This window comes from Callithrix jacchus, chromosome X, assembly GCF_049354715.1.
Source record: "Callithrix jacchus isolate 240 chromosome X, calJac240_pri, whole genome shotgun sequence".
NCBI lineage: Eukaryota > Metazoa > Chordata > Mammalia > Primates > Cebidae > Callithrix > Callithrix jacchus.
In genome coordinates this window covers 3,410,025-3,482,113 of record NC_133524.1, presented here as the reverse complement: position 1 = coordinate 3,482,113, position 72,089 = coordinate 3,410,025, and the positions used below count along the sequence as shown (strand labels likewise).

Here is a 72,089-nt window from a genome sequence, read left to right as displayed (position 1 = left end):
CATGCCTGTATTCCCAGCACTTCAGGAGGCCGAGGTGGGAGGATCACTTGAGGTCATGAGTTCTACACCAGCCTCACCAACATACACTAAAAATACAAAAAATTAACCAGACGTGGTGGCACATGCCTATAGTCCCAGCTACTAAGGAGGCTGAGGCAGGGAAATCACTTGAGCCTGGGAGGCAGAGGTTGTGGTGACCCGAGATGGCACAACTACACTCCAGCCTGGGTGACAGAGTGAGACTCTGTCTCATAAAAAAAGAGTGTTACATATAATTTTATCTATTCACCCAAGGATCAAGGAATAAACAAAATATATTTGATATTTTCAATTTGTACAGTCTAACATGATTCATTCATGAACCAGAATGAAGCTCTAATACAGGCTACTATATGTGTGAACCTTAAAAACACCATGCCCGGGAAATGAAGCTGGTCACAAAAGACCATATATTGTATCATTCCATTTACATTAAATTTCATGAATAGCTAAATCTATGAACAGAAAACAGAAAAGAAGTGGTTTCCAGGGACTAGGAGAAAAGGAGAATGGAGAGTAACTGCTTATGAACTAGATAGTGATGGTAATTGCACAACAGTGTGAATGCATTCTATTGGGCGTGTCTAACCCCTAGGTCATGGACTGGCTCCTGTCCTCAGCTTGTTAAGAACCAGGCCACACAGCAGGAGGAGAGCAGCAGGGGAGCAAGCAAAGCTTCATGTGTATTGACGGCTGCTCCCCATGGTTCACATTGCCACCTGAGCTCCACCTCCTGTCAGATCAGCGGTGGCATTAGATTCTCATAGGAGAGCAAACTCTAATGTGAACTGCGCATGCGAGGGATCTAGGTTGCATGCTCCTTATGAGAATCTAATGCCTAATGATATGTGACTGCCTCCCATCCCCCCAGATGGGACTGTCCACTTGCAGGAAAACAAGCTCAGGGCTCCCACCTATTCCACTTTATAGTGGTATAATTATTTCCTTATATATGACGATGTAGTAATAATAGAAATAAAGTGTGCAATAAATATAATGTACTCAGATCATCCTGAAACCAGCCTCACAACCCCGCCATCACCATCCTCAGTGCCTGCTGACAAAAAGGTTGGGGACCACTGCACTAAATGCCACTGAATCATACATTGCAAAATGGTGAAAATAGTCCATTACATGTTATATGAGTTTTACCTGAAAATAGAAGGTGAAACTCATGGAATTACTAACCTTCAGACACATTTTATTTAAACGAGTAGTATTTCTTTTTTAAAAAATTACTTTGGCTGGACGCGATGTCTCATGCCTGTAATTGTAGCACTTTCGGAAGCTGAAGCCGGCAGATTACAAGTTAAGGAGGTCGAGACCAGCCTGTCCAATATGGTGAAGACCCATCTCTACTAAAAATACAAAAATACAAAAATTAGCTGGGTGTGGTTGCGCACGCCTGTAGTCCCAGCTACTGGGGAGACTGAGGCAGGAGATTCGCTTGAACCCAGGGCCAGAGTTTGCAGTGAGCCAAGATTGTGCCACTGCACTCCAGCCTGGGCAACAGAGCAAGACTCCGTCTCATTAAAAAAAAAAAAAAGAAAAGAGAAAAGAAAAGATTATTTCAAAGTAAAAGAAGGAAAAAAGAAAAACCAGGAGATGCAAAGCACTAGGTGCCCTGGGTTTTTCAGGGGTTTAACTAGGTTAATCTCATATTCCTGAGTGGCTTTAAGTTTAAATGTCAAGGCAATAAAACATTCAGTGGTCCTTTTAAACATAAAAGTCAGAAGACATTCTTTCTAAACCAAACAAATCCCCTTTTGGGTATAAAACCAAAAATGCATAGAGTAAAAAAAAAAAAAGCAAAAAAAATTCAATACTGGACCTTTTTGTGTATCTCCTCTCTTTTCTTCCAGTCTTAAACATGAAGTGGCCTTTAGGAATTTCTTTTAACTTCTCTGAATTTTTATATATAGTGAATCATGTATTAATACACATGGATGTGTGTTATTTAAAATATTTTAAATAATGAATGAATAACACTCATACTTATGCCTATCTTTACAATGATTATGCCTGATAAATTAACAAGGAAAGATTGATCATAACAATTATCCTTTAATAATTTAATCTTATTTAATATCATTAGATCAATTATTAGATAAAATATGAATAATTAATAATTATAATATTATTGGACAAGATAACATTAATAATCTTATCAAATAATTTTAAAAATAAAAAAACTCATGGGTAAAATATTCTGCCTTGTAATCAAAATAGAATATAACATAATAAAAACAAAACAAAGCTTTACCTTGGTGTGTTGGTTCTTCCTTCTCTCCTCTAGTTCCTTACCGGAGGAGTAGTGGATTGGGTGATTTAGGAAGTGTCAGTTCTGCCTTTCAGCAAACCACATGCCTATGCAGGGAGTCAGCTCACAAGTCACGCATCAGTTATAAGGACAGATGGTAGACCCATTGCTTTTAGTGAAGAGACAGCCACTGTGATTCAGGAACACAGACTTTTCAAAAAGTGGAGAGAGGCAGTTACAATAGACCTATGCAATTTACACAGCTATTGTTTTCTTAAAGTTTCCAATTATTTTTCACCAGTCCGATATCCATCAGAAAAATACACATCGCTGCCACTTCATTTCAAACATGAAGATGCTCTGTGCAGAGCCCTGGGTCCTTGCACTATGATCTGGAACTCTTTCTTTCCAGGACTGTTGCCTAGGGGAACATTTCTCAATGCATCCTTGATTATTTTTACTGCTCTTTTTATTCTCCTCAGATTTCTTTGTTTTTCCAGGAGTGTGTGCTTGGGACTTTATTTTTCCGGAAGCATGGTTGTGATACAAATTTCGGCAAACATGCATGTTTATAATTCTAGGTAGGCTTATTATAATGTTCCTTCAGATGTTTGAAAACTCTGCTTCATTCTTTCTGATATATTGTGTCTTCTTGGTAAGAAGTCTAAAGCTGGTAAAAGTTTTCTTTTTAAATTTGTAGATAAATGTCTCTTTCTTTATCCTCTGTTTATGGAATGTATTAGTGAGCGTCTGGCTTTTTTACCCCCTGAACTACATGTGGAGTAGACTGCACAGTCATGTTCATAGCAGCATCATTCTCCATAGCCAAAAGGCAGAAGCTACCCAGGTGTCCATCAACAGATGAATTTCAATGTGGTGAAACCCTGTGTCTCCAAAAAAATGGGCAAACAGGAAATGTGTTATATACATAAAAGGAATATTATTCAGCCTTTAAAAGGAAGGAAATTCTAGCAAGTAGTACAACATGAATAAACTTGAAAGATGTTATGCTATGTAAAATAGACCAGATGCAAAAAACAAATAGTGGTTGGGTGCAGTGGCTCATGCCTACAATCCCAGCACATTGGGAGGTCAAGGTGAGAGGATGGCTTGAGACCAAGAGTTCGAGACCAGTCTGGACAACAGAGTGAGACCCCATCTTTACAAGAAATGACAAAATTAGCTGGGTGTGGTAGTCCACACTACTTGGGAGGCTGAGGCAGGAAGATCACTTGAGTGCAAGAGGTTGAGTCTGCAGTGAGCTATGATCACATCACTGCATCCCAGCCTGGACAACAGACTAAGATCTTGTTTCAGAAAACACACACACACACACACACACACACACACACACACACACACACACAAATAGTGCATGATTCTATTTATATGAAGCAACCAGAATTGTCAAAATCATAGAGAAAGTAGAATGGGAGTTCCAGGAAGGGGAATGAGGAGGCAGTGTTTAATGCAGACAGAGTTTCAGTGAAGAAGGTGAAAGAATTCTGGGGATGGATGGTGGTGATGGTTACACAATCACGTAAATGTCCTTAAAGCCCCTGAAATGTATACTTAAAATGGTAAGTTTTATAATGGTTAAAATTTCAAATTTTATTAATATATAATATTATATTTATGTATACACACATACACAAGAGCATACACATGCACATATATATATATAAAACAACATTAAAAATATAAATCTGTGGTGGGGCGTGGCAACTCACACCTGTAATCCGCCTGTATTCCCAGCACTTTGGGAGGCTGAGGTGAGTGGATATCTCTAGCCCAGGAGTTCAACACCAGCCTGGGCAACATGGCAAAACCTTTTCTATACAAAAAACAAAAATTAGTCAGGTGTTATGGCTCACACCTGTAGTTCTAGCTACTTAGGAGGCTGAGGCAGGAAGATTGCTTGAGCCTGGGAGGTTGAGGCTACAGTGAGCCATGTTTGCACCACGACACTCCAGCCAGGGCAACAAAGTGAGACTCTGTCTCAGATAGATAGATAGACAGACAGACAGACAACTGGGAGGAACCTTGGCATTGTACTTTGTGATGAGTTTGTCATCACCCAAAACATGTATTAGCAGATCATGGGCACCATTATAAAGAGCTAGCTCAGCAGTCACATGGCTTGCTGCTCTTTTGCAACCTCGGCTCTGCATATGGTCTTCAGAGTGCCATTAAATAGAAGCACAAATGGTATTTATTCCATTAAAGCCAACCTTGCATGAAGCAGGGGTATTCCCACTAGTTGAACGATGTCAACCACTTTTTACAGAGGTTACTAGAAGCCTTGCTTTGTAATCCAGCAGAAGGCATCAGAAGGTACTGTGTCTAAAGTGAACTTGATCTCAAAATATTTCCAAATCTATGCAAAATTAATATTTTCAAAGGCAAAGCAATTTCCTGCCATCTGCCCCCAAGCTTTGAGATAGAAATGAAAATCATGAAGAAGAGAATACCATACCACTGTATTTCCATTGAATACTATACCATACCTAAGAGACTAAAAGATAAATAAACAAAATCTGTGAGCTTTCTAAAACAGATTAATATTAATGGAAAAATATAGTTTTGCCTATGTCCAAATGTTGCTCGTAGTTATAAGGTACAGTAGAAGTTATATAGTAACAAAAGCTGTTTTCTTAAATCTTTCCTTTTTAGGTTTCTGGATGTTCTATTGCATTTGACAAAGACAATTCACTTCTTGAAATTCCTTTACACTTGGTTCCCATGGTAAAATGTGACCTTGTTTCTTCCCGCTGCCTTCTTAGCTGTCTCAAGTCCCCTTTCATTTGGCTTTGCATGGAAACACCAACAGAAATCCATCATGGACCATTTTTCTTCTCATTCTCCAGACTTCTTCTGCACAATGTCATTCCTGCCCCAAGCTCCAGTCACCATAGGTCCTCCCATAATTATGAAGGCCAAGAAGTCCCACAATCGCCACCAGGTGAGTATTGAAAATCCCCTTTTGTTTTAATACTTCTGTTACAAGCAGCTCCATACCCCTACATCAGAATGTCAATAAGAAATTGCTATTTCTTTTCTTTTTTTTTTTTTAAACCGAGAGTCTTGCTCTGTCACCTAGGCTGGAGTGCAGTGGCATGATCTTGGCTCACAGCAACCTCTGCTTCCCAGGTTCAAGTGACTCTCCTTCCTCAGCCTCCCAAGTAGCTGGGATTACAGGCATGTGCCACCATGCCGGGCTCATTTTTGTATTTTTAGTAGAGACAAGGTTTCAACATATTGGCCAGTCTGGTCTCGAACTCCTGACCTCAAGTGATCTGCCCACCTTGGTCTCCCAAAGTACTGGGATTACAGGCTTGAGCCACCATGCCCAGCCTAGAAATTGCTATTTCTATTTAATAATAATAATAATAGAGATCACTAGCATGTATTGAGGACTTATACTTATCACTAACATGTATTGATGCCAGGGACTAAGTGGTTTAGACAAAGTAGCTCATTTCATTATCATAATAACTATATTATTCTTCTCAGTACATCAAGGAAGAAAATGAGGCACAGTATGATCAATTTACTGGCTTGTGATAATGGCATAACTGGGAGTCTTACCCCAAAAGTTTGGCTCCAAAACCCATGCTGGGAATCATGACATACCACAAATTCAACACGCATGACATTCAGCCCACTCTCCGAATCCCTACCTCCTCCCTAAAGTCCCTAAATCAATACATTCCAATCTCATCCTCTCCTTTCCCTAAACAGGTATTTGAGAACTATCACCTTTAATCTCATATCCAATGTGTCAATGGGTCCTTCCAAACTGATTGCTTATGTGTGTATTGCTTTTCATTTCTGCAGCCACAGAGATAGCTGAAACAACATAAGTCAAAGTGAGAGCCACAGGGAATGAGCAAGAAGTCAGAACAGAAACTGACAGCAGCCAAGGAGAGACCTTAACATGAAGGAAGGGCATGGAAGGGTTGCCTTGGGGAAGATCAGAGTCCAATCATCTCCTGGACATCAAACATTCTAATTGATGAGTTGAGACTATGCCTTGAGATTTAACATGATTGTGCCAGAGCTCTGTATGAGTTTCCTATGGCTGCTAAAACGAATACCAAAAATGCTGGCTGAAAACAACACAAATGTATTCATGTGCAGTACTGGAAATCAGAAGTCCTAAATGAATCTCCTCGGGCTCAAGTCACAGTGTCAGCCAGGTTGGTTCCTTCTGAAGGCTGCAGGAAAGAAAGCATTTCCTTGCAATTTTTACCTCCTAGAGGCTGCCTGCATTCATTGGCATGTGGTTTCTTCCTTTATCTTCAAAACCAGCAAGAAGCAGAGACTGTCATATCTCATCACTCTAACCTCCATTTCTGCCTCTTAGGAGCCCTCACAATTACATGGGGTCCACTTGCATAATCCAGAATAATCTCCTTATTTTAGAATCAGCTGATGAGCAAACAATTTTCCCTCCAACTTTGATTCCCCTATTGCTATGTAAGGTAACATTTTCATAGGTTCTGGGAAAGAGGATGTAAATATATTTAGTTAAGGATCTTGAGATGAGACCATCCTGGAGTAGAGTTGACCCTAAATGCAATGACGGGTGTCCTTCCAAGAGACAGAAGAGGACACAGAGGAGACGATGCAGACTCAGAGGAGATGATGCAGACACAGAGGAGAAGGCCACCTGGAGACAGAGGCAGAGAGTGGAGTGAGGAGGCCACAAGCTCAGGGGTGCTGGAGCCCCCAGCAGCTGGGAGAGGCAGCAAGCGTCCTCCCCTAGAGCCTCCAGAGAGAACGCAGCCCTGCCCACACCTTGATCTCAGACTTCTGGACTCTAGAACTATGGGAGCATAAATTTCTGTGTTTTAAGACACTCAGTTAGTGGTGGTTTGTGTGGCAGCCCTGGTAAACACATGCAGATTGTGCCCACATTTGAGGGCTAATTAGGAATCATTAACAAACCATGCAGTTTCTGTTTAAGCTAAATATTTTCTTTGCCTTTTTCTTTTTTGTAAGGTATTCAGGGCAACGTTTAGAAGTTTAATTTTCTCATTCCGGCTCTCTAACAGCTTTGAGTCATTTGTTTCTTTCACTTTATTCATAAGAGAATTCTATTTATATCTTAAACGACCATGTTCCAAAGTGTTTGGATACTTCTATAAAATACGTTAGTGCTTTTTTGAATTTAGTTTGCTTCTTAGTGAATCTCTAAGCATGTCCACTTAAAACACACACCTGTATTTATAATCAAGTAAATCTCAGTATATTTCAATCTCATGTTTATGCCAGGAATCAAAGGTCACTGTGCACAAGACTGATTTCCTCTTCACTATTTTAAGAACAACTTAAAACTTGCTCCATGAGTCACCTCTGGTCTGTTAACTAAGGTCGCTTCTTCTAATTCATGAAAGAGACATCTTACCACAAAGGAAAGCACTTCACATGGTGTCCTATAGAATTTTGAGTATTCATCATGTATAGGACATATTTCTGAAGTGGATAGTTTCATGCTGAAGGAGAGGTCATTTGCCATTTTTATTCTGAAAAGTGAAATGGGTCTTGGAATCCATCCACATGTAAGAAGAATGGCCTAGAATAGGGGTTTGTAACCCCATAGGTCATGGAGTGCTAACAGCCTGTTAGAAACCAGGTTGCACAGCGGGAGGTGAGCAGCAGGCCATTGAGTAAAGCCTCATCGGTTTTCACAGCCGCTCCCCATCACTCACATCGCCTCCCGAGCTCCACCTTCTGCCAGATTAGCGGCAGCATTAGATTCTTATTGGAGCAGAAACCCTATTGTGAACTGCACATATGAGGGATCTAGGTTGGGGGCTTCTTATGAGAATCTAATGCCTGACGATCTGTCACTGTCTCCCATCACCCCCAAATGGGACCAGCTAGCTGCAGCAGAAGCAGCACAGGGGTCCCATGGATTCTACATGATGGTGAGCTGTAGAATTACTTCATTATATATTACAATCGGATAATAATACAAATAAAGACCACAATAAATGTAATGTGCTTGAATCATCCTGAAACCATATGCCCTATCCCCATACTGCTCCATGGAAAAATTGTCTTTCATGAAATTAGTCCCTGGTGCCAAAAAGGTTAAGGACTGCTGCCCTAGGAGATTTCTAGACCATGCCACTGTAGGGCAAGGCCTCTGCCAGCCTTCAGCGCTCAGAACTAGTTTCAGTGACATGCTTTCCTTCTTCCTCACAAGCTCCTAGGAAAGCTTCTATGTGGAATCCCCGAGAAGCCATTTAGTTTTTATTCCAAGAGGCAGCTTGTCTGAAAGAAGACTAGTCAGCAAAAATGTAAGCCAAAACAGATTGGAGGAAAAAGAAGAGTCTTGACTCTTTATATATAGATTTTAAAAACTAGACTTTATTTTTAGAGCAGTCTAAGCTGCAAAATTGAGCAAAAGGCACAGAAACTTTTATATGTTCCTCCCCCCACCACACACAACCTCTTCTGTTATCAATGTCTCTCGGCGGAGTGAGACGTTTGTTACAATGGGTGAACCCACATGGACACATCACAGTCACCCAAAGTCTGTAGTTTTCATTAGCTCCCTCTTGGTGTTAACTCCAGAATTCTGAGTATTCATCATTTATAGAGTATCTTTCTTAAATGAATAGTTTCATGTTGAAGGAGAGACCCTGTGCCATTTTTATCTGAAAAGTGAGATGGGCCAAGTGTGGTGGCTCACACCTGTAATCCCAGCACTTTGGGAGGGCGAGGCTGATGGTTGACCTGAGGTCAGGAGCTCGAGATCAGTATGGGCAATATGGTGAAACCCTGTCTCCACTAAAAATACAAAAATTAGTTGGGCATGGTGGTGTGCACCTGCAGTCTTAGCTACTCGGGAGTCTGAGGCAGGAGAATTGCTTGAACCCGGGAGACAGAGGTTGCAGTGAGCCAAGATTGCATCACTGCATTCCAGCCTGGACAACAGAGTGAGACTCCATCTCAAGAAAAAAAAAGTGAGATGGGTCTTGGTTTCTGCTGAATTACGCATCCAGGACTGAGGTATTTGGAGGGATTCATTAATAATTGCTGACATTTCCTTGCCTTTCCCTGTCTGTAATTCACTGGGCTGTGTGGTCTGGGTGGGGGAGGAAAGGGCTAACCTTCTATGATCTCATCTTCTTGTAGTTGGTTTTCTACCAAGTGAAATTTTAGGGACCCAGGGCAGAGAAGCCTGTGTCTGTGAGTTCCATCATTCTGGGTGCTGCTGGTCCCAGTGAGAGACAGTGATAGATAAGCAGATTTCATCTTGCCCAGAAATCCCCATCAGCATGTCTGCCCAAGCTGGGTCAGGCTAGTTCACTTCTCCATGATGTATTTTCTCTGTAGGTGGATGTGCACCATGCTAAGCAGAATTTTCTCCAGCCTAATTTGCAGAGATAACTCAACTGTGCTCAGGAGATCCACAGGGCTTCTCTGACATGTTCCTTGTATTTATTTACTTATTTTCCACACTGCTCTTCTATTTTAAAGTATGCTGTTGGGAAAATCTGGAAGCATTTTAGTACATGCAACAGAACAGGGGATTCCTACTGACTGTGCTACGAGGACAAGAAGCAAAACAAAAACACCCTCTCATTTTCATCGAGGTGGCCAGTAGTAGCCTGCATTGCCATTTAAGGTTTACCCTAGACAGATAAGGGCAAGTTCCCATGGAAAATTCCTAAAAGTCTGTTTCTGCTCAAATAAAGATCCAACCCCACAAGTTATTAGTCTGCCCCCGGGATTTCTGAGCTATGCAAGCCCATGAGTTTGAAGTAGAGATTTCCTGTGTAGACTTTTTTTCCCTCCAGTCATCCAAGGGTATTCACTAGGTCAGCCCTTCTGATTACAGAGTTTGGGAAGCAGTGGGGTTTGCAGTCATGTGACTCAGAAAGTTACTTTTACAACCCCTGTTAAGAAAATTACATAGTGATCCACAGAGTCCTTTAGAATATCAGACTTTCACATTGAAATCAGAACCTCCAGGAACTGCAGTTCACACACGAAACAGGCAATGCATCTCCAGAGACCCTGCCTTGGGGTAAAAGCTGAATAGAAAGATGAAAGACACAGCAATAAAGTTGAAATAAATGACTGTAGGTTCACTGGATCCTATATATAAATATGGACTGCAGACGGGGTGCAGGTGGTATGTTCAGCTCTCTCTACACAGCGCTGCAATCCGTTTTTACAACACCTCCAAGAGGTAAAATTACCCTTTCTGTACCCTTGAGAAATCTGGTTTTAGGAAGGGAGAATAGTGTGTTCTAGGTCTCCTGGCCAAGAAATAGAAAGTAGGAGGAGGAGGTGGTTTGAGCTCTACTGTCTGTCTGACTAAATCACCGATTGCTCTGCTATTGGTTGATGGACATCCCACAAGCCTTGCAAGAAAAGTGGATTTTTCAGATAGTACAATGGGGGCGGAAGGATGATGGCTTCCCCATGGTAAGGGCCTCCCGGGACTCCTGGGCTGCAAGTTTCCTTATCTCCACATTTCTAGAGGAAAGGATGGAGGGTCGGGGTTGGATGACGGGAAGTGAGCTAGCAAACCTGTTTGGATTTCCTTCCGAATGCATGAGTCTAGGGGACTGAATCTGAAGAGCAGGCACTTCTCAATCATGTCTTTTCCACGTCTCACTTTTTAAAATTGGCATGCCATCAGCCTGCTCCCGGGGCATCTCAGCAGACAGGATCGGTTGCACAAGGAAATGGTACCATTAGGCTTGTAAAAAAAAAAAAAAAAAACAAGCTCTCTTTCTATATATATATTCACAGATGTCTTTTGTAGATCAAAGACAAAGCAGGCAAACGCTGATGATAAGGACATGTCAAAAAGCTGGTTCAGGAAGAGAAATGCTGCTAACCAGAGGAACAGTGAAGAGCAGTGGCTGGTAAAAGTCATTGGCGCACCCAGCAACAAGCTGCAATCTGTCAGGTTCCATGGCATTTGGCTACTAGGAAAGCGCCCACCTTTTGTTAAGCACTGAGCTCAGAATTATTCTTTTGCATGAAGTACATTCTGTAGCTCCAAGGACTACATTGGAGCTACAGAAGGAAGCTCCTGCCCTTCATCTGATCATTCTCCTCACCCTCCACATGGATTAGCAAACAGATGAATTTAATTTAACCGACATGTACTCCCAACCTCCTGTATCTAAGGATCTCTCTTGGTGTTTCGAGGGATTCAACAATTAATAAAACATGGACCCTGCTCTAGGAACACAGCACTAAGCAAGCAGGCAACGTTAGCAGGACAAACATCAAAACAAAAAAGACTAAATGCAGCAAAATATGCATTTTGTTTTAAAAAAGGATGGAATGACCAGATTCCATAATCCTTTATTTGTGGATTTATTGTACAAATGATAACTGAGACTTTTCTAATCTAGGTGTTTCTTTTTATTAGTATGTGTGTAATGACAAAATAATTGATTGAGGTGAAACTCACATGGTGAAGTAAGCCATCTTAAAGCAACAATGGAACGGCATTTCGTACATTCTCAATGTTGTGCAGCCATCATCTGCGTGTAGTTCAAAACGTTTCTGCTGCTAAAACCCTGCACCCATTCAGCGGGTTCTTTCCACTGCTCACTCCCCCTCATCCCATGCACGAAATTTTCAAAGCAGAATTGAATTTGTTGACTTGACATTTTACTGGGCCCAGTGTAAGGAATTAAAACCACTTGTAAGGAATTAAAACCATTATGTTTGAGTTGCCCATCTAATTTCAGTAAACCTGTGCCTTTAGCCACACTTCGATAAACCATTTTTTGGGTGCAGATTGTCCAGGTAGCACACGTATGTAGAGGTATTACTAGATATTATCTATTAAGTGTGCCAATAACAATCCCTCTGGATAAACTAGTATCAACAGATTTCCTTACTGCAGGGAAATCCAGACTTTTTTTTTTTTTGAGGCAGGGTCTTGCTCTGTTACCCTGGCTGGAGTGCAGTGGTGCAATCTTGGCTCACTGCAAACTCTGCTTCTCAGGCTCAAGTGATTCTCCCATATCAGCCCCGACTAAATAGCTGGAACTACAGGCATATGCCACCATGCCTGGATAATTTTTTTTTTTTTTTTTGTAGAGATAGGATTTTGCCATGTTGCATAGGCTGGTCTCAAACTCCTGGACTTAGGCAATCCTCCTGCCTTGGCCTCCCAAAGTTCTGGGATTATAGGCATGAGCCACTGTGCCTGGGCAAATCTAGATATTTCTTAATAGAATTCAACCTCAGTCACGTACACATTCATTCATTCATTCGAACACCTAGTGTATGCCAAGCTCTGTGCTGTACTCCAGGTGTCAAGAGGCTATGACGGCCCACAACTCAGGGAAAGCCCACATTAGCAATGGGCACAGAGGTAAGGAAACACTACACAGTGGAGATTGAGGAGAAGTTTGTCAAAACAGTGACATGAACCATCACCACCAGCAAAAATTAGGGATGTGCTACTTGTCCTTGACAAGCCAGATCTGCCAGCAGAAGGAAGATCCCAGAGATAGGCTGGGAAGCACAGGGCGTGGCACAGGCCACCCATGGAAAACTTCAGCCTTGGCTTTGAAGATGATGGCAGCTCTGTAAGTCTCAGTGATGGGCTGGAAGGGATGAATGAAGAAGGAGTTGGTGGAGGAAGAAGTTGTCAAAATCTAAGACATACTCATGCAACTGCAGTGACAGGGAAGAAAGAAGGGCACACTGAACCCAGAGATTCTTAAGCATCAGGAGCTAAACTTGGCAACCAGTTGCTACAAGGAAGACATGAAGGAGAGGCAGAAAGCAAGGAGGCCTGAGTTTCTAGTTTAGCAGACAAGGTAAGAGACGTTGAGGAGACAGTTGTTTTTTGCTTTGTTTTCTAATTTAATCAATGGCTTTGGGGCATGCCCAGAAAGAGGCTACTTAAGGCATTATTTGACTAATCCCTGGAACTATGTCAACACACACTGAAAACTACAGCTAGAGAAGGAATAAATTCTTTTTTTTTAATTGCATTTTAGGTTTTGGGGTACATGTGAAGAACATGCAAGATAGTTGCATAGGTACACACGTGGCAGTGTGATTGGCTGCCTTCCTCCCCTTCACCTATATCTGGCATTTCTCCCCATGCTATCTCTCCCCAGCTCCCCGCTCCCCGCTGTCCCTTCCCTGGTCCCCCCAATAGACCCCAGTGTGTAGTGCTCCCCTCCCTGTGTCCATGTGTTCTCATTGTTCATCACCCGCCTATGAGTGAGAACATGCGGTATTTCATTTTCTGTTCTTGTGTCAGTTTGCTGAGAATGATGGTTTCCAGATTCATCCATGTCCCTCATCATTTTTGATGGCTGCATAATATTCCATGGTGTAGATGTGCCACATTTTCCCTGTCCAGTCTATCATCGATGGGCATTTGGGTTGGTTCCAAGTCTTTGCTATTGTAAACAGTGCTGCAATGAACATTCGTGTCCATGTGTCCTTATAGCAGAACGATTTATAGACCTTTGGATATATACCCAGTAATGGGATTGCTGGGTCAAATGGAATTTCTATTTCTAGGTCCTTGAGGAATCACCACACTGTCTTCCACAATGGTTGAACTAATTTACACTCCCACCAGCAGTGTAAAAGTGTTCCTATTTCTCCACATCCTCTCCAGCATCTGTTGTCTCCAGATTTTTTAAGCGATCATTAAAGGAATGAATTCTTAAGTATGAACCTGTGTTTTCTGACTATCAACTCTGTGGAAGCCACCGCAGGTGGTGAGGAATTCCCGGAGGCTGTGTTTCTTATGAGGAGCTAAGATGGTCCACGCTCCTGGCAGGGAAAGCATTTTATTTTTTAAGCTTATTCTTTCCTTCCTCCTGACAGCCCCTGACAAAGTGCTGGATGTAGGGCAGGGTATCTGAATCTAAAGCACAGGCACTTCTCAATTATACTTTCTCCAGGCATTGCCTTTTCAAAATTGTATGCCTGCTGGGTACGGTGGCTCACACCTGTAATCCCAGCACTCTGGGAGGCCAAGGTGGGTGGATCACTTACTTGAGGCTAGGAGTTCGAGTCCAGCCTGAGCAATATAGTGAAACCCTGTCTGTACAAAAAAAAAAAAAAAACTAGCCGGGCGTGGTGGCACACTCCTGTAGTCCCAGCTACGTGGGGGACTGAGGCTGGAGAGTCACTTGAGCCTCGGAGGTGGAGGTTACAGTGAGCCGAGATTGCATCACTGGCACTCCAGCCTGGGAAACAGAGTGAGACACCATCTCAAATAAATAAATAAAAGCCGTCAGGCATCAGCGTGCTCCCGGGGCATCTCGGCAGACATGATTGGTTGTACAAGGAAATGGTACCATTGGGTTTGGAGAATAATTGTTTTTATACTCACAGATGTCTTGTGTAGATGAAAGAACACAACAGGCAAACACTGGCCCTGAGGACATGAGGTCAAAGTGCTGGCTCCGGAAGAGAAATGCAGCTAAGCAGAGGAAGGCGAGAAGTACTCGTGGGTGCACCCTGCAACGATGTGGTGCCAACGTGCCTTTCGAGGCCCTGCATACCCGTCTGAGCTCCATGATTTTGCCCCACGCTTTTGCCCCACGTGGGCTCTGCTGACTGAAGATCCTCGCCTGACCTCTCCCCACCGTTCCCAGGTCTGACTTCTCCAGGAAGCCAGACAGCCTCCTCCTCCTCCTCTGCCCCCTGGAATAGGACCTCCCCTCTGCACTCTCTCCTTTTTGCCTTGTCCCCAGATAGCTTTCCTCCCCCACACACCCCCAGCCCTCCCCCTCCCCCTCCCTTACCCCTCACCCCCTTTCCCGCCCCCCACCCCTCACCCCCCACCCCTCACCCCCTTCTCCACCCCCACCCCTCACTCCTCACCCCTCCCCCACCCCCGCCAATACCATCAGACTCTCGGAACTTCCCAGTCCTCGCCCTGCCCCTCGAAGACTCCCCACGCCGGAGGGGAGCCCGTTCCACCTTTCTGGCAGGAACTTTCTGGCAGTGGGAGGAAGGCGGGCGCCCGGGAGTCCTGGAGTGGCGGGAGGGCGTGGCGGCGGCTCTCACGTTGCAACCAGGCCTGCAGCTTGCTGGATGCCGGCAGGGCCAGCCCGCTCCTGCCTGCACACTGGCTGAGAAGAGCTGCCAGAGAAAACGCCGTCTGGCCCGGAGAAGCGCAAACCCTGCCCCTTCTCTCTCCCCTGAAAGGAACGGAAACCTTTCCAGCGCTCCTCTGGCGCTCTCCAAGCACGGACTCTGTGCTTCGGCTCCCACCGCGCTCCCGGCATCTCGCCCTTCCCTCCCGGGTCCCTGGACTTCTCTCTGACAAAGAGCACTCCTTCCCCGAGCCCTTGCGGTTCTTGCAGCAGGAGTGGGCGAGGCATGCCCACCCCGGCCCAGGCGCTATGAAGACGCGAGAGGAAGGCTGAGCGCAGAGCCGCGCGGCCAGGGTCCCTTGGCTCCGGCCCGCGCCTCGTCTCCCCGGGGTGGGGCAGGGTGGGGGTGTGCCGAGGCGTGGACTTGGGGAAGCCTCGCGGCGCCGGGAATAAAAGGGCGCCGGCTAGCTGTGCCGCTCTGGGAAGCCGAGCTGCCTCGCCCCCGGCCCCGGGAAGGGCATGGTCCCGGCGGACTCCCGGCCGTGACTCGCGCGCCCCGGCTCGGTGGATGATCCGGGCGCACCGATCCCGTGTGCGGCAGCTTCCCAAGGACAGGTGAGGACTGAGGGTGGCCAGGGCGCCCGAGGGCTAATGTGTCTGCCTGCAGGGGGTGAAGGGATTTGAGAGGCACCCAAGGGAAAAACTGGGGGTAAAGGGCCTGCAGGCAGATTGCACTGTTCCCCAGCACTGTTCGAAGTAGCTAAGAAATAGGATACCTGAATTCCTGCTATTTTAAGTAGCTAAGGATCAGTTAGGGAGGAGAGCTGGATCTTGAAGGAGGATGCACTGAATAGGTTTAATTAAGCCCAGACATCCCAGGCCGCCTTGCCTTACTTTCCCCAACGCGCTCCCCTTCCTTCGCTCTCGCTGGCGACCTTCAACCCCTCCATCCCTCGTGTCTAGAATGCTGCCAACGGAATTCCTAAGCCCACTCTGCTCTTGCAATCGGTGGGGGAAAGGACACTTGAAGGGCCTCTTTCCAAGTTGCTCAGGCTGTGGCTACTTCAAGTCTCCTCTCCCTCCGCTCTCCCCCCCTCCTCCTTCCCCACCTTTTTCCTCCTCCTCTTATCCAGGTTTTCCCTGGAAGAGGGACGACCCAACTCCCAGAATGATCTGAGACGTGCAAAAAAAACCAAACCAAAACAAACAAACAAACCAAAAAACCGGTTAAGTCATCACCGCAGATAGAAGGGGTTTGATATCCCAGTCCCGAGCGGCAGGGACTCATGGGGCCACACCAGCCGCTTTCCGGGAAAGCGCGTAATTCACCCCGCAGGCAGCTCGACGCGACCCATCGGACTCTGGAAGCCGGCCAGGGCGCAGGGCAGCCCCCCTGGCCACTCCAGGTTGTCCGCCCTGGGCCAAGAAGAAAGACTGCCTCAGGCCCCTACCCGCGCCTCCCGGAGGGGTTCGCAGACTGTCTCCGGCGGCCTAGCTGGCCCTGGGCCGCTTTCTCCCCCGCGGAGAGACCCGACCCTGCGTCCCCGGTAGGGTTGTCTAGTGGCCAGTTTCCTGGGTCTCCTGGGAGGTTGGCGCCTGGATGGGAGGCCGGACAGGAAGCGGGGACTAAGGACTCCTCTGGAACGCCCGGGCCAGGTCAGCCTGCAGGCACAGGACGCTGGGGACCGGCGCGGCTGCCCTTGGAACCAGCCCAGCGCGGAGGTCGGGCGCTCAGGCAGGGGCGGGGAAAGCCCCGGGTCTGGCGGAGAGGAAACTCGGAGGACTTTTGCAGAGCTGCAAGAGCCGGTTTGTTCCAGCGCCCAGAGGCGGAGCCTGGACTTGCTTTTTTGCAGAGCTACCTGTGCACCATCAGTTCTTTATGGGCAGCTGCTGGGAGACGCTCCCACGGGCTTAAGAGAATAACCTTTTCTAGGTCACTTAAAGGCAGGCAAAGCTACAGGTTTGGGATGCTCCTCTTTTACAGGAAGGGTTTTAGAATTTTTAATTAGAAGTTCGCGATCGTTCACAACCCAGGCGAATGGGCAGGCGCGCGTTTGTTGTGTATCCCTATTAACTTTCCATGGGTGCCACTATTTTTCAGTGAACTCCAAGAGATGACAAAGGCATTTCCAGGGCACCAAGAAAATAATCACCTCCATTCTAAATGAAGTAGCTGATGCAATCTAGCATTTACCCTGGCTTTTCCATTTTTTTTAAGTGACTTCATTTTTTTTTTTCTGTTTGCCTGAATATATTTCATAAGCAGTCCCATCCTGTTATTGAATGATCAGAGGTCCCCCAAACTTCCTCCCCGACTAACAGCAACTCCCTGCCTTTTCCAAGACAAAACATTATAAAATGATAAGGATAGTAAATAAACCCTGAAATAACAGGATGAATCTCCTTCTAGCGAATACCTCTTTAAGCTCTTCAAGAAGCCAGAATTAAAGGGTTGAGGAATATAATTAAAGGAAAATATATGAATAAACACTTTTCTTGGAAAGTTTTAAATTCAAGCATATACAATATATAATATCTTGTCGTCGGAGGAAGAAACACATTTTATTATTTCTTTTATTATGGAAACGTAAATATAAACTTCTCTTTTCTTGTTCCCATCTCTCTCTCTCCCCCTCCCTCTCTCTATTTCATACCCACAATTACAGAGTGCAGGGCAGACTTTCAAATCATAGTAGCCAAGTCAAGAATCAAGACTATATTCTATAGTCATGATTAAAGTGAATGGCGAAAAGTTTAGAAAAAATCGTAAGTTTCGTCTTTCTCAGTTCCCATGGTTTAAGAGTCACTGCAACACATCGTGTGAAATCCTGGGAAGCTTGAAACCATGATGCACAATTCAAATTTAAAAACTGCCCACAGTACGTCGGTGCTACCTGTGAATAAGCGCATCTCGTGTTGTTGTTCTACCCCAGGTATCCGAGGATCAGGCACCCGGACAAGATGCCCACGCGGGCTCACTGGGGGGCCCTCTCCGTGGTGCTGATCCTGCTTTGGGACCATCCGGGAGCGGCGCTGGCCTGCCCGCATCCTTGTGCCTGCTACGTCCCCAGCGAGGTCCACTGCACGTTCCGTTCCCTGGCTTCCGTGCCCGCTGGCATTGCTAAACACGTGGAAAGAATCAATCTGGGGTTTGTACCACCTTCTTCCTGAACCATCTCAATGTCAGTGCGTGCGTCTTGATCTGGTTTTGCATGTGTGTATGTACATTTACCTAACTTCATATGTACATTTCCTCTGTGTGGCTCTGTTGAGAGTTATGGAGCTGCAGATGGGTAGAATAGAGAGGAAAAGGTTTAGCTCTGCTAAACGCAGCTTTTTGTATGATTACCTGAATATATCCATTGGCTGCCACTGCTGTAAGGTCTATTAACAAGCAGCGTGAACAACTTTAGAGTTTGTTGAGAAATTCCCTTGATAGCATTTATTTAATACATTGTAGAGGTGAATGCATGAGACACACACTCTAACATATGAAGATGATTTACATAGACTTCAGCAACAATTTGAGAATAATAAAAACAATAAGCAGAACATCTGTGCCATTTTATAAGTCATGTAGATGACAGAGTTGTGACTTTGAGGCAATAAAAGAGTTCCTGCAGATTTTGCCTATTAAAAATATCAGCATCTTTTTAAAAACATATTTTGGCATGGCATGCCAGATTAATATATTGGTTTCATTTTATACACACAATGTTTTGGGGACATAAGTGTTAGTTGCTATGAACTACAAGTACTCAACTGCTATTTTAATAGTCAGCAATGATTTGGAGTTCTTCAACAAAATATATTAGCTACTTTCTAGCATCTATCCACAGAACAACTGATTAAATTCGTGTTTGAGAAGTATCCACCATGGAGATGTTTTAGTAAAAATGAAATGGCCAGATTTGAGTCAATGAAAAATAAATGTCAATGTACTTGGACATCTTTCAAAACAAAGTTAACAAACAAATTCTCCTCTATTGGCAGTGGTAGGAGAAGAGAATGAAATGTTGAGATAATAAGATGAAAATTTCCCTAACCCATGGCAACTGACATTTTCTCAATGAAACAGATTTCTCAATGAAATGCTAGTAGACTTTATGAGTTGACCATCTGAACATCCAACCACAATGATGATAGCTCACTGGGGAAAGCAGCTTGGCATTGCCAGAGGAGGGAATAGTAACACATAAGCCAGCTTCCCTTTTTACAATCTTGTATAATGGGCATAAGAAAAAGGAAAGAGGTGCTAAAGCCCGTTTGTTTTATTTACTTATTTATTATTTATTTTTTAAATTTTACTGTAAGTTTCAAGATACATGTGCAGAACGTGCAGATTTGTTACATAAATATATGTGTGCCATGGTGGTTTGCTGCACCTGTTGAGCCATCCTCTAAGTTCCCTCTCCTCGTCCCTCGCCCTGCAACAGTCCCCCGGTGTGTGATGTTTCCCTCCCTGGGTCCATGTGTTCTCATTGTTCAACTCCCACTTATGAGTGAAAACATGTGGTGTTTGGTTTTCTGTTCTTGTGTTAGTTAGCTGAGGATGATGGCTTCCAGCTTCATCCATGCAAAGGGCAAGATCTCATTCCTTTTTATGGCTGCATAGTATTCCATGGTGTATATGTACCACATTTTCTTTAACCAGTCTATCACTGATGGGCGTTTGGGTTGGTTCTGTATCTGCTGAAGCCCATTTGGATCCTGGGGGGTGGCACATGTGATAGTGCAGAACAGAAAGTGGAGCTTTAACTATAACTTCTTTTTCTTCTACCCTTGGTGTACAAAATGGCTCTGTCTAGGAATTGTTTTTTATATGTGAACCATTTTAAGACATGGTCCCACTTGCTGGGATTAGCCACCTCATCTCTCAAACTCAGCACCTTGGCAGGTCCCAAGCTCAGGGTACCATCAGCCAGGCCTTGGTGGAGCCCTCTGAAAAGCATGGGACTGATGCAGAATACGTTTTTTTGAGGTGCTTGGTGCATAGCAGGCTTGTGTGTGTGTGTTGTGTGTTGGGAAGGGGGATGTCAGGCTGGAAATGAGGGTGGGGACAGTCTCTGCATGCACCCTCCCCAAAGAGAAGATGACTTGTTTAATGGCTTGAGACTTACAGCACCAATAAGACTATTACATCTGAAGCTGTTTGCATCTCATTTACAGTTTCTGGGATGCTTTTCTTCCCATTTATTTTTACACTGAAGTACTTTGTAAGTGCAAAACATAACTAACCTCAATTACAACACCATTTCTGATGGTTTTATTTTAAACAACTCACAATAAAGAATGAATTTTAGTGCCCTCAAGGCTTTAATGTGGGAATAAAACAGAGATATTAACATGTTAATGATTCTTTTTCCTATTGACGCCAGTAATCTCTAGAGGCAGTTTTCGGTAATATTAAAGAGAAAAGAAAAATTAAAAACTCCAGAGAATCACTTCACTGCATCAACATCTATTACTTCCATCTGGTTTAATTTGTAATATGAATTAATATACTACTTGAAAAGTCACTAATATCATAGTAGCATTGTTTCAGAAAAATCAATCTCAAATTAGGTAAGAGTCTGGCATCTTGCATTTTGTTGAGGAAAAATACTGAAGCAAAGGCAATGTCTAACAGGTAAAACTCAGGGACTGATTTGTCTTTTAGTCTGGAGAGAATATCAGACTCTCAAGGAATGAGAAATTGTTGGCCAAGTGCTAACGAAGCCTTCTATTCCCACACAGCTGTTTTTAGGGTTCTCTGTCAGCACTGCTGTTTCCTGCTTGGACAAACTGAAAGCATTTCTGAAAATTGCTTTCCAAATATTTTTTTCAGGAACCAACAACATAGTATCCACCTAGAGATAGATTTTCAGACTCTTAAATCTTTTTTCCCTCTATTAAACGACTGGTTTTGATGATGTCTTTCTGCAACTTCGACAGTGCCATACTTGCCTGTTTTATTTTAAGTTCTGCCTTGTGATACTAACGGGAACCTATGACATAATTTTGCAAATATTGTCTGCCATAAACATTTCACAGAGTTGGTTATATATTCAGTGATTGCCAATCAGTAGGTGATGAAGATAGTCTGGACTGTAAACCAAGGGGCTAGTAAGCCACACAACGGCACTTTATGCAGGGTCCTCTCAGTCTCCGGTTAGACTCTTTCCTGAGTGTTGTGCTAATTTCCTAGACTCTCCGCTGATTTTTAGAAGGATGCGAAAATCTTCTGAGAGGGGGTACTCAAGTGATTCCCTGGGCTTCTGTCCCAGAATATCCACCCCATTCTGACATCTGGCACCCTTGGCATCTGCATCTGCAAGCTCTATAATGCCCCTTAAAAACAAGCAGGAGGAAGATGACAGAGTCAGACAGGTTTCTGAGCTGATATGGAGCCCATCCCAGACTTTGAGTGCTTTCCCGAACAGGGAGATTTATTCAGATGTGAAGGGAAATCAACCCGTATTGATCCTTTGTTCCCATTTTCCCTTGTTCTCCACCTTGATAGTTGTCACCAAAATTCTCAGGTTAAGTTTGACATTCAGCTAGCCATGGCTTTCGTTTGAGCCAATCTGTCTGCTTTTCTCAACATCTATCTATCTATCTATCTATCTATCTATCTATCTATCTATCATCTATCATGTTGTCTATCTGAATGTCTGTTATGTGTCTGCCTATAACCTATCTATGTACCTATAATCTATCTTTATTATCTGTCATCCAATCTATCTACCTACCTATCATCTAATTATGGATCTATCAATCTATTTATCATCTGTCTGCCTATCGCCTACCTATCATCTATGTATCATCTATCTACTCATCTATCATCTATTAGTCAATCTATCTATATATTCTCTATCACATATTTGTCAATAATCTACCTACCTATCGTCTATCTCCATCAATCAATCTATCTCTATCACTTATCTTTCTCTGTACCTGTCATCTATGTACCTACCATCTATCTCTGTCATCATCCATCTACCTACCTATATATTATCTATGTATCTATCATCTCCCTGGCTATCTATATATCTACATAGTTATCTATTATCTATCTATGACAGTAGTTGTCAGTAATAGATAAGTGCTCCTGGAGAACATTTGGTGACATCTGGAGACCTTTTTGGTAACCACAACTATGGAAGGAGAATGCAGCACAGCCTTGAGGTAAAATGTGCTGAGTAACATCCAGCTGTGCCTGACCCATTTCAGAGACTGACCCTCAGAACCCTATCTCCTCTGACTGAAGATATGCCTCATTCTTCTGGGCTCTGCTAAGGTGATATTATGTACTCCCAGGGCTCTAGTCCATTGGTCAGTTGGCCAGTCTCCCCTGAACGTGCATGGTGGGTATCCATCTTGGTCTTGAGCCCTGTTCTCCCCTTAGATTATCACAAAATTGTCAAATATTCCATGGCAAATACATTTTCACTCCCACCACTCAGCAATGCCTGCTGACTCTTTCTCTAACTACATTTGGAAATGTTCTGTGTGCCTTCATGCTTACCGCCACACCTATCATGAGCCCAGCATCCCTCAATTTCTCTTCAGGATTCACCTCATTTCAGTCTCCCTCTCTTGCCAAGCTCTGACATGTTTTCCAGGTAGTGGCCAACATTACTGTTTTAACACATACTTCAGTTCATGTCACTCCCTTCCTTAAACCCTCCAATTATTCTCCTTTGTACTTGGGGTGAAGAAAACACAGTCCTTCCCATATCTTCTCAGCTCTTAAGTAACCTGCTCCCTGTCAGTCTCACCTACTCACCTGTTACCATTATTTCCCCTGCTTGCTGCATCTACAGAGATCTCAGCATCCGTGAAATGGAAAAGGATTTTGATGGTGACATCAGTTGCCTTTTGTGTGTTCACCATTCCAGACAGATTTACTTCTAGAATCCTAAATAGCAATGAGGAAAACACATATGCCCAAAGATTATCCAGGATTATAGCAGGGTTTCTTCACCTCAGCATAACTGACATTCGGGGCACTATTACCATTTTCTATAGGATCATTCTTTGTTTTATGTGGTCTTTCTATGCATTCTAAGATGTTGAGCAGCTTCCCTGACCTTCACAGATTAGATTCCAATAGCACCCCCTTCCATAGTTGTGATCACCAAAAATGTCTATGCATGAAGACATATGTTCCCTGGAAGCAAACTTACCCCTGATTGAGAACTACTACCATAGATAAACAATAGATAGATAGATAGATAGATAGATAGATAGATAGATAGATAGATAGATAGACAGATAGACTGATAGATGATAGTTGGTAGATGAAAGGTACGTATGTTGATAGGTAGTTGATAAAATGATCGATAGATGGAAGAGAGAGAGATAGCTGACATGGATTGAAAGATAAATAGATTGATGTGACAGATGAATAGCATATGATAGATAGATTGATTGATTGATACATAGATAGATCATGGATAGATAACACGATAATAGATAGATGATAGATAACATTGATGATAGACTAATAGCTAGATAGGATGATAGACTGATAGATGATAGACACAGACATAAGGTAAATATGTTAGTAGGTAGATGATCAGAGGATAGGTAGATGGAATAGATACAGATATATAGATGATAGATGTGATAGATAAGAGAAGACATAAAAAATATATGTGATAGGTAATAGATATATGATTGATAGCTAGATAGATGGATGTAATGGATGATAGATAACAGATGATAAATAGGTGCGATGGTTGAATATATGATTGACATATAGATGATAGATAATAGATAGGTGTTGGTGTTTAATAGATGATAGGACAATGACAGATACAGACAAGGAGGTGGATAGGCAGGGTTGCACATACTAAGGTAAGGTTTCCAAATTTCTGCAATCTTGATGTTTAGGACTGAATCAGTCTGAGTTGCCGGGGCCACCCTGTGCATGACAGGATCTCGAGCAGCATCTCTGTAGAGAACAAATCAATGACTGTGCCATAAAGCGTGCAAGCTTGGTGAGTCTAAGGAACAGAAACATGACTAATAACGCTGAACTTGATGCCAAACAGCAAAATACCAGAGAGCTAACTAATTGTTCACCAAGAATAGTCTTCTAGAGTGATAAGGCCACACCGAAGTAAACTAAGAATGAATCTCTGGAAACAAAAGAAGGCATCTTGTAACAGTGTTAAGAAAGTGAATAAACTGTAAGTCAACTAATAATGGAGCAAAAACACGGAGACAGCACCCAAACCAAGTTCCTAACTAGGGCCAACAAACCAAACAATGGCTTTTGTGTAAGACAATGTTTGAATGTCTTCCTCCATTAGAAATGCCTTGCCCCAAGAGAGGTGCACACTGTCACACCCCTTTGTTGCTTAACCCCTACTTCAAATCTCAGCTCCCCAGAGAGCCCTTCTACTCTCCTTCCTGCCCTTTAATTATTTCTTTATGAAATTCACAACTACCCAAAATGATCCTTTTCATTATTTTTACCTTTCTAGTCATCCTTCTTGCTAAGAGAGCTGAGTCCTTGCCTATTTTATTGACCCACCCAGAATAGTAACTTGCAGACACATAAAGCTCAAATTATAGCTGCAACTGCACTGCAGAATGAATCCATGCACGTGGAATCTGTAGCAGACATTGCTTTATATTGAGGGAAGTTCAAACAGAACCTGCCTTATTTTTCCTTTTATGTCTCCATCTCTAAAAGAATTAAGCTTGTTTTCAGAGTCAACTAATCCTGAAGGCACATACAAAGATGGCCTGTACAGTGTTTATGCAATTTTTTAAAGTAAAATTCAAATGACATGGCATTCACCCTTGTAGGTGCTACAATTCAGTGCCATTTAGTGCCTTCATACTACTGTGTGTCCATTATCTCTATCTTGTTAGAAACATTTTCACCGCCCCAAAAGGAGACCTCATATGGGTTAGGCAGTCATTCTCCACTCCCTCTCCTCCACCAGCCTTTGGGAACCACCGCTTTGTTTTCTGTCTCTATGAATTTGACTATTCTGAACATTTTGTATACATGGAATTATACAATAGATGAGTGGCCCTCAACCTTTTTGGCATCAGGATCCAGTTTCATGGAAGATAATTTTTCCACAGACAAGGAGGGGAGTGGTTTGGGGATGATTCAAGCCTATTACACTTTTGTGCACTTTATTTCTATTATAACTGCACTGTCATATATAATGAAATAATTCTACAACTCACCATAATGTGGAATCAATGGGAGCCCTGAGCTCATTTTCCTGCAACTACACAGTTCCATGTGGAGGTGAAGGAGACAGATCATCAAACATTAGATTCTCAGAAGGAGTGCACAACCTAGATACCTTGCACTTCACAGTAGGGGTTGTGCTTCGATGAGAATCTAATGCCACTGCTGATCTGACAGGAGGTGGAGCTCAGGCGGTAATGCCAGCGATGGGGAAAGGCTGCAGGTACAGATGAAGCTTTGCTGGCTCACCCACCGGCTCACCTCGTGCTGTGCAGCTCACTTCCTAACTGGTCCAGTACTGGTCTGTGGCCCGGAGTTTGGGAACCACTGCAATAGATGACCTATAGTGGGTTCTTTCAGTGAACCACAGGTTTCAAGGGTCACCACACTGTAGCCTGTGTCAGAGCTTCATTCCTTTTTGTGGTGTGCATCTTGAGCAATGATTACTGTCCCTGCGTAGTGATTTCGCAGAAAGTCGATCTGAAGAGTGAGTGAGAAAATGTGTCAGGTAGACTTCTACTCTGTAGTCAGCATCTCTGAAACGTATGTTTAGACTCGCTTTGCTTCTCACTCATGTGCATTGCATTATTCCTCATGGTTGGTAATTCAGTCAAACAAAAACCTGTGAACAATTCTGAGGATGCCATCAGCAAACCCACCCTGTAAGAGTTTCTTGGCCCTCTCTTGTCTGCTAGATCATCTGTCCTTCTGCTTAAATAAGAAGAAACAAGGTATTCTCTTAAAAATAAAAATGGCGGCTGGGTGCAGTGGCTCACACCTATAATCCCAGCACTTTGGGAGGCTAAGGCAGGCAGATCACCTAAGGTCAGGAGTTCAAGACCAGCCTCACCAACATGATGAAACCTCATCTCTACTAAAAATACAAAAATTAGCCGGGTGTGGTGGCTGGCACCTGTAGTCCCAGCTACTTAGGAGGCTGGGGCTAAAGAATTGCTTGAACCCAGGAGGCAGAGGTTGCAATGAGTCAAGATTGTGCCACTGCACTCCAGTCTGGGTGGCAGAGCAAGACTCCATCTCAAATGAATGAATGAATGAATGAATGAATGAATGAATGAATAAATAAAATAAAAATAAAAATGGCAACTTAGGATGGTCATTATCCACGATTGACACTTCATTTACTCATGAGATAGGAACTTAAAAACCCTGCAAACACAGCAATGACAACAATAATGTCCCCATTATAGACAAGAGGAGCCTCATGGAATACTCTGAATACAACCAAGAATACACAGGGACTATTGTTAAGTACAGGTATCTCGAGACCAAAGCTTCACCTTGTATTCAGAGACCACTAACTGAGGCGGGAGAAGCTATCAATATTTACCTGACACTCTGTTTTATTTAGTAAGTTCAAGCATATGGAATTACGGTGCAAAGTTCCTTGAAAGGTAATGTAACAAAGAAGGAATTAGAAATGTATCAGGTAGATTTCTACTCTGGAGTCAGCTGAAATCGGGTCTGAAATTGTTCATTTGAGTGTCTCTGAGAAAAATCACTGAATGGACGTATTTACGAATATAATAATTCTTGTATGATTTTTTTTAGTTGGTTAACCATGTGTCTTTTATTTATTTATTTATTGGATTTTAGGTTTTGGGGTACATGAGCAGAGCATGCAAGACAGTTGCGTAGGAACACACATGGCAGTGTGCTTTTCTTTCCTTCTCCCCTTCACCCACATTTGGCATATCTCCCCAGGCTATCCCTCCCCACGCTATCCCTCCCCACCTCCCCCTCCCACTGGCCCTCCCCTTTTCCCCCCAATAGACCCCAGTGCTTGGTACTCCCCTTTCTGTGTCCATGTGTTCTCATTTTTCATCACCCGCCTATGAGTGAGAATATGCGGTGTTTCATTTTCTGTTCTTGTGTCAGTTTGCTGAGGATGACGTTCTCCAGATTCATCCATGTCCCTACAAACGACACAAACTCATCATTTCTGATTGCTGCATAATATTCCATGGTGTATATGTGCCACATTTTTCCAATCCAGTCTATTATCAATGGGCATTTGGGTTGATTCCAGGTCTTTGCTATTGTAAACAGTGCTGCAATGAACATTCGTGTACATGTGTCCTTATAGTAGAACGATTTATAGTCTTTTGGATATATACCCAGTAATGGGATTGCTGGGTCAAATGGAATTTCTATTTCTAAGGCCTTGAGGAATCGCCACACTGTCTTCCACAATGGTTGAACTAATTTACACTCCCACCAACAGTGTAAAAGTGTTCCTTTTTCTCCACATCCTCTCCAGCATCTGTTGTCTCCAGATTTTTTAATGATCACCATTCTAACTGGCGTGAGATGGTATCTCAATGTGGTTTTGATTTGCATCTCTCTGATGACCAGTGACGATGAGTATTTTTTCATATGATTGTTGGCCTCATATATGTCTTCTTTCGTAAAGTGTCTGTTCATATCCTTTGCCCACTTTTGAATGGGCTTGTTTGTTTTTTTCCTGTAAATCCGTTTAAGTTCTTTGTAAATTCTGGATATCAGCCCTTTGTCAGATGGGTAAACTGCAACAATTTTTTCCCATTCTGTTGGTTGCCGATCCACTCTAGTGACTGTTTCTTTTGCTGTGCAGAAGCTGTGGAGTTTCATTAGGTCCCATTTGTCTATTTTGGCTTTTGTTGCCAATGCTTTTGGTGTTTTGTTCATGAAGTTCTTTCCTACTCCTATGTCCTGGATAGTTTTGCCTAGATTTCCTTCTAGGGTTTTTATTGTGCCAGGTCTTATGTTTAAGTCTTTAATCCATCTGGAGTTAATTTTAGTGTAAGGTGTCAGGAAGGGGTCCAGTTTCTGCTTTCTGCACATGGCTAGCCAGTTTTCCCAACACCATTTGTTAAACAGGGAATCCTTTCCCTCTTGCTTGTTTTTGTCAGGTTTATCAAAGATTGTATAGTTGTAGATATGTTGTGTTGCCTCTGGTGCCTCTGTTTTGTTCCATTGGTCTATATCTCTGTTTTGGTACCAGTACCATGCTGTTTTGATTACTGTAGCCTTGTAGTATAGTTTGAAATCCGGTAGTGTGATGCCCCTCGCTGTGTTCTTTTTGCTTAGAATTGACTTGGCTATGTGGGCTCTCTTTTGGTTCCATATGAAGTTCATGGTGGTTTTTTCCAGTTCTGTGAAGAAAGTCAATGGTTGTTTGATGGGGATAGCGTTGATTCTGTAAATTACTTTGGGCAGTATAGCCATTATTATTCATAGTATGTATCATTTTTCGGAACATCTGAATATTTATGTTTTCATTGAATGTCTTTATTTCTATGACAAATTGCTCATTATTCCGCTGCCTAACTACATTTTAGTTGCTATTTAACTCGCAGATTCTCATCCTGTCTCTTTTTGTGTCTTGCATGGCTGTGACTTTCCCTTTGATCTCCCTGGTGCCTTGCTATACCCATTTCCTCCAGAAACCCTGCAGCAGTCCTTGACACAGGACAACGTCTGAGTGGCTACAGATGTTATGTTCTTTAACCCACACATGGCCCTCTGAAAAAAGAATCCTCATTAGCATTACTAATGAAGAATTTGAGCTTCCCCAAAGCTCCGTACTTCTCTGGGATAGCTAGCAGGTAACGTGAAGTGTGTCTGACCTCAAAACATGAGGCCTGGCTGGGTGTGGTGGCTTACACTTGTAATCCCAGCACTTTGGGAGGCCAAGGCAGGTGGATCACTTGAGCTCAGAAGCTCAAGATCAGCTTGGGCAACATAGTGAAACCCTGTCTCTACTAAAAATACAAAAATTAGACAGGTGTGGTGGTGGGTGCCTGCAGTTTCAGGTACTAAGAAGGCTGAAGTAAGAGGATGGCTTGAGCTCAGAACGCTGAGCTTGCAGTGAGTCAAGATTGTGCCACCACACTCTGGCCTGGGCAACAGAGCCACACTCTGTTTTAAACGGTTTTATCTCACCTCTAAGAATGTCACCTCTACACACTGGGACCTCCATTCACCACCCAGCTTGCAGTAATCAATGCCTTCCTTCTCCTTTATTATGCTCTGCAGGAAACTGCTAAACTCATAATTGTAAAAAAATGCACCTTTCTTCTCTTACTTGGAATTTTGCCCACTGAGGAGGTTCACGGTCCTTAACATCATGAAATAAAGTTTCATGCCCTTGAATTTCACTTGTCTTTGCAGCACTATCTTCTGGAGAGTTTTGCACCGTGATTACATACATTTGAACTCACTAAATAAAATAGAATCCCAATTAGATATTGATGGATTCTCCCACCTCAGTTAACAGCATCTGAGTGCACTTCGAAGCTTTGGTCTCAAGATACCTGGATTTTACTCTCACTGTATTCTTGAATGCATTCAATGTCTTCTGTGAGTCTCCTCTTCTCTGTAAGGGGGATATCACTGCTGTTGTTACTGTGTTTGTTTGTGGAATATTTAAGTTCCCATCTTGTTTTAGTAAGACCAACATACCACTAGGTGATAGGAAAAAAACTTTGGAATGGAACATTGCATGGTTTAATCCCCTTTTTCCTTATTACTCAAAAAGTTTGGAAAGTTTCTTTTTTCTCTCTTACTTTCTTTTTTTTTTGACATGGGTTTTGCTCTGTTGCCCAGCCTGGAGTGCAGTGGCACAATCGGCTCTCTGCAGCCTCAGCCTCCTGGGTTCAAGTGGTCTTCCTTCCTCAGCCTCCTGAGTAGCTGGGACCACAGGCATGCACCACCATAGCCAACTAATTTTTATACTTTTTGTAGAGACGAGGTCTCACTATGTTGCCCAGTCTGGTCTTGAATTCCTGGGCTCAAGTGATCCTCCTGCCTCAGCCTTCCAAAGTGCTGGGATACAGACATGAGCCGCCATGCCAGGCTTGGACACGTTCTTGAATCTCAGTTCCTGCTGTGGGAAATTAGCCTGCTTCATGGGGTTTAGGTGATAAAGGACAAAAAATAATACAAAGAGGACCAGGCTCAATTCCAGCTAGTCTTCCACCTTCCATGGAATCCAAAGCATGTTCATAAGGTGCACAAATAGCTATAAGCCCAATTCTTTAAATATTTTACCTCTCACCAGCTGACAAAACACTGGAGTAATGCACTAAAAAGAAGAGTGGAAAATGTCATGTAATCAAGAAGAGAGAAACTGTTTATGTGATTGTTCATTAACTGCATGAGTCATAATGATGAATAGGAAAGGGGATCAACTTCTACTGTATTTCCCCATACACCACATTGAATCTATACAACATTATTTCAATAGAAGGTGGGATGCATTTAATTCCATCTGATGTTTTCTTTGCATAAATTGGTCTTAAAAAGAAGAATGCAGTTATGAAAGGAGGTCTTTGAAGAGTTTGAAGCAATCAAGGTTGGTTTTTGAGGGTAGAGCTTATAAATGTCCTGCTCTGAAAACTTCGTCGAGGAAAGGTGCTTCCTAAGGCAGGTTCTTAGGGGAGTTCCTGTTGCTCTTGGAATTGTAGTCCAGCTTTGGGCGCATGTAAGTATGAGGAAACTGGACCATGCTAGCATCTGCTGCATTTAGCTATGAGCTGTTCACCTGTGTTCTCTGCTAGTTGATTTCCTTTTATTTAGGTGATAAGGAGAAGCGATATCAGGCTAGATGTGTTATATCTCAGCAGAAACAGTGATTTATGGTAACAGTGTGCAGGCTTGTCTATTCACTTTTCAAATTGCTTATCCAGGGATCAAGTTTAAGTATTGTTTATGCTATTACCAATATGGCAGCAAGAAATTTCTATATTGGTCAAAAAAGCATCTTTACAATTGTATATGCAACAACAGAAAACCAAAACTTAAAAACAAAAAAAAAATCTAACCTTGAGGACAGGTTACAGGAAAAAGCAAAAAAGAGAAACCTAGCATGTCTACAAATACCATCCATCAGACATGGCATCCTGTCGATGGGAAATAAGAGTGTTGATGTCTAAGGTCAATATTTCTACTGGCCCTTAGCACGGAGCTCTCTCCTTTCTTATGACATGCAAAGTGAATTCCAATGCTGTGGATTTTCCCATCCCTGCTAGTTGTGTGTCCCTCCTTATTACTGCCACTTCAGCACAGAGTTTCCAAGAAACAGACATGTGGAACAGCCTCACGTTGAATTCTAAATCCTACTGATGGACACCAAATACCCTCCTGACCACATTAGCACATTCCAAGTGAAAGTTTTACACAAGTGTTCCTTAACAGAATGAAGACCAAATACCCTCCTGACCACATTAGCATATTCCAAGTGAAAGTTTTACACAAGTGTTCCTTAACAGAATGAAGACCAAATACCCTCCTGACCACATTAGCATATTCCAAGTGAAAGTTTTACACAAGTGTTCCTTAACAGAATGAAGACCAAATACCCTCCTGACCACATTAGCACATTCAAACTCAAAGTTCTCCGTGAATATTCCTTAACAGAATGAAGACAACTAAATACATGCCACTTTCTTCTTGATCCCATAGATACAGAAGGACATAAAGGGATAAAGGTCTTTGGGAATGGCATCCCTATAATCTCAGAATCAGTATTTCATGGCCAGGTGCAGTGGTTCATGTTTGTAATCCCAGCACTTTGGGAGGCCCAGGCAGGAGACTCTAATGAGACCAGGAGTTCCAAACCAGTCTGTGTACATAGCAAGACCCTGTTTCTACAAAAAATTAAAAAATAGTCAGGGTGGTGGCCTGTACCTACAATTGCAGTTACTTGGGAGGCTGAGGTGGGAGAATTGCTGGAGCATGGTAGTTGGAGGCTGTAGTGAGCTATGACTGCACCACTTCAGTCCAGCCTGGGTGATGGAATAAGATTGAAATAAATAAATAAATAAGACACCATTTTACTAATTTCTAATTTGCTCTTGGGCAGGCTAGTGAATGTTTCCCATATGGGAGTTAAGTATTTGCTGTTTATTTTCTTAATTATTATTGTTACTATTCTTTAGGTTTAATAGCATACAGGCCCTGTCAGAAACCTCATTTGCAGGACTGACCAAGTTGGAGCTACTCATGATTCATGGCAATGAGATCGCAAGCATCCCCAATGGAGCTTTAAGAGACCTCAGTTCTCTCCAGGTAAACCACAGCTTTTATAAGCATCACTAAATGCGTCCTGCAGGACCAGTAATAAAGAATGGAAACTATGTCGTTCTCCTTAACGATCAATGCAGTGGCTGCTTTTTACATAAAAGGCCAGCTTCATGACATTACTCTCCAGCCCTTTGTACTGGTTTCTGTTTGGGGTTGTGGCTTTTTAAACTATAAACAGGATGCTTTCGTTTTGTTTGGTTTTCCCCTGTCCTTGTAGGTTTTCAAGTTCAGCTACAACAAGCTGAGAGCGATCACAGGACAGACCCTCCAGGGTCTCTCTAACTTAATGAGGCTGCACGTTGACCACAACAAGATCGAGTTTATCCACCCGCAAGCTTTCAATGGCTTAATGTCCCTGAGGCTGCTCCATTTGGAAGGAAATCTGCTCCAGCAGCTGCACCCCAGCACCTTCTCCACATTCACGTTTCTGGATTATTTCAGAATTTCCACCATAAGACACCTCTATTTAGCAGAGAACATGATTAGAACCCTTCCTGCCAGCATGCTTCAGAACATGCCGCTTCTGGAGAATCTTTACTTGCAGGGAAATCCGTGGACCTGCGATTGTGACATGAGATGGTTTTTGGAATGGGATGCAAAATCCAGAGGTAAGAGGAAAGGAGAGCAGACCACTCCTAGCTGCACACTCTTTTGTCTTTTTGGAGACGGTCCATCCTCCAAGGTTCTTATGTTGACTTATTCATCTTGCCTTGGGTGAAATCTGAGAATCCAATCAGTAAGACAGGAACTCACACCTTAAATGTTACCACTTAAATGTTGAGACACCTTTATTCCCCAATGCAAATGCAGTTATCCCTTAGTGAAACGTAGTGCTCATGTAATCAGTTACATATGGTTGACGTGGCTTGCCATGGAATGGATATCTGGAGGATCATGCCAGCCTTGGACTGCAGCTTAATGTGGGAAACTGGGACTGGGAAAGGGCTGTGAATGCATGTTTCATAAGGAAGTCACAAAGGATGCTTGGAAAAGAGCAGGCTGGTGGGAGAAGTGGCTACGAGGTCATTGTTTTATAGACAGGGAAGCAGTGCTCAGTATTGATCCAGAGAGCTATGACGACAACCAGGGCTTACGTGTAGGACTTGCAGCAAAGTAGGTTGTGCTGCTTTTCCTCCTTTTCTCCTTCCTTCCTTTATTCCTTTTCTCCTTCCTTCCTTTGTCCTTCCTTCTCTCCTTCCCTCCCTGCTTCCCACCTTCCTTTCTTTCCTCCTTCCCTCCCTTCCTCATTTCTCCCCTCCCTGCTTCCTTACTTTTCTCCTTTCTTCCTTCCTTTCTTCCCTCTTTTCCTTCCTCCATTCCTCCTCCCTCCCTCCCTTCCCCCTTTCCTTCCTTCTTTCCTTTCTCCAGCTTCTCTAAACCCTTCCTTGCAACCTATCCCCATCCTCAGGTTGCATTGTTTACCGTCTCCTGGATCTATTTTCTTAGCTCCATTCTCACAGCCGCTAGCCTGGATCAAACTCCTTTTCTTCTCTCTCTGCTGGGAAGGGGAAGCATTCTAAGCAAGCCTCCCCGTGGCCTTGCCAGCCTGTTTCCCATCCACTCTCTACAAAGCAGTGAGAACATTTTTTGCAGAATGTGCATCCAGCCAGGCCACACCTCTGCATAATTGATTTCCATTGTTTTTAGGATAAGACGCACATTCGCACATTGCTTCCAAGAAGTCTCCACACAGTGGTCACTCTACCTGTCCCCACCATCCTCTAGCATGGTGCCCCCATTGTTCTTCTTATTCATCCATTTCTAGCTACACAGTCTTCCTTTCTGTTCCTTGCAGTTTCTAAACTTATTTCCAACTCAACGTTATTAGATTTGCTCAGTTGCCTGCTTGGGAGTCTTTACTACTAGATGTTCAAGGGGCTTGCCTTTTCTCAGCTGTTAGAGGTTCATTCCAAGAGACCATCAAGCAGTGGATGGGGGAAAGACAGAGGTACACCCATTTGTGAATGGTCTTAACCAGAGAAGACACATGCCTCCCCCACTCGTATTCTATTGTGGGAAACAGTCCCCACACCCCAATGGATGCAAGAGGGCCTGAAAATGCACTCGGATGGCTATTTTATAGCAACGACACGACATTATGGATGTGGACCCATAAAGCTTTGCAGGGCAAAGACCATCTCTGCTACTGTCTGGAGATTACACATGTATGTCTTTGTGTGTACATGCCTATGCATGTATGTGTTTCTGCGCATGTGCATACATCTGCCTATGTGTAGATTTGCATGTATGTGAAAGAAAAGCCGAGATTTTAAAGTATTAAAGTTAGTTTCATGTAGTGAGCCTTTCTGAAGATTGCAATCCCAGAATCTTTCAGAGAGTTTCTGTTAGACTGCTCCAAAGCAATATTTCAGCCCACAGCTTATACACAGGTGCTGGAGCTTCTGCAGGTGCTCAGAATTCACATCAGATGTGTTCAGAATGTACATTAGAGCTGATTCACATCAAAGTTTGGATACAAGGGGACATCTGGTTATAGATTACAGAGGCCGAGTCACCATCTTACGTGTGGAAAGAGGCAAGGCCTACGAGCATTGAACTCCTTTTTTCTAGAAGTACAGTGATTCAGGCAAGAGACATGTGGACCTTTGCATCATCCCGCTCGTCACCTTCAGGGCATTCTTCTAGAGATTGCGCTCGTTCACTGAGCCATGAAATTAATCTGGCCAAGGGATTTTATGAAATGCTGCTGCTTTTGTTTGCTGCTTTGTCTCACACCATGTATGTGTGTGTGCATGAGTGTGAGTATGCATGTTGGGGGGGGATGTGCAAAACAATTCTACTTGCATTTTGAGGTGTTTACTTGGAAAGTCACATAGAAAACTGTGGTCAGGAGGGCAAAAGGAAAGAAGGCAAAGCCAGTTAGGAGCTTTATAATTCTCCAAGTCATAGACAAAGAAGTATGACTGGCTTATTCCCAATGGGAATGGGCAGAAGTGGGCAGAGGACTGTCAAGAAAAACTCCCAGTCTTCCAGTTTCCCCAAGCAGAGACAGACTGGCATCATTTACTGAGATAGAACAGGCATATGATTCTACATTTAGGGCAGGGAGAGAATATACGTTTGTTTCATAGATGTCAGTTCAAGGAGCCTTCCTGCTATCTAAATAGACATGTCAAAGAGGCCATGGGGTGTGGAACTCGGAATGTGTTTGGACTGGAGAAGCACATATGGTAGTCATCACTGGCGGGTGGATGGTAATTGGAACCACATATGTGGGAGACGCCATTGATGCTGAAGCAGACCAGGAAGGAAAGTGGCTTAGGACCAAGTCTAGGAGGACCCAGTCAGCAAAGATGCAAGCAGAGGAGGAGGAGGAAGCAGTGGCTGAGACCGAGTTGTGGCCAGAAAGAACGGAGAAAATTCCAGACGATTTCATGTCCAGGAGACCAAGCGTGCAATGTGAACTCAAAAGCAAACACTCCGTGAAAAATATATATAGAGTTATAAATATAGATATAGTTACCTGGATATATATATCAATTATGTATATTTATATATAAATATATAAAATAAGTATTATAAATTTATAGATTATTTATAATATAGAGATACATACTTTTACATAAATAAATTTATAAATATTGATTATATATTTATTTACAACTATATATGTACATCTATATATTTATATATTGTTATATCAAGATGAAAAAAGGTAAATATGATATAATACATGGCAAAGAGTCTTCTTTTTACCTGAAAATGTTTTCACATATTTATATATTTATATCCATATATTATTTAGATATAAATATACATTGATTATATGTATATGTCAATATATAGCTACATATTAATATATATTATTGATATATCAATATATGTTTATATATTGTGATAGATATATATCTATATATTATACAAATACCTAATAGGTATAAATATATCTATTAAGATAGATACGTTTGTATATAGATAGATATATGTGGAGGTCTTTTTGTATATATATATCAAGATGAACAAACAACAGAAAGGAGATATGATGTGATGCATGCAAAGATTCATCCTGTTACCTAGAAATGTTTCCTCGGTTTGCAGTTATTTATATAGATTCTCCTGAACTTTCACAGAAGGCACATTGCATAATGTATGGGAATGAAGTTGTTTTCTTTCACTTAGAAATATTTTTAAATACTCATTAGTAAGTATTTTCAGATATTTTTAATTAGAATTTATGATTCATGGTTAAGCAGTTGTAAAGCACCTGTTAGTTACCACACAGTGTGCTAAAACTGTGTTTAACATGAAGCCTCAAAGGCAACTCATGTATGGGATTCATCGTTTATGGAGTTGCAGCTGGGTGATAAACATGCAAACATAGGCTGTGTCCTCTAGCAGTGTGCAAGGCATGCCATTCTTTGGCTCCTTCACTCATTGAGTGTCTATTTGTTGATTTGTTTTAGGAATTCTGAAGTGTAAAAAGGACAAAGCTTATGAAGGTGGTCAGTTGTGTGCAATGTGCTCCAGTCCAAAGAAGTTGTACAAACATGAGATTCATAAGCTGAAGGACATGACTTGTCTGAAGCCTTCCATAGAGTCTCCTCTGAGACAGAACAGGAGCATGAGTATTGAGGAGGGACAAGAACAAGAAGAGGATGGTGACACCCACCTCACCCTGGAGAAATTCCAACTTCCCCAGTGGAGCATCTCTTTGAATATGACCGACGAGCATGGGAACATGGTGAACTTGGTCTGTGACATCAAGAAACCAGTGAATGTGTACAAAATTCACTTGAACCAAACGGATCCTCCAGATATTGACATAAATGCAACAGTTGCCTTGGACTTCGAGTGTCCAATGACTCGGGAAAACTATGAAAAGCTATGGAAATTGATAGCATACTACAGCGAAGTTCCCGTGAAGCTACACAGAGAGCTCATGCTCAGCAAAGACCCCAGAGTCAGCTACCAGTACAGGCAGGATGCTGATGAGGAAGCTCTTTACTACACAGGCGTGAGAGCCCAGGTTATTGCAGAACCGGAATGGGTCATGCAGCCGTCTATAGATATCCAGCTGAATCGACGTCAGAGTACAGCCAAGAAGGTGCTACTTTCCTACTACACCCAGTATTCTCAAACAATATCCACCAAAGAAACAAGGCAGGCTCGAGGCAGAAGCTGGGTAATGATTGAGCCTAGTGGAGCTGTGCAAAGAGCTCAGATTGTCCTGGAAGGGGGTCCATGCCAGCTGAGCTGCAATGTGAAAGCTTCTGAGAGTCCGTCTATCTTCTGGGTGCTTCCAGATGGTTCCATCCTGAAAGCACCCATGGATGATTCAGACAGCAAGTTCTCCATTCTCAGCAGTGGCTGGCTGAGGATCAAGTCCATGGAGCCATCCGACTCTGGCATGTACCAGTGCATTGCTCAAGTGAGGGATGAAATGGACCGCATGGTATATAGGGTATTTGTGCAGTCTCCCTCCACTCAGCCAGCCGATGGAGACATGGTGACAATTGGCAAGAACCCAGGGGAGATGGTGACGTTGCCTTGCAATGCTTTAGCAATACCTGAAGCCCACTTTAGCTGGATTCTTCCAAACAGAAAGATAATTAATGATTTGGCTAACACATCACACGTATACATGCTGCCAAATGGAACTCTTTCGATCCCAAAGGTCCAAGTCAGTGATAGTGGTTACTACACATGTGTGGCTGTTAATCAGCAAGGGGCAGACCATTTTATGGTGGGAATCACAGTGAGCAAGAAAGAGTCTGGCTCTTCAACCAAAAAAGGCAGACGCCCCGGTGCAAAGGCTCTTCCCAGAGTGAGAGAAGACATTGTGGAGGATGAAGGAGGCTCAGGCATGGGAGATGAAGAGAACACTGCAAGAAAACTTCTACGTCCAAAGGACCAAGAAATGTTCCTGAAAAGAAAGGATGATCCCATCAATGGAGATAAGAAAGCCAAGAAAGGGAGAAGAAAGCTGAAACTCTGGAAACATTCGGAAAAAGAACCAGAGACCAATGTTGCAGAAGGTCGCAGAGGGTTTGAATCTAGACGAAGGATAAACATGGCAAACAAACAGATTAATCCAGAGCGCTGGGCTGATATTTTAGCCAAAGTCCGTGGGAAAAGTCTCCCTAAGGGCACAGAAGTACCCCAGGTCATTAAAACCACAACTCCATCCTTAAATCTCGAAGTCACACCACCTTTGGCTGCTGTTTCTCCCCCCTCAACATCTGTGCAGACGGCAGCCAGTGCTGAAGAATCCTCGGCAGATGTACCTCTACTTGGTGAAGAAGAACACATTTTGAGTGCCATTTCATCAGCCAGTATGGGGCTAGAACACAACCACAATGGAGTTATTCTTTTTGAACGCAAAGTAACAAGCACACCTCTGGAAGAAGTTTTTGATGAGTTTTCCGAGAAGACTAAGGAGATAACTTCCACCAATGGTGACCTGAAGTGGATTGCAGCCCCTACACTTATATCTGAGTCATATGAACCATCTCCTACTCTGTACACCTTAGACACAGTCTATGAAGAGACCACCCAGGAAGACATGGCAACAGAGGGCTGGTCTACAGCAGATGTTGGATCCGTGCCAGAGCCCACATCCAGTGAGTATGAACCTCCACTGGATACTGTCTCCTTGGCTGAGTCTGAGCCCACACAATTCTTTGACCCAGATTTGGAGACTAATTCACAACCAGATGAGGATAAGACGAAAGAAGACACCTTTGCATACCTTACTCCAACCCCCACCGTGTGGGTGGCTGACTCCAGTACATTACAGTCATTTGAGGATTCTACTGTGGGGGAACCAGGTGTCCCAGGCCAATTACATCTACAAGGACCGACATCCATCTACAACATCCAGCTTGCGAAAAGTAGTTTAAGCACTCAAGATATCTTATTGATTAAAAAGGGTATGAAAGAGAAGTTTCAGACACCACAGAGAGGAGATATGCCAGAGGGAGACCGCACACACTCCAGAAGTTCTGTGAGTGGGGGGAAAGAGAGCAAATCCAACACTTTACCTAACTCCACACTGGGTATAACGAGCAGTATGTCTCCAGTTAAGAAGCCTGCGGAAACCACAGTTGGCGCCCTGCTAGACAAAGACACCACAACAGCAAAAACACCAAGGCAAAAAGTTGCTTCATCATCCACTATGACCAGTCACCCTTCTCGGAGGAGACCCAATGGGAGAAGAAGATTACGTCCCCACAAATTCCGCCACCGGCACAAGCAAACCCCACCCACAACTTTTGCCCCATCAGAGCCTTTTTCTACTCAACCAACTCAAGCACCTGAAATGAAGAGTTCAAATCAAGTGGAGAGTTCTCTGGTTCCTACATCTTGGGTGGATAACACAGTTAATACTCCCAAACAGCTAGAAATGGAAAAGAATGCAGAACCCACATCCAAGGGAACCTCACGGAGAAAACACGGGAAGAGGCCAAATAAACATCAACATACCCCTTCTACAGTGAGTTCAAGAGCATCTGCATCCAAACCCAGCTCTTTTCCTCCAGAAAATAAACATAGAAACATTGTTACTCCCAGTTCAGAAACTATGCTTTTGCCTAGAACTGTTTCTCTGAAAGCTGAGGATCCTTATGATTCCTCAGATTACATGACAACCAACACAAAAATATATTCATCTTACCATGAAGTCCAAGAGACGCTTACAATCACATATAAACCCACATCAGATGGAAAAGAAATGAAGGATGATGTTTCCACAAATGTCAATAAATATAAAAGTGACACTTTAGTCCCTGGTGGATCAATCACTAATGTCCTACCAACTTCTCCCTCCTTGGTCTCCACTGTGGGAGAATTTAAGGAAGAATCCTCTTCTGTAGGCTTTCCAGGAACCCCAACAAGGACAACCCAGCCTGGAAGGCTGCAGACAGACATACCTGTTACCACTTCTGGGGAAAGCCTTACAGACCATCCCCTTCTTAAAGAGCTGGAGGAGGTGGATTTTACTTCTGAGTTTTCGTCCTCTGTGACACTCTCCACACCATTTCAACAGGAAGAACCTGATTCTTCCACAACTCTCTCAAACATAAAAGTGGAGGTGTCTCCAAGTCAGACAGAAACCACCACCAGTGGTCCAGATCATCATGAAACCATGGTGGCTGTTCTCCATTCTGAAACTAGACCACAGAATCACATCCCTACTCCTGCCGGGATGAAGGAGCCAGCATCCCAATCCCCATCCCCACCCACGATTTTCGTGTCTTTGGGACAAACCACCACCACAAAGTCAGCACTTCTCAGTCCAACAACATCTCAGATATCTAGAGATTCCAAGGAAAATACTTTTTTGAATTATGTGGGGAATCCAGAAACCAAAGCAGCCCCAGTGAACAATGAAGGAACACAGCATATGTCAGGGCCAAATGAATTATCAACTCCCTCTTCCAACCAGGATGCATTTAACTTGCTTACAAAGCAGGAGTTGGAAAAGCAAGAATTTGATAGTAAGATTCTACCACCTAGCCCAGATAGCCACCACCAGGATGGAAGAGTTCATACTTCTCATCAACCAGCCAGAGTCCCTGCCAAACCCATCCTACCAAGGGGAACAGTGAGGCCGCCTGAAACTTCCACAGAAAGCGCCTTCAGATACTTTGTAACTTTCCAGCCACCTCGTCACTGGACCAACAAACCAGAAGTAGGTACATATCCTTCTAGGGCTTTGCCAGACAGCAAACAGCTTACCACTCCAAGATTATCAAGTACAACTCCTCTCCCATCACACATGTCCAAACCCAGCATTTCTAGTAAGTTTGCCGACCGAAGAACTGAGCAACTCAATGGCTACTCCAAAGTCTTTGGAAATAACATCCCTGAGGCAAGAAACCCAGTTGGAAAGCCTCCAAGTCCAAGAATTCCTCATTATCCCAATGGAAGATCCCCTTTCTTTACCAACAGGACTCTTTCTTTTCCACAGTTGGGAGTCACCCTGAAACCCCAGTTACCCACCTCTCCTGCCCCAGTAACGAGAGAGAGAAAAGTTAATCCAGGTTTCTACAACAGGATACATTCCCATAGCACCTTCCATCTGGACTTCGGCCCTCCAGCACCTCCACTGTTGCACGCTCCGCGGACCACAGCATCACCCTCAACGAACTTCCAGAATATCCCCCTGGTCTCGTCCACCCAGAGTTCTGTCTCCTTCATAACATCTTCTGTCCAGTCCTCAGGAAGCTTCCACCAGAGTGGCTCAAAGTTCTTTGCGGGAGGACCACCTGCCTCCAAATTCTGGTCGCTTGGGGAAAAGCCCCAAATCCTCACCAATTTCCCACAGACTGTGTCCGCCACCGCAGAGACAGACGCTGTGTTCCCCTGTGAGGCAACAGGGAAACCCAAGCCTTTCATTACTTGGACAAAGGTTTCCACAGGTAACATGTTTAAGCATCTACTTTTTTTGGTCAATTTTTATTTTATTGGCTAGCAATATAATACATTAAAAAAGAATGTGGTAAACAACATAAACACATTAGCAGAATTTTTATAACACCTGTGAGGATTTTTTTACTTGAATAAGTGTTTATTTTTATTTTTATAATTTCAACTTTTATTTTAGATGCCAAAACATGCAGGTTTTCACACGCATATGTTGTGTGATGCTGAGGTTTCAGGTACAAATGATCCCATTACCTAGATAGCGAGCATGGCACCAAAAAGGTGGTTTTCTCAGCACTTGCCACCCCTCCCTCTCTCCTCTGGTGGTCCCAAGTGTCTATTTTTCATATCTTTATGTCCATGTGTACCCGATCTACACCTGAAAGAGAGGTCGTTTAGGAGAAAGTTACTGGAGTCTTACTTGAGGCACAACCAGAAACTCAGAAAAGAATGAATTGGTAGGATGAGAGGAGTCATCTGAAAACTTAGATCTAAGCCTGTTTCTTTGCAGGGACAGGAAGCTAGGATCTAGAATGAATGTGAGATTTAATTGGAGTCATGGAAACATCTAACAGGTCTTTTAGTTAGAGAATAACCCACGTCTGAAATATTCCGTGAGAGAGCCTCTCATTGTTTTCAGTTGGTTCCAGTATAAAAGCCTTCAACCACCCAGGTGAGGGCTAAGTGGATGTAAGAGGTGGTCTGTAAATCCCCCGTTCCCTTCTAACAGCTTGCAAAGGTAAACCCTACTTGGTTAGAGATCAGCTTCTAGGCTTCCAAGTGCTAATCAGATGCTTCTTAGATTTGAACCTAGACATATGATTGTGTTAGCCTGCTTGGGATGCCATGACAAAGTACCACAAACTGGACAGCTTAAGTAACAGATATTTTCTCATAATTGTGGATGCTGGAAGTCCAAGATAAAGGTGTTGGTAAGATTGGTTCCTTCTGAGGCCTCTCTCCTTGGTGTGTAGATTCTGTCTTCTTCCTACATCCTTGAATGGTCAAACTTCTGTTTGTCTGGGTCCTACTCTCTTCTCATCAAGACACCAGTCCTATGGGATTAGAGCCCACCCTACTTACCTCATTTACCCTTAATCACCTTGTTAAAGACCCTATCTTCAAAGGCAGTCACATTCCGAGTTCCTTGGTGTTAGGACTTCAACGTATAAATTTGGGAAGGACACATTTCAGCCCATAAAAATGGTCTATACCTGGAATCCTGAGACAGACATTCGAAGGGCAGCCAGCTTCCTAAATTGACCATCTGCTTTCTCTGAATGGCAGGACAATTTCTAGGTTACAAAAGAAAATGAAAGCGGAGAGTCACAGCCTGTACAAAAGACCATACATTTTCTCCTTTCGTTTTCCTTCTCTCTCAAGACAAATGTATCTTCAGCCCTGGATTCTGATCAGAGGGGTGTGTGTGTGTGTGTGTGTGTGTGTGTGTGTGTGTGTGTGTGTTTTGCCTTCATTTGGATACTACAGAAATGATTTATGCTACTAGCACTTAGCTGTACTTTCTTTGTACTGTGTTACCTCCCAAATGTTGGAAGTATCTCAGAGGTTCACAGAACTCTGAGCCTAGGGCGATTGTTTACTTCTTTGATAAGCTCAGCACTTGAAGTCATAGGTTTTCATAATAATTTAGTAATAAATTTTACTTGAAGCAGGAAATGGGAGACACCATAGGATTTTTATTCCAAAAAGGTATGTCCTTGAAGGAACCCATTCTCCTTCTGGGAAATCCCATTTGTATAAGTCCTCAGGGTCCCTCAAACCCTGGGCCGTTTCAGAGCATGTTTGGATCATGCCCCTCACCAGACATTCATGCACATTTTTCTTCTACATGTCCCATAATCAGCTCTCAGTGCTGGCAGCTCATTTGTTAGTTAGCTCTTGTTTTTGGACAAGAGCTATTTCTCTCAATGCATGGCCAAATGAGATTTGCTCACATCCAAAAGTGTTGAAGTTGAATGCTGTGGATGGCATGATTTTTATCATGCCTTTGTTTTCAGATAAAGTAAGCTCTCTTATTGAGGCATCAGAGAGAAATAGAAGGCTACCCTATAACTGCTCCAGGAGCTATAAGGATGATTGGCAGGTTTCAGTGGTGCTTCTCTTTCATCCCAAGCCAAATGAAAGACAGGCGCTCTTGTACCACTGCATCATAAAATGCCTCAGTGGGAAGGTGGGACTCCATGAGTGAGGGTCAGCAGGTGGGTGCCAATGCCCATGCCCCTGGTCACCTGTTATTTGGGAGGGCTCAGCCACCGAGCTAGGTGGCATCTTAGCTGCATTGCCTGAAAAGTAGGGAGATGATATCAGCACCAAGCAATACCTGCTCTCTAAGACCCGTTGGGCTGGGCAGACTCACCTGGCTGCTAATCCTGATTTTAGAGGAGACAGCTGTGGTCTTGGTTGCTTCTGTAAACACATCATAGTAGTGGCCCTTTTGCAATGTCTGTTCTGTGCTGGAATAATCCATCCACTATGAAATTATTTTCATAGCGAAAGCAAGTAATTTTGTAGATGGGTGAACACTAGATACCTTCTCAGAGAGTATGAGTTCCTCTTGAGGATGGAAATGACTGCAAGCTTGCAGGATTTGAAAGCTTCATTCAGAGGGTGAACTCCCATCTTAGAGAAAGTCATTAGCAAAAGAGTCTGAGGCACTGATCAGAATGAAATGAATAGTGCACAGGAGAAGTCCAGACCCAGGAAAATTCAGTAACATGGGAGAAGAAAGGAAGGAATCCTAAAATTCAGGGCTCTCTTGGGCTCCCCTGTTTAAACATGTGGGTTTTATTATTATATTTTATTGTTAACAAAAGTACATGACATCTGTGGAAGATAAAGGAGGAGTTTTATTTTCAATGAAAAAGACACAATCTGCAGATTGAGTGGATATAGCCTTCAGTGCAAGTGAAAAGTGTGCTCTCTGAAGAACAAAGAAAATAGAGACACCTCCTGCACTGGTTCCCAATCAGGTACATTTACAAAATTAAGAATTCAAACTTGTTTAGTTCTGACTGGTCCAAATAGATGAGCCCTGATCGGGTGGTTTCCAAACCCCATACTGGAAGTCTCTGGCAAGCTGCCTGTCAAGAGATACTACTCCAAAAACAAACAGCATTGGATTGCTGTTCTCTCACTCTGCCATGTTTGCTTGGTTCTGTTTTATAAATTTGGGCATCTCTGTAAGTCACAGGGAGTCCATGTTATGAGAGCTTGAGGTCTCATGTACAGTTTCATTGCATGCCTGTATGGTTAGGCCAACAGATCAGGAGATGACTGCCATTGAAAAGAGAGTTTGTTACTCACAGTTCACATAACATCATGCAGGGCCACAGAGGGAAGCCTCACATTTGGTTAGGAAGCAGAGAGATGGGGGAAAGGGTGGGCAAGCACCTTTTTTGTGTGTGTGGTTTCTATGGGAAGAAGCAGGTAAGGCTTAGAATTGAGTAGTTTGAAAAATGTCAGCAGGCTCTGGAGCACATGGGTCTGTCTCTAGTTGTGTGGTACCTGACCCTGGGGTAGTTAAGGCTAGAGGCTAGTCACCTGGAATCAGACAGCCCAATAAAGGAAGTGGTTAGGGTGTGGTCTCCAGATTGATTGGTTTACACGTGCCAGGTGCACTCACAACTGACTGGTTTGCTGTCTCTAGCAATTATCTAGCTTTGGGACAAGCAGTTTCCCCAGGCTCAGCAAAACCCTGGATGCCAGAGCATCAGAAATACAATTAATACAGACTTGGACGATGGCAGAGTCCCAGGAGGTCACAGAGTGAAATACAGAGAGTACAGAGAGTGGAGAGAAATAAGGACCTATGTCCTCTGACTCCACCCACTGGCTAGAGTGATGAGAGGTCAGATGTCACTGAGAAGCATGAGTTCATGCTCAACTCAAGCAGGGAATGACCCCATCAATCTATTCGATCTTTCTTTCTTTCTTTCTTTCTTCTTTCTTTCTCTCTTTCTTTTTCTTTCTTTCTCCCTCCTTTCTTTCTTTCTTTCTTCCTTTTTCTTTCTTTCTCTTTCCTCCCTCCTTTCTTTCTTTCTTTCCCTTCCTTCCATCTTTCTTTTCTTTCCCTCCCTCCCTCCCTCCCTCCTTCCTTCCTTCCTTCCTTCCTTCCTTCCTTCCTTCCTTCCTTCCTTCCTTTTGTTCTTTCCTCCCTCCCTCCCTCCCTCTCGCTCTCTTTCTTTCTTCCTCTTTCTTTTTTTTGAAATAGAGTCTTACTCTGTTGCTCAAGTAGGAGTGCAGTGGGATGATCATGGCTCACTGCAGCCTCTGTTGTATCCCAGGCTCAAGTGATCCTCCCACCTCAGCCTCCCAAGTAACTGGGATCAAAGGCACATACCACCATGCCCAGCTTTTTTTTTTTTTTTTCTGGTAGAAGCAAAGTTTAGCCATGTTGCCTAGGCTGGTCTGGAACCCCTGGGCTCAAGTAATCCCGCTGCCTTGGCCTCCCAAGGTTCTGGGATTAATTGACCTTTCTTGTGGACTCAAGGACCTCTCTGCGTAGGGCTAGCTGGCCACTGCAAGCCTGAGATGTCAGTGCAGCCAGCTAGTCCAAGGAATTCAGGAGAACAGCATAAGCATAAATAAATAAGGGATAGGCTGTATCTCTAGTAATTGAGCTTGTGGCATCTTAGCTCACCTTGGAAGTGACTGGGACTCATGCCTGCTTTCAGAATTCTGTATAAAATGCACGAGGATTTTATATATATTTTATATTATATACTTTTGCCATCCTTTGCCTGAAGATGGCCCTGCTTCTGGGACTATTATAAAAATGAAAAAGAGAAACACAACATTATTGTTCTCTATCCTTTTTTTTTATAGCATACTTACTTCATGTGTGTGTGATGACAACACAAAATCTACTCTTAACAATTTTCCAGTATAAGCTAAATCGTTATTAACTATAGCTTCCATGAATATAATATCACCTGAGCATATTTCTCCTAACCAAACTTTATACTCCTTAATTAATATCTTCCCTTTTCTCCCACCTCCAGCCCTTGGTAACCACCATTCCAGTATCTGCTTCTGCTTCTATGAGTCCAGCTTTCTTGCATTGCACATATAAGTGAGATCATACAATATTTGTCTTTCTGTGTCTGGTTTATTTCATGTAACCTAATGTCCTCCAGGTTCATTTATGTTGTGGCAAATGACAGAATTTCCTTTTTTTTAGTAAAAAGAAAAGACAGAATGGTATTTCATTGTGCATATGTAGGTACCACATTTTCTTTATCCATTCATTCACTGATGGACACTTAGGTTAATTCCATATTTTGGCTGTTGTGATAAACATGGGAGTGCAGATGTCTTGTCAACATACTGACGTCATTCCCTTTGGATACATAACCAGTAGTGAGATTGCTAGACCACAGGGCAGCTCTATTTTTAGTTTTATGAGGAACCTTTATATTGTTTTCCATAGTGGTTGTACCAATTTATGTTCCCACCAACAGTGTACAAGGGATCCCTTTTTTCCACATGTTCACCAGTGGTTGTACCAATTTATGTTCCCACCAACAGTGTACAAGGGATCCCTTTTCTCCACATGTTCACCAGTGTCTGTTGTTTTTCGTCTTTTTGATAATAGCCATTCCAGTAGGCATGAGGTGGTATCTCAGTTTCACATTTCTTCAATGGCTAGGACCAAAACAGGCTGGGTATGGTGGCTCACACCTGAAATCCCAGCACTCTGGGCAGCCAAAACAAGAGAATCACTTGAGGCCAGGAGTTCAAGACCAGCCTGGGCAACACAGCAAGGCCTTATATCTATACACACACACACACACACACACACACACACACACACACACACAGAGAGAGAGAGAGTGAGAGTGAGAGAGAGAGAGAGAGAGAGAATTTAAATTATCCATGAGTGGTGGCCTGCACCTGTAGTCCCAGCTACTTAGAGGGCTGAGTCTAAGAGGCTGAGACCACAGTGAGCTATGACTGCATCACTGCACCCCTGCCTGGGACACAGAACAAGACCGTGTCTCTAACAAAGAAAATAAACATAAAAAATACTTTCAAAAATATGAAAACATTCTACCTGCTGCATTGACTTTTGCTGCTTGGGTGATAAGGTGGAGAATTAGCTTAATTAACTAATAGTGCTTGTTTGGGCATTATCAGAAGGGCACAGTTTATGCCAAAGGTGACTGTGTTCATTTTTTCCAGGAGCTCTTATGACTCCGAATACCAGGATACAACGCTTTGAGGTTCTCAAGAACGGTACCTTAGTGATACGGAAGGTTCAAGTGCAAGATCGAGGCCAGTATATGTGCACGGCCAGCAACCTGCACGGCCTGGACAGGATGGTGGTTCTGCTCTCGGTCACTGTGCAGCAGCCGCAAATCCTAGCCTCTCACTACCAGGACGTCACGGTTTATCTGGGAGACACCATTGCAATGGAGTGTCTGGCCAAAGGGACCCCAGCTCCCCAAATTTCCTGGATCTTCCCCGACAGGAGGGTGTGGCAAACTGTTTCCCCCGTGGAGGGCCGCATCAGCCTGCACGAAAACCGGACCCTTTCCATCAAGGAGGCGTCCTTCTCAGACAGAGGCGTCTATAAGTGCGTGGCCAGCAACGCAGCCGGGGCGGACAGCCTGGCCATCCGCCTGCACGTGGCGGCACTGCCTCCCGTTATCCACCAGGAGAAGCTAGAGAACATCTCTCTGCCCCCGGGGCTCAGCATTCACATTCACTGCACTGCCAAGGCTGCGCCCCTGCCCAGCGTGCGCTGGGTGCTGGGGGACGGTACCCAGATCCGACCCTCGCAGTTCCTCCACGGGAACTTGTTCGTTTTCCCCAACGGGACGCTCTACATCCGCAACCTAGCGCCGAAAGACAGCGGGCGCTATGAGTGCGTGGCCGCCAACATGGTAGGCTCCGCGCGCAGGACGGTGCAGCTGAACGTGCAGCGCGCAGCAGCCAACGCGCGCATCACGGGCACCTCCCCGCGGAGGACGGACGTCAGGTACGGAGGGACCCTGAAGCTGGACTGCAGCGCCTCGGGGGACCCATGGCCGCGCATCCTTTGGAGGCTGCCGTCCAAGAGGATGATTGACGCGCTCTTCAGGTAGGCGGCTCTGCGTGGCTTGTTGTAAATCACCCGGAGGGTGGCCCCAAGGAATATGAGTCCTTGTTCTGGATGAGTATGCACATGCATTGCTCCCTGAGTGTGGTAAAATTAAATGACATTAAATAACAGGGCGCGGTGGCTCACGCCTGTAATCCCGGCACTTTGGGAGACCCAGACCGGCAGATCACTTGAGGCCAAGAGTTCAAGACCATCCTGGCCAGCATGGTCAAACCCTGTGTCTAATAAAAATACAAAAATTTGCGGGGCATGGTGGTGGGCGTCTATAGTCCCAGCTACTCGGGAGGCTGAGGCAAGAGAATTGATTGAACCCAGGAGGTGGAGGTTGCAGTGAGCCAAGAGCATGCCACTGCACTCCAGCCTGGACGATAGAGTGACACTCCACCTCAAATAATAATAATAACAAATTCATTAATTTGAGAGAGGGTGTCACTCTGTCACCCAGGCTGGAGTGCAGTGGTGTGATCATAGCTCACTGCGGGCTCAAACTCTTGGGCTCAAGCAATCCTCCAGCCTCAGCCCCCTCAGTAGCTGGGACTACAGATGTGTACCATGAGGCAAAGCTTGTTGTTATTATTATTATTATTTACTTTTTGTAGAGATGGGATCTGCTGTGTTGCCACGGATGATCTCGAACACTTAACCTCAAGCAATCCTTCTGCCCTGACCCTCCAAAGTGCTGTGATGACAGCCTTGAGCCACCGTGCATGGCCCCGTGTGTGATTTTTATGCAATGAAATTTTGTCTCTCTAAACTGGATACAGAACAAATACTTAACTTCTTAACAAATATTTAACTTTCTCCTCTCTTGCCCCATTCAAAAAACAAAAAAGGAAAAAACAATAAACCAACCAAGAAACTTCTGATTGAATGATCATATGTTTAACTGTAATATTAGGACAAACAACTGGGCTTGCTTCTGTTTCCATTATTGATTTCAACAAATACATAGACATGTTAGGCTTTATTTGAATATGGCATTATTGTTACAGTCGAAGTGTATACATTGTTTTAAAAGCATCATTGCCACACCAATATAGTGCACTTCAAATGATCAAAATGTACTTGGGCTATGAAGAAAGCCGCCTTCTAGTCAAGTGCCATCAGCTCCCAGATATATAGGTTTATGGCAGTACCTTTCAACCCAGGTGATTTTGCCACTAGACGACCCTTGGCAATATCTGAATGTCTTTGATTATCACATATGGGGCAGTGGGTGCTTCTGGTGTCAGGTGGGTGGAGCCCAGGGACGGTGCTGAACACCTGCAGTGCACAGGATGGCCCATCACAGAGAGTCATCCATCTTATCTTAAATTTCAGTAGTGCTGAGGTCAAGTAAGCATGTATTAGCATGAAAGATTCTATCTATCTATCTATCTATCTATCTATCTATCTATCTATTATCTAGCCATCCATCATCCATCTACCTATTTCATCTATCTATCTATCTATCTATCTATCTATCTATCTATCTATGTATAATCTATCATATCCATCCATCCATCTTCTGTGGCTGTGGTTTGCAACCAGGCAAGTGTTTCTTACTCCCCAAGTGACACTTGGGGATGTTCAGAGACATTTTTGGTCATCATGACTCTGTGGTGGAGGGTGTGCTTCTGGCATCTGCTGGGTGCAGCCCAAGGGTGCTGCTCAACACCCTACAGTGCGCAGGAAACCCCACCACAGATAAGCATTCATCTTGCCTTAAATATCTATAGTGCTGAGGCCAAGAAACCCTATCTTAATATGAACATCTTGGTCTATCTATCTATATACCTACCTATCCATCCATCTATTTCTATCTACCTAACCTATCCATCCATCCATTCTTATCTCTTATGTATCTGTCTATTTATCCATCCATCCATCTATCCATCCATCCATTTCTATCTATCGATTGTTCTATCTCTCTATGGTAGTTGTTTGCAACCAAGGAGATTTTATCCCCGGGAGACACTTGGCTATGTCTGGCAACATTTTTTGGTTCTTACAAATGGGTTGGGTGCTACTGGCATCTGAGGGGTGGAGCCCCAGGACACTGCTCAACAACCTACAGTTCACAGGATGGCCCCATCACAGAGAATCATCTAGCCCCAAATGTCCCTAGTGCCAAGGTTGAGAAACCCTGACTAGATACCAAAAATGAGCTAATATTTCTTTAATAAGAATTTCAAAATATAGAGGACTCAGACAGCAAAAGAAAGGTGGAATGGAGTCTAACTGAATTCACAGTGGGGAACCCCTGGATTGTGTTGTCTTCAGCATTCAGCAGCTCAAGCAGAAAAGCCTCTTATGGTGGATCGCTCTCCAGGGTTTCTTCTGCACAGTAGTGTCTGGCCTTCCAGGATTCTTTGAATTCAAGAAAAGGGCTGAGATGCCTTTCCCCTGCCTGTATTTTATACTTTAGATGGCTGGGTGGTACCCTGAAGAGCTTGCACAATCAATCCAGAAGAACCATGTACCCAATCTACCCAGGAGTGCCTTCCAGCTTAGCAGATGTGCTGCCACTTACAGAACTGTTTTCCATTGATTTTGCCATAGCGGAGGCGATTTTAAATGGATAACAGTACAATAATGCAGTTCCAGCAGGATTTTTGAGTCATTCTATTAATATCTCCATATAAATCCTAAATAAATTATAAACCATTATTTCTGTCACCTCATTCTTAGTAAATTCTGACTATATTCTTAGCAAAGTGTAATTGAACAAACCATGTGCATTTTGTCAAAGAGTGGGCTCTGTCATGCCTACATGTTGGGACTATTTAAAAATACAATGTATGTGTAATTGAGAATTCAGTAGGGACAATTTTAAAAGTCAGAACCTTCTCAATCTTTTCACTGGATTATTCAACATATTAGTTCTGAATAACTATAGGATACTGCAGTATTTATAAAGCTCTCACATACATAATGAAGATTTTCCTACCATCCTTTCTAGGTTGCCTCCTTTAAACTTAAACTCTTTTGTAATTGTTAACTCAGCAGTGCTTGGACTTCATGGGGAAGAGTGACACACCAGCCTTGGGGTCTTAGCTAGTGAGTGTTATTCAGCTCTAATTACAAAATCTAGAAAACCTGCTACACCAATAGTGCTAACTTCTGAAGAGCCCATGTTTAGCTTTGAAACTCTTGGTATAACCACAATTGCATGACCTATATTAGAGTTGCTTTTCTGACTCTTGCCCGAAACTGGGATACAACAGCTTTAAAAAAAATTGCCAAGGGTGGAAACAGTGTCTAAAGTGTTATCTCCAGGAAGAACTTAAATGTCTTTATAAGGTTGACTCAGATTCACCATCTCCATGAGTGTAGCATTTTATCTGATTTTGTTGTTACAATAAGCTCTGTAATGTCCGCCATCCAACTACGTGATCCACACAACTTGCAGGAATAGGACTGACGTCTTTGACTATATTTCATGTCCTTGAACCCATGGTCAGGCCAGCCTAACATCAGATTCAACAGGGAGTTTTTATTTGCAGTCAATCACTTTCCACAATCTTATCCAGGCTGCAAAAACCATTGGGCATTTTGCAATAGCAGCCACCTGGGCTAAAGCATCACAGGACCACTATTTTTGTGTTATTCCAGTGACCTAATGCCACGGTAGAGCATTTGGGAAACTGACGTCTTACTCCTTTTTCTTTTTTTCTGTAGTTTTGATAGCAGAATCAAGGCGTTTGCCAATGGGACCCTGGTGGTGAAATCAGTGACGGACAAAGATGCCGGAGATTACCTGTGCGTAGCTCGGAATAAGGTTGGTGACGACTATGTGGTGCTCAAGGTAGATGTGGTAATGAAAGCGGCCAAGATTGAGCACAAGGAGGAGAACGACCACAAAGTCTTGTACGGGGGTGACCTGAAAGTGGACTGTGTGGCCACCGGGCTTCCCAATCCCGAGATCTCCTGGAGCCTTCCGGATGGGAGTCTGGTGAACTCCTTAATGCAGTCAGATGACAGCGGCGGGCGCACCAAGCGCTATGTTGTCTTCAACAATGGGACACTCTACTTCAACGAAGTGGGGATGAGGGAGGAAGGAGACTACACCTGCTTTGCGGAAAATCAGGTCGGGAAGGATGAGATGAGAGTCAGAGTCAAGGTGGTGACGGCGCCCGCCGCCATCCGGAACAAGACTCACTTGGTGGTCCAGGTGCCCTATGGAGGCGTGGTCACTGTAGCCTGTGAGGCCAAAGGAGAACCCATGCCCAAGGTGACTTGGTTGTCCCCCACGAACAGGGTGATCCCCGCTTCCTCTGAGAAGTATCAGATATACCAAGATGGCACTCTCCTTATTCAGAAAGCGCAGCGCTCAGACAGCGGCAACTACACCTGCTTGGTCAGGAACAGTGCTGGAGAGGATAGGAAGACGGTATGGATTCACGTCAACGTCCAGCCACCCAAGATCAACGGTAACCCCAACCCCATCACCACTGTGCGGGAGATAGCAGCGGGGGGCACTCGGAAACTGATTGACTGCAGAGCTGAAGGCATCCCCACCCCCAGGGTGTTATGGGCTTTTCCTGAGGGCGTGGTTCTGCCGGCCCCATACTATGGAAACCGGGTCACTGTCCATGGCAACGGCTCCCTGGACATCAGGAGTCTGAGGAAGAGCGACTCTGTCCAGGTGGTATGCATGGCCCGCAACGAGGGAGGGGAGGCCAAGTTGATTGTGCAGCTCACTGTCCTGGAGCCCATGGAGAAACCCATCTTCAACGACCCGATCAGCGAGAAGATCACGGCCATGGCGGGCCACACCATCAGCCTCAACTGCTCGGCCACGGGGACCCCGACACCCAGCCTGGTGTGGGTGCTTCCCAATGGCACTGATCTGCAGAGTGGACAGCAACTGCAGCGCTTCTACCACAAGGCTGACGGCATGCTACACATTAGTGGTCTCTCCTCGGTGGATGCTGGTGCTTACCGCTGCGTGGCCCGCAATGCTGCTGGCCACACGGAGAGGCTGGTCTCCCTGAAGGTGGGGCTGAAGCCAGAAGCAAACAAGCAGTATCATAACCTGGTCAGCATCATCAACGGTGAGACGCTGAAGCTCCACTGCATCCCTCCCGGGGCTCGACAGGGACGTTTCTCCTGGACGCTCCCCAGTGGCGTGCGTCTGGAGAGCCCCCAAGCCCTGGGACGCTTTTCTCTTCTGGACAATGGCACTCTCACAGTCCGTGAGACCTCGGTGTTTGACAGGGGTACCTATGTATGCAGGATGGAGACAGAGTACGGCCCTTCGGTCACCAGCATCCCGGTGATCGTGATCGCCTATCCTCCCCGGATCACCAGTGAGCCCACCCCGGTCATCTACACCCGGCCTGGGAGCACTGTGAAGCTGAACTGCATGGCTATGGGAATTCCCAAAGCTGACATCATGTGGGAGTTACCGGATAAGTCGCATCTGAAGGCGGGGGTGCAGGCTCGTCTATATGGAAACAGATTTCTTCACCCCCAGGGATCACTGACCATCCAGCATGCCACACAGAGAGATGCTGGCTTCTATAAGTGCACAGCAAAAAACATTCTTGGCAGTGACTCAAAAACAACTTACATTCATGTCTTCTGAAATGTGGATTCCAGAAAAATTACCTAGGAACTGACAACAAAGCAGGGTTGGTAAGGGAGGCCATGCTGGGGAATCAGAGCTCTTAAATATTGTGTCACAGTGCATGGTGACCCCTGGGGGGTTTCAACTTGAGGCTGACCTTGATCTAAGATTGTTGGGAAAAGGAAGCAATACAGACACAAGAAGGAGGACTCAGCCTCTCTGGGAACTTTCTTTTGTGTTTACATCATGCCAGAAGCTTCATTCAGGGTATCTGTGCTCTCACTGCAATTTTTCTTTTTCTGCAAATGCCACTCGACTGCCTTCATAAGCATCCACAGGATATCTAAGGAACAGTTGCCAAAAATAAACCATAGACATGAACCATGCCTCACTGCCCCCTTGAAGACGCATCACCTAGTTAACCTGCTGCAGTTTTTATCCGATCGATTTTGTTCCAGATTGACAAGTCATCTTTCAGTTATCTCCTCTGTCACTTCAAAACTCCAGCTTGCCCGATAAGGATTTAGAACCAGAGTGATTGATACATGTATTTTTAAATTCAGAGTTACATACATACAGCTACCATTTTATAAAAAAAATAGACTTATATACATATAGCTACCATTTTATTTCTTCCTGGAACTCACTTTTTACATAGTGTTTTATATGTAGATCCTTTTCTTTCAAATCAGACGATGAGACTAGAAGGAGAAATACTTTCTGTCTCATTAAAATTAATAAATTATTGGTCTTTACAAGACTTGGATACATTATAGCAGATATGGAAATAAAATTTTTAAAAATTCCTCTTCAACCTCCTTCAATTTAGTAACCACTGTTATATTAACTTCTCCAGAAACTCTGCAGAGGGAAGACTGCCATATTAGATTTCCTTGTATGCAAAGTTTTTGTTGAAAGCTGCACTCAGAGGATGTTAGAGGAGGGGAAGGAGAAAACTGCATCATAACTTTACAGAATTGAATCTAGAGTCTTCCCCAAAAACCCCCAAAACTTCTCTACAATATCTGAACTGACCATCCGGTCTAGGGTGGCTGCTGCTTCCCTGGCCATGGATCAGTCTGTGCCTATGAATAATAGAAGACCTGTTATTTCCATTACTGCTTTACTGTATTTTTAAGGTCAATATACTGTACATTTGATAATAAAATAATATCCTTCCAAAAACTGTGCAGTGGTGACAATGCTATTTTCAAGGACAAAAGAGGGTCACATGAATTTGGATTTCCATCAGAGCAGTTGAAAAAACTGCTTTCATTCACCTTCTCTCGATTCTCTTCTCTATACATTTTTAACAGGCAAGGAAACTGAGTCAAAGGCAATGCTTCTGATGACAGATTTGCAGGCAGGAAGGCAGGGTTCGAGTGCCACCTGCATGTAGTGACAATTTCAGTATGCAGCAAGACAGTCCGGGGACTGAGAAGCAGTGCTCTAGGAAATCCTTCAGGATTTTTCTTTTTAAATTTTTGTCAAAGAGACATCTGGAAATACATGTACTGGTGTTCCACAAATACTCAAAACTGTCATTTTTTCGCTTCCCTGAGAGGAAGGAGAAAGGCAAACACGATAAATATTTGGGAAAAATATGACTGTCAGCATTTCAAGAAATGCAGTGTCGCCAATTGTTAAAGAATGTTGGTCATGGAAACTAAAGAATTCTGGTTTGTTTTTTTTTTAACTCTGTGGGAGGCATAGAGCCTGTCTCTCATTCATGAATCCACTTATTTTCTTAAATATACCTGCACAGCCCTTACTGTGTGCTGGATATCAAGAGAGGCCTGAGGAGGGCAGAGAGGTGAAGGAGGTGGTGATGCTTGGAGTGTTTATGCTCAATAGACAGGCTCTTCAGATGGTGCAGCGTCTCTCAAAATGGACATGAATGACATTTGGGGCTGGATTATTCTCTCGGATGGGGTATCCTGTGTAGGGTGTTGAGCAGCATATCTGGGCTCTACCCACCAGATGCTAGTACCCCCTGGCCTCCCAAAATTGTGATGACCAAAAATGTCTCTGGACATTGCCAAATGTCCCTTTAGGGGGGTGCAAACTTGCTCCTAGCTGAGAGCCACTGACAAAGAGGACAGATTAGATTGGTAGATAGATAACTGACAGATGATTGATATAGATAGATGGTAGATAGATGACAGACAGATAAATGATGGACAGATATAAAGAGATAGATGATAGGTTAATAATAGATATACATAGGAGAGATAAATAGACAATGATTGATACAGATAGATTATTGATAGATACAAATAGATAATAGATATATAGGAGTAAGATAGGTTGATAGATAATAGATGGATGGATGGATGATAGACAAATGATGGATGGTTGGGTGGACAATAGATAGGTATATGGATAAGTAGATGATGGATGTTTAGATGAGTTGTAGATAGATGATAGATAAATAGACAAATAATGGATGGTTGAATAGATGAATAGATACATACATAGATTGATAATAGATGGTTGGGTGGATTAGATAGGTAGTTCGGTAGATGATAGACGGATGGGTAGATAGGTAAGTAGATGATGGATGGTTGGTGATGGATGGATGGAAGGATGATAGACAGACAGATAGATAATGAATGACAGGATGGATAATAAAGTTTCTCACTGAGGATTTCCTGCCTCAGCACTATGGACATTTGGGGCTGGAGATCCTCTGTGGTGGGACCATCCCGAGCACTGTAGGGTGTTGAGCAGTGTCTCTGGGCTCCACTGACCAGATGCCATAAGCACTCACCACCCCAGTGTGACAACCAAAAATGTCTCTAGACATAGCCACATGACCGCCATGAGGCTGCCCCATTCCTAGTTGGGAAACACTGTGCTAGATTAATATATGCAGCAGGGTGTTTTAGAAACGCGTTCATTCAGACTGCCTGCTTCAGTGCATGATGTGGAAAATGAGATCCAGGGAGGTAAATTCATCTAGGTGTAGAGAATGTTTCTGCACGACATACCTTGATACAATTTTACCTGGAAAAAAAATGGTAAATACATCCTATCAACCCAAATTTTTGCATTCACATGAGGTGATGGTCTGAAGAGGGTTTGGAAATGTTAAAAGTAGTTCAGAGATCATTCAGATTCTAGAGGATTAAAAAAACAGGGTGGATTGTAGCCCATTAAAAAAGAGCTATATTTTTATGACTGAGATAGCATGTTTACAGAGTCAAGAGAAGAATGGCTGGGCAGAATGATATGGACAAATGGGAGGACGTGTTTTCCTGGCAGCAAAACATCATGAAGAAAGTTTGACCCTCAAGCAGGGAGATCTGGGGCTTAGTGACAGATAAAACGTAATAGTGATGCAGGCTAGCAGTCACAGCTACTCAGAAGGCTGACGTAGGAGGATCACCTGAGCCCAGGAGTTTGAGGCTGCAGTGAGCTATGATTACGCCACTGCAGGACAGCCTGGGTGATAAAGTGAGACCCTCTCTCAGAATATTACAAAGTAATAACTAACTTTTAAAATAATAGACATAGTTGTCTAAAATGTGTTTCATTTGGGGTTGAACGTGGTAGGATATTGTAGTTGGTTCAATAATGTTCTGCAAAAAAGTCATCTCTACTTGGAACCTGTCAGTGTGACCTTGTTTGGAAAAAGTCTTTGCAGATGTGATCATGTGAAGGATCTGGAAGTGAGATTGTGGATAAGGATGGGTCCTAAATACAATAAGCTTTCCTATAAGAGACCAATGAGGGGACACAGACACAGAGGAGGAGGCCATGTGGAGATGGAGGTGGAGACTGGAGTGACATGGCCACAAGCCCAGGGATGCTGGAGCCCCCAGGAGCTGGGAGAGGCAGGAAGGATCCTCCCGTAGAACACCCAGAGGGAACTGCATACAACTGCAGTACATTGAGCGGTGGACCCCAAAATATATGCCATATTCTGACTCCCAGAACCGGGGAATAGGATTTGGAAACAGGATTTTTGCACATGTAATTAAGGTAAAGACCTTGAGATGAGATCATCCTGGACTAGATGGGTCCTAAATCCAATGACAGCTGTCAGTTTAAGAGACAAAAGAGGGGCACAGACATGGGAGAAGGCCACGTAGAGACAGAGGCAGAGGCTGGAGTGATGCAGCCACAAGCCCAGGGATGCTGGAGCCCCCAGGAGCTCGGAGAGGCAGGAAGGGGCCTCCCCTAGAGCCTCCGGAGGGAGCGTGGACCTGAGACAGCTTCATCTCAGACTTCTGGTCTCCAGAGCTGTGAGAGAGTTCATTTCTGTTGTTTTAACCCCCCCTATTTTGAGGTGATTGGTTAGAGAAGCCCTGAGAAATAAGTGCAAATATTAATAATGGGGGGAAAAGGGGAGGGCCAGCGGGGGGGAGCTGGGGAGAGATAGCCTGGGGAGAAATGCCAAATGTGGGTGAAGGGGAGAAAGGAAGCAAAACACACTGCCCTGTGTGTACCTATGCAACTGTCTTGCATGTTCTGCACATGTACCCCAAAACCCAAAATGCAATAAAAAATTAAAAAAAAAAATAAATAACAACAGGAAAAAAAAATTTTTCTTGTAGAGATGGTCATGATGAGAGGTACTTAGCACCTCATGACTTAAGTAAAATGAGAGCCATTTAAACCAGTATTTGTCCAGAACACAAAGGTGTATGATGTGAGCAGATCATTAATCAGAATCACATGTGGCTGTATCATTATTTATAATTAGTATAGTAACTAAAAAATAGTTGTTTTTTTCTCCCTAACTGGCTAAGTTCGAACATCTGGCATATGTGCTTGTAAATCTGTGGACACAAGCAAAATCCCTAGCTAACAGTTCATTTTCGCCATCTTACTACCCTTAGGCCCTCACTGAAAAAAAAAAAAAAAAAAAAACAACTTTAACCAGGCTGTAGTCCTTGAAGTCTGGTTTGTAATTGCAAAGGCAGCTCTTGTTTCACTGAAGGTAGGCCAAATGTGGGACAAGATGAGGAAGACCCCAACCCTGCTGCTGAATTCCATCTGAAAGACACTGAACCCCACAAGATCCTTTGCTGCACTTTTGTAATTTAAGACCCAAGTCTCACCTGTAATCCCAGAACTTGGGAGACCGAAGTCTGCAGATCACTCGAGCCTAGGAGTTCAAGACCAGCCTGGGCAACATAGCAAGATCCTGTTTCTACAGAAAACATAAGTTATCTGTTTGTGGTGATGCATGCCTGTAGTCCCAACTATTCTGGAGGCTGAGGTAGGAGGATCACTTGAGCCCGAGGTGTTGAGGCTACAGTGAGCCGAGATTGCACCACTGCAGTCCAGCCTGGGTGACAAAGCAAGAGTGTCTCCAAAAATTAAAAAAAGGACTCAAGTATTTTGGAGGTGGAAGTTAAGTAACAGATTAAGGATGGAACTAAGAAGGGTAGTGTTAGTGAGCACCTGGATGGCCGGCACGAACTGACTCTGTTTACCTCTGAAGGTAAACCCAAACGTTGGTTTACCTTCATCCTGAGAAGCTGTTCAGCTTCCTTTTTAGCAGTCTTTTTTACTTCAACCTTGGAACATAAGAAACCTGTGCTTCTTGTTGGCTTTATGTTACCATCTCCTGGATTGATTTAAACATTCCCATGTCCAAGTGTCTTCATTTCCTGGGGCTGCCATTGCAAATGACCACAGAACTGGTAGCTTAAAACAACAAGAATTGATTCTCTCACAGTTCTGGAGACCAGCAGTCTGAGGTGAAAGTGTGGGCAGAGCTGTGCTCCCTCTGGAGGTTCTTGGGGAGGATCCTTCCTGCCTCTCCCAGCTTCTGGGGGCTACAGGCATCCCTGGGCTTGCGGCCACATCACTGCAGTGTCTCCGTTCTTGTCCATGTGGCCTCCTCATTTCCATTTGTGTCTTCTCTTCTGTCTCTTAGAAGGACACCTGTCTTTTCATCTAGGGCCACACTGATCCAGGATGATCTTTTCTTGAGATCCTTGTTTAGGTATACCTGTAAAGCCTTTATTTCCAGATTAGGCTCCATTCACAGGTTCTGAGATTAGGATGTGGACATATCTTTTTGGGAGACTATGGTTCAATCCATTACAATTGTATCCAGTTCCTTCTGGAGGCTCTAGGGGAGGGTCCTTCCTACCTCTCCTAGCTCCTGGGGGCTGTCAGCATCCCTGGGCTTGGGGCGGTATCACTGCAGTCTCTGCCTCCACATGGCCTTCTCCTCTGTGTCTGCATCTCCTCTTCTGTCTCTCTGTCTCTCTCTTTCTCTCTCTTTTTTTTTTTTTTGAGACGGAGTTTCACTGTTGTTGCCCAGGCTGGAGTGCAATGATGTGATTTTGGCTCACTGCAACCCCTGCCTCCTGGGTTCGGGCAATTCTCTTCCTCAGCCTCCCAGTCTTCTGTCTCTTAGGAGGATATTTGCCCATAGATTTAGGGATCATCTAATCCAGGATGATCTCATTTTGAGATACTTAAGTCAATTATATCTTATCTAAATAAGTTCCCATGTATAGGTTCCAGAGGTTATGACATAGATACATCTTTGGGGGTCACCATTCCACCTGCTACACCAGACTTATTAATATCTCTGACCTACAAATCAGAATCTCTGGGAGAGAAGCCTGGGTGAGTACAAAGTGCAGCAGGAATGTGATGAGGAAGTGGTGTGTTTAGCGCTGGAACTCATTTGTTCCTGAAGTGGTTTGGCAAAAATATACTGTGACTCATCACATACTTCTTATCATTTAACCCTCTGTGGGGCAACCTATTGTGCTAATTTGTACCATATTGTGTGGTACCTTCCCCCATGAAGACACTAGAACCTTGGGGTGTTGTTGAAATTCTGCATGCTTCTGTTTTCAGATTTGGGGGAAAGAGGAGGCACTCACCTCATAAGGCCATGGTAAAAGTAGAATATGGGTTCTTAAAACAAAGCCTGTGCCATCACAAGTACTCAGTATATGTTGGTTATTTCCATATTTATTTCTGTCATTTCTCCACTAGTTTTAAAAGTGATGGTTTTCCAAACTACATTCAAGTTAAGCATCACAACCATTCTCGGGAGAGTTGAATTCTGAGAAAGGGTGCTTAGCTATGACCACTGCAATGGTGTAGAATTGGAGCATTGGTGTAGGTCCAATCCTACACCATCCAATTTCAGCTGCGGCTTATGCATCCTAAGCCATGTAGCAGAACCAGAACTAGAAACCAAAATTAGAACCGATGTGTGTGCTGTGCTATGTTGTGCCTAACCATGGAGCTTTGGGAAAACATGGCTGATCAAACAAGGTTTTGAGTGGATGAGGATACTTGGGAAAACATGGCCAATCAGGCAAGTTTGAGAGAATGAGGAGCCTTGGAAAAGCATGGCCGATCAACCAGGCTTTCAGTGGATGGAAAACCTTGTGAAAACATGGCCTATCAAACAAGGCTTCGGGTAGATGGGAGACTTGGGAAAACATGGTTAATCAAACAAGGCTTAAAGAGGATGAAAACCCTTGGGAAAATATGGCTGATCAAACAAGGCTTTGAGTGGATTAGGAGCCTTGGAAAAACATTGTCCATGAAACATAGCTTTGAGTGGATGAAGAGCCTTGGGAAAACATGGCCAATCAAACAAGGTTTTGGGTGGATGGGAAGCTTTGGGAAAACATGGCCGATCACACAAGGCTTTGAGTGGATGAGACACAGGCTTGAATTCAGGTCCTGTTCTTTAATAGCTGTGGGAATGTCATCTACTTAAGCTTCTGTTTCTTTGTGTGTGTCAAATGGGGATGACAGCACTCACTTTACCAGATCATTGAGAAAACCGCTGAGATAGTTTATAGATGGTGGGACAGAACTTGAAAATTCCATTAAAAAAAGAAAAAAAACACGGAAGTTATGTCCACTCCCTCGTAGGATAGCATACATTATCTGAAAGAAAAATGTATCTTTTTTGTTTTAGAAAACACTCTATGATGCTTTCTAATTATGTAAACAGAAAAAGCTTCAGGGGCTAAATAGTTGGAATGTTTTTAGTCAAGGGGAATTGCTATATAGTGTTGTCTACAGAGAGGAAAGAAGGGCTGAGGAGCTCAAGTAGAGCAGTAGGCACCCCAGAGAGTGAGTTGCAGAGTGATGATGTATCAGTTGTGGCTGCAATGTTGCTGCCCAAAGCTGAAACAGAGAAAATGCACCAACCCTCCATTCCTCCCACTTTTCCTCCAAACTCCTGCTACCCTTACCCATTGCTGACTTCAGCAGCAAGCCAGCTGATAGGACCTCTGTTGGGGACATCCTCCTTGCCATGCAGAGCTAAAGATATACAGTAAATAGACCAGTAAAAGGGTGACAGGAGAGCTGGTATAGAAGAGAACCGTTACTCACAATGCCTGGTTGAAGACATTTGTCTAGTTTCTTCAGTGCTGTGTGCACATTGACCTGGCCAGTGCCTGGAACGTGGTGGATACTAAAAAATGTCTTGAGTGGCTATAACAAAGGTATTTGCATTTTCTCTTGGGTTGGGAGATGATTCTGAAGTTGACTTCATCTTCTTCTGGGAAAGGGCTTGAGTTCTGAGCTTTATGGGAGTAATGAGGATCACATGGACTGTTATATTTATAATTCCTTCTAACTTTGTTCCCACATATGTACAATTTTCACTGTCCAATATTTGCAAAACTTTGCTACAGTTCCATGATACTAAGCAACCTTGGGTTGGTGGTGTGTTGGGGCATGAAGAGAGATGGCAGCTTTCTCTTCTGTTGATGAAGACTTCGAGAGGGAAGAGCAACAACCTGAATAAACATGATATAAAAACCTGAGAGATTACCAAGATCCAGATTAAGAAGGTAAACAGTGCCTGTACATTATTGGAAGTACTGGGAAAGACTGCAAATCTGCTTGACATTCAACTTGACTCAATGTATGCAGTCATTTAATTAAGGGTAGTTCCTGGAAAGCTGGAAAAACTGGAAATCCTTAGATTGGGGTATAAAACCCTTATCTCATGTCTGCCGCATAATGAGTTCTTATAAATAAGGATATTCCTTTCCCACTATCATCTTTTCTTTGATTCCAGAAAAGCATCCACTGCCGTTTAACCCAATGTTATGCTTATCTGCTGGGTATCTTCAGGGATACATTTTTTTTTCTTGTGATGCTTGTAGAATGGCATAAGGGTAGGAAATGATTCCTGCCCTTACTCTCTCTCCCTTCGCACCTGAAACCCACTCAAATGAACTACAGTATATAAGAAAAGCAAGGGTGATTTTCATATGAGCTTTTTACAGTAGTCCAATTCTGTGCACGTGTGGGCAAGTGAGTAGAACTGTGATGCAAACATCCATAGTATTGCCTAATCTTTTTAGGACCAAGGGACCTTTGAGAACACTGTGGAAATTCTACAAATTCCTTTACTCTTTATATCTGTTCTGTGGTAGGGTCCCACCATAGCTGTCACTGTTGATTTATTTATACTCCAATGTCTTTTGTCTTCTTCTTTTTCATTTACCTAATATTCTTCCTTTTCTATTGCTAGTCCATTCTTTTCTCTCTTCACTCATGAATCCCACTAGCTTCAACCATAACTTTTATGTATTAAGGGATTTTAATTATGTTTCTAACTTTTTCCTGAGTTCTGTTTCTCCTTGTTTTTCTGCAACTTGCTGTCTCTCTCTCTTCCTCTCTGTATCCACTAGAATCTTCCACTGTGTTCCAAACTGCATTCACCATCTGAGACAAATTAGATCACATTTCCAATGAGCTGCTTCCTCAGATAAGAAGGAAATTACACAGATTTTCTTATGACCATATGACATGTTTAGACCAGTGAAATGTAAGTGGACATGACGTAAATTTTATCCAAGCAGAGAACTCAAGACATTCCTTAGCCCTGTACCTCCTGCCCTCCACAATGAGGGCAGCATGACATGCTTCTTTAGGTTCCAAAATAGGAATCAGCCTGGCTAAACCCAGCAGAGCCCAACTGAGCTGTACCTAACCTGCAGCCTTCCTGTCACACAAACACATTTATTTTTGATTTGGAGCTATTTGTTACTGCAGCAGTAGCTGACATATACACCATCTTTCTTCCAAATTTAGATTTCTCTCCTTCACTATTTCTGTTAATGCCACCACCTCTTTCAGTTCATAAACCTAGAATGTTTTGATGATACTTACTCTCTCTTGCTTTGTAACATTGATTTTTATCCTTCTATTTCTCCCTATTCCTGGTGTATCACTGCTCTGGTGCTGATACCAAATTTGAGATCTCAGTTGGATTATTACTGATCTTCACCTTAATGCATTCAACACACAATACCTCTAAGCTAGTCTTCTGCTGTAGAGTTCCAGTCATGCTACTTCAGTCAAAAATCCTCAGATTGGATCTTCAAATTTACATAATAAACGCCACCACTTTGGATTAGTAAACAAGGCCTTCAACTAACTTTTAAGTCTTCCATTTCCTCCATTTTTTAACACAGAAGGATTATTATTGTCACCCAGATATTTGTGACCCTCTATCAAAGACCTTTCTCGCCATCACTGTTATCATCATCACAACCATCACCATCATCACCATCACCATTGATATCATCATTATTATCCTATTTATCAACTGCAAGGTCAGTCCTCTTACTCCTCTCTCCCTTTGGCCATCACACTTTCAGACAATGCAGGCTTAGACTAGACACCAGCAGAGGTAAAATTTTGCAAAGGCTTCCCTTTGGAAGTAAGGCTTTGCCTCTTTCAGGCATACTGGGCAACCTAGAAATGAAAATCACAGACTTTGTAAAAGATTTCTTTGTCTTTCTTACTTTCTTTCTTTTGATATGGAGTCTTGCTCTGTTGTAAGGCTACAGTGCAGTGGCATGCTCTCAGCTCACTGCAATCTCTGCCTCCTGGTTGAAGTGATTCTCCTGCCTCAGCCTTCGGAGCAGCTGGGTCTACAGGTACATGCCACCAGGCCCAGCTAATTTTTGTATTTTTAGTAGAGACAGGGTTTCACCATGATGGCCAGGATGCCCTTGATCTCCTGACCTCGTGATCCACCCACTTTGGCCTCCCAAAGTGCTGGGATTACAGGCGTGAGCCAACATGCCCGGCCTTCTTTGTCTTCCTTACTCTCACCGTGCTCTCAGAATTTGGTCAACATTTACTGAGATGTAGCCTGCGACAAGCCCTGTGTCAGACAGTGGAATGAAACATGAATTTCATGAAATTCCTGTATCCCAATGAACTTAAAATACAAGTTGTAGATTCAGACATTAATTGCAACATGGTAAAATAAGCATCAAAGGATGTATGTACAAGGGACAAATATTATGAAAACAATTATCAGTTGTTGACAAATGTGAAAAAACCGGTACTGGTTTGTTTATTTTCTTTCTTTGAAAGTTCATTTCATTAATATATTTTCCAGAAGCTAGATATTAGAAGGGTCTTCCAGGCTCAGTGAGCAGCTGTTTGTAACTCTCAGGTGCATAATTTTCTATGTCATGTCTTTATTCCTTCACATATTTATGACCTTTGACTGTTCTATGATGGTGACTTAAAAATAATGTTCCATTATACCACTTTCTCCTACATGCCTGACTTTTACTGCCTCTAGAATTCTCAAAAAATGCCTTTGCTCATTATACATGTCATCCAAATGACTTAGGTCCTCCATCTGGGAGGTTGCCCTGCACTTAAACATCCCAGTAGAGTGATTTAGGTACTCTCCCACAGACTACTGAAAGTCCATAGCTACTTCCTATTCTGAGGTGCTTTGGTGGGAGAAAGGTGAATAATTGTTCTCATAGCCACTGGGTTGCAATGTGCTTCCTCTTCCTTCAGTCTCCAGCTTCCAGCAAAATTCTCCATCAACTCTACCTGCCAACGTATGACCTTGGAAGGCTTCTGTCTCAACGACTGAGTGAATTTGTGCCAATCTCAAATTCAACTTATCTCTTTCATCTTCCAAATTCAATAGTGATGATAATAATTGGTGTCTATGTAGAGCCTTGACAGTCTTGGCCAGTTTCCGTATATTACACATTTGATGATCACAACCACCCTGCAAAGTTGGTGCCAATACCACTGCTCCCATTTTACATAGTAGGAAATTGAGGCACATTGAGTTTGAACAGCTTACCTTTGATCATTCAGTTCTAAAAATGGTAGAATTACCACTCTATCTCCCTAGTTTCTTCATGAGACCTTTAAATATAGGAAGTCTGTGCTTTTTATTCGTGTTCCTCTTCAGTTTTATGAGAACTTCAGAACCTAGGAAGTTTCTGCTCTACATCCCACTACCTCAACCTCTGTACAACCTTGTCACATGAACATGGAATAGAAGATAATGAAAGGCAATATCATACAGGATGGGGCAAACGGGAACAATAAAACTTCAAACATCAGCATTCCTTAAGGCAATGGAAATCTCAAACCCTGATAAATCTCATCAGTGGTTCTTAATTTGGGATGCACTTTGAAAGCATCATAAGAGTTTAAGAAATCTGATGTCTGCTAACATCTCACTCTTCCCCTTACCCTGCTGTTAGTAATTCACATTTAACTAGTTTAGGGACTATTTTGGGTGTTGGTATTTGTGTAAGTTCCCTGGTGATTATTTTTTTTTAATTGCATTTTAGGTTTTGGGGTACATGTACAGAACATGTAAGACATTTGCATAGGTACACACATGGCGGTGTGTTTTGCTGCCTTCCTCCCCTTCACCCACACTTGGCATTTCTCCCCAGGCTATCCCTCCCCAGCTCCCTCCCAAACTGTCCCGCCCCTCTTCCCCCCAATAGACCCCAGTGTTTGGTACTCCCTTCCCTGTGTCCATGTGTTCTCATTTTTCATCACCCACCTATGAGTGAGAATATGCGGTATTTCATTTTCTGTTCTTGTGTCAGTTTGCTGAGAATGATGGTCTCCAGATTCATCCATGTCCCTACAAAGGACACAAACTCATCATTTTTGATTGCTGCATAATATTCCATGGTGTATATGTGCCACATTTTCCCAATCCAGTCTATCATCGATGGGCATTTGGATTGGTTCCAGGTCTTTGCTAATGTAAACAGTGCTGCAATGAACATTCGTGGGCATGTGTCCTTATAGTAGAACAATTTATCATCCTTTGGATATATACCCAGTAATGGGATTGCTGGGTCAAATGGAATTTCTATTTCTAAGGCCTTGAGGAATCGCCACACTGTCTTCCACAATGGTTGAACTAGTTTACACTCCCACCAACAGTGTAAAAGTCTTCCTATTTCTCCACATCCTCTCCAGCATCTGTTGTCTCCAGATTTTTCAATGATCGCCATTCTAACCGGCTTGAGGTGGTATCTCAATGTGGTTTTGATTTGCCTTTCTCTAATGACCAGTGATGACGAGCATTTTTTCATATGTTTGTTGGCCTCATGTATGTCTTCTTTTGTAAAGTGTCTGTTCATATCCTTTGCCCATTTTTGAATGGGCTTGTTTGTTTTTTTCCTGTAAATCTGTTTGAGTTCTTTGTAAATTCTGGATATCAGCCCTTTGTCAGATGGGTAGACTGCAAAAATTTTTTCCCATTCTGTTGGTTGCCGATTCACTCTAGTGACTGTTTCTTTTGCCGTGCAGAAGCTGTGGAGTTTCATTAGGTCCCATTTGTCTATTTTGGCTTTTGTTGCCAATGCTTTTGGTGTTTTGTTCATGAAGTCCTTGCCTACTCCTATGTCCTGGATAGTTTTGCCTAGATTTCCTTCTAGGGTTTTTATCGTGCCAGGTCTTATGTTTAAGTCTTTAATCCATCTGGAGTTAATTTTAGTGTAAGGTGTCAGGAAGGGGTCCAGTTTCTGCTTTCTGCACATGGCTAGCCAGTTTTCCCAACACCATTTGTTAAACAGGGAATCCTTTCTCCCTTGCTTGTTTTTGTCATGTTTATCAAAGATTGTATAGTTGTAGATATGTTGTGTTGCCTCCGGTGCCTCTGTTTTGTTCCATTGGTCTATATCTCTGTTTTGGTACCAGTACCATGCTGTTTTGATTACTGTAGCCTTGTAGTATAGTTTGAAATCCGGTAGTGTGATGTCCCCCGCTGCGTTCTTTTTGCTTAGAATTGACTTGGCTATGCGGGCTCTCTTTTGGTTCCATATGAAGTTCATGGTGGTTTTTTCCAGTTCTGTGAAGAAAGTCAATGGTAGCTTCATGGGGATAGCGTTGATTCTGTAAATTACTTTGGGCAGTATAGCCATTTTCACGACGTTAATTCTTCCTAACCATGAACATGGAATGTTTCTCCATCTGTTTGTGTCCTCTCTGATTTCGTTGAGCAGTGGTTTGTAGTTCTCCTTGAAGAGGTCCCTTACGTTCCTTGTGAGTTGTATTCCAAGGTATTTTATTCTTTTTGTAGCAATTGTGAATGGCAGTTCGTTCTTGATTTGGCTTTCTTTAAGTCTGTTATTGGTGTATAGGAATGCTTGTGATTTTTGCACATTGATTTTATATCCTGAGTCTTTGCTGAAGTTGCTTATCAGTTTCAGGAGTTTTTGGACTGAGGCAATGGTGTCTTCTAGGTATGCTATCATGTCGTCTGCAAATAGAGACAATTTGGCTTCCACCTTTCCTATTTGAATACCCTTTATTTCTTTTTCTTGCCTGATTGTTCTGGCTAGAACTTCCAGTACTATATTGAATAGGAGTGGTGACAGAGGGCATTCTTGTCTATTGCCGGATTTCAAAGGGAATGCTTCCAGTTTTTGCCCATTCAGTATGATATTGGCTGTTGGTTTGTTGTAAATAGCTTTTATTGCTTTGAGATACATTCCACTGATGCCGAGTTTATTGAGGGTTTTTAGCATAAAGGGCTGTTGTATTTTATCAAATGCCTTCTCTGCGTCAATTGAGATAATCATGTGATTTTTGTTTTTGGTTCTGTTTATGTGGTGAATTACATTTATAGACTTGCGTATGTTGAACCAGCCTTGCATTCCTGGAATGAATCCTACTTGATCATGATGGATAAGTTTTTTGATGTGCTGTTGCAATCGGCTTGCCAGTATTTTATTGAAGATTTTTGCATCTATGTTCATCATGGATATTGGCCTGAAGTTTTCTTTTCTTGTTGGGTCTCTGCCGGGTTTTGGTGTCAGGATGCTGTTGGACTCATAGAATGATTTGGGAAGGATTCCTTCTTTTTGGATTATTTGGAGTAGTTTCAGAAGAAATGGTACCAGCTCCTCTTTGTGTGTCTGGTAGAATTCGGCTGTGAACCCGTCTGGACCTGGGCTTTTTTTGTGTGGTAGGCTCTTAATTGCTGCCTTGACTTCTGCCCTTGTTATTGGTCTATTCATAGTTTCGACTTCCTCCTGGTTTAGGCTTGGGAGGACACAGGAGTCCAGGAATTTATCCATTTTTTCCAGGTTTTCTAGTTTATGTGCATAGAGTTGTTTGTAATATTCTCTGATGATGGTTTGAATTTCCCTAGTGTGAATCGGCAACCAACAGAATGGGAAAAAGTTTTTGCAGTTTACCCATCTGACAAAGGGCTGATATCCAGAATTTACAAAGAACTCAAACAGATTTACAGAAAAATAACAAACAAGCCCATTCAAAATTGGGCAAAGGATATAAACAGACACTTTATGAAAGAAGACATATATGAGGCCAACAATCATATGAAAAAATGCTCATCGTCACTGGTCATCAGAGAGATGCAAATCAAAACCACATTGAGATACCATCTCATGCCAGTTAGAATGGCGATCATTAAAAAATCTGGAGACAACAGATGCTGGAGAGGATGTGGAGAAATAGGAACACTTTTACACTGTTGGTGGGAGTGTAAATTAGTCCAACCATTGTGGAAGACAGTGTGGCGATTCCTCAAGGCCTTAGAAATAGAAATTCCATTTGACCCAGCAGTCCCATTACTGGGTATATATCCAAAGGATGATAAATTGTTCTACTATAAGGACACATGCACACGAATGTTCATTGCAGCACTGTTTACATTAGCAAAGACCTGGAATCAACCCAAATGCCCATTGATGATAGACTGGATTGGGAAAATGTGGCACATATACACCATGGAATATTATGCAGCAATCAGAAATGATGAGTTTGTGTCATTTGTAGGGACATGGATGAATCTGGAGAACATCATTCTCAGCAAACTGACACAAGAACAGAAAATGAAACACCGCATATTCTCACTCATAGGTGGGTGATGAAAAATGAGAACACATGGACACAGAGAGGGGAGTACTAAACACTGGGGTCTATAGAAGGGAAAAGGGGAGGGCCAGTGGGAGGGGGAGGTGGGGAGGGATGGCCTGGGGAGAAATGCCAAATGTGGGTGAAGGGGAGAAAGCAAACAAAACACATTGCCATGTGTGTACCTATGCAACTGTATTGCATGCTCTGCACATGTACCCCAAAACCTAAAATGCAATAAAAAAAGAGATTGAAGAATAGTGAAGCATTATTAGTGGAATCTAGCTTCAATTTTCTGTTATGAAAAAGAAATAAGGACATGTGACTTTTGGAAGAAGAAATGCAAAGCTATTTTTCATTAATGTCCAGCAACGTGAATTTTAAGACAATACAAAAAAACAAGCAAAAAGAAATCCGAGTTTCCACGTATAACAGAAGGCTCACATGGTCTTTCTTTCATTATTTAATGTTATATACGCTTTTGGGAAATATGTCAACATAATGCAATCATACATTTTCTGGCCCTGGCTGAGGGATTGAAGTGTATAGTTTTTCCTCAAGATTTGCCTTTGAATCATTATAAAAATAGTTTATGGGCCAGGTGCAGTGGCTCCCGCTTGTAATTCCAGCACTTTGGTAGGCTGAGGCGGCCAGATCATGAGGTTAGGAGTTCAAGACCAGTCTGACCAACCTGGTGAAACCCTGTCTCTACAAAAAATACAAAAATTAGATGAGTGTGGTGGCTGGCACCTGTAATCCCAGCTACTCAGGAGGCTGATGCAGGAGAATCTCTTGAACCCGTGAGGTGGAGGTTGCAGTCAGCCAAGATCGTGCCACTGCAATCCAGCCCGGGTGACTGACAGAGCGAGACTCTGACTCAAAAAAAAAAAAAAAAAAAAAACAAAACGCTTATGTGTATGAACACTTTCTATCTTACTTTCTGGATGATGGTAGGAGGTCGAGGTTCATTTTAAGTAGTAAGTACTGAAAGGAAGGGATAAAAAATGATTTTCAGATGACTGGATTAAAACCCACTGCAGTTTTATTTTTTTTATTGTTCATTCTGGAAAAGTGAGACGTTATTAGGCTAGGATTTAAACTAACGGGAAAAGAAATAACCACTGATATTTTTCTACCGAAAATACTGCATTTAATACGTTCTCAAACAGAGAAAAATAATGTCTTGACATCTTCCTTGCTGAAACAAGAGCAGGCACAAAAACCTACCCACGCTGATG

The 72,089-nt window shown here is 43.3% G+C and overlaps 1 protein-coding gene across 1 annotated transcript; it reads left to right on the top strand.

Moving 5' to 3' along the window:
* The first annotated feature begins 15,846 nt into the window (after nucleotides 1–15,846).
* On the top strand, nucleotides 15,847–55,893 carry MXRA5 (matrix remodeling associated 5). The gene is made up of 7 exons (XM_035288246.3): nucleotides 15,847–15,981; nucleotides 18,300–18,515; nucleotides 32,506–32,635; nucleotides 32,868–33,258; nucleotides 37,075–42,030; nucleotides 48,236–49,136; nucleotides 52,818–55,893. Exons 1-7 carry the CDS (start codon nucleotides 15,935–15,937, stop codon nucleotides 54,724–54,726), a joined length of 8,550 nt encoding a protein of 2,849 aa, XP_035144137.2. The 5' UTR covers nucleotides 15,847–15,934; the 3' UTR covers nucleotides 54,727–55,893.
* The last annotated feature ends 16,196 nt before the right edge of the window (nucleotides 55,894–72,089 follow it).

Coding starts and splice junctions, on each gene's coding strand:
- MXRA5 (XM_035288246.3), top strand. CDS start 15,935: ATGATCCGGGCGCACCGATCCCGTGTGCGGCAGCTTCCCAAGGACAG. Junction 18,516..32,505: donor GTGGAAAGAATCAATCTGGG/GTTTGTACCACC, acceptor ACTATTCTTTAG/GTTTAATAGCATACAGGCCC. Junction 32,636..32,867: donor GAGACCTCAGTTCTCTCCAG/GTAAACCACAGC, acceptor CTGTCCTTGTAG/GTTTTCAAGTTCAGCTACAA.